Consider the following 56,096-nt stretch of genomic DNA (forward strand, 5'->3'; position numbering starts at 1 on the left):
TTTCTCTTCCTGTAATGAGCTGTGATCTGTTATCAGTCATTAGAGAAGGCTTAATTATTCAACTGGTATTCTGCACACGCTCACAGAGTTCCCCGAAGGTGACCTTTTCATATCACCATAGAAACTGCCTCACTCTACACTGGGATGCTCACCATGTACTGTACACAGAGTAAAGGAGAGAGACAGACAGACAGACCAGCAGGAAGACAGAGAATTGAATGAGTATTCTTAAAAATACAGTGAGACCTCAAGCACATTTGTAACTCAAAAGGTTCAGAAACTGAAGTAATGTCTTCCACTGACATTAACTGAAATGCAAATAATTTGTTTCAGCCCCATAACAAAGTGATACTGGACTATTTTTATGAATCTGTGTGTTATTAAAAAATACAATAGTGCAGTGTAGAAAGAAGTGAAATCATAAAGGAATGAAACACACAAGAAAATACGAGTATTTTTTGCTCATTAACTAACTGAGGGGAGGGGGGAGGATTTAAAAGTAATCTTCTTTCATACATGCACGAGGGCACAATAAAAGATAATAATAATAATAATAATAATAATAATAATAATAATAATAATAATAATAATAATAATAATAATAATAATAATAATAATTTATGAAAACTCTCCAATGAAAATCTGATCAAAAAAAACTAATCACACAGACATGTACAAAAAATGATGATACCCCGAGAAAAGATTTAATTTAATTCAATCCTAGAGACATCAACCAAGGTGTTTCGTCTAATTAGCATGACAAATTTGTCCCAGTTTTATGACAACATCCTCATTAAATAATGAATGTATTGCTCATGACAGGTTGCTGTGAAAGCAATCCACAATGTAAATCTGAGATTAATATTTGCTAAATGAGTGAGCATTGTGCGTTACTGGCAAGTAGACAGTCAAAGAACAAAAAGACAGCTACAGGTTTGGGACCATGCTCCACAGAAATTTAAATCCCCACACAAATAATAATAATCCCTCAGCAACTCGATGGAAACAGAAGCGTCACCTAACAAGCCATCTGTCTCAGCAGATCTGTTCCGTTATTGTCGTTGCCTGTCTCGTTGACTGCAATTCTTACACGTTATAAAACACAGTAACAGGATATGAATGAGTTTAAATAAACTGCGGCTCAAATTGACATTTCATGAAAAGCATGTTTCAGCTCTTAAGTGCTCCGTCTATCTATCTATACATATATATCTATATACATCTGATTCTTGCATCCTGTTTTGGTGAATTTTTAACGATTATCAGTCCTATCCAATCATTGCCTGGTTATTTATACACGGCTCTGAATCACGATGTTGTCATGGAGTTGGCACATGCGCAGCAAACAAGGGACTCTGAATCATCGACGGGAGAAAGGGAGAGTGCGAGAGCGCGACAGAGGAAAAGAGAGAGCGAGAGAGAGAGAGAGAGAGAGAGAGAGAGAGAGAGAGAGACAGAGAGAGAGACAGAGTGATGGGAGCCGGCTGAGCAAGCAGCAGCGAGTCATCGCTCTCCGAGCTGCTAATGACAGGTAAATTGCAATTGCAGGTTTTAAAATACTATAATACTATTTTGAAAGCAATTTACATGCTCATTTGACAGTTTAGATGTGAGACTTGTTAACGACGTCGTCGACGTGCGTGTTTTCATGTCAAAACGAGTGCGTGCGTCGTGCGTAAATCTTAATTATATTGTCCACATTTGGATTGGACGTATCTGTCGATGGAAACTTCGGTAGTGTCGCTTCATCGATGAAATTCAAGACTGAAATAATACGAACACGAGCATATCAAATGAAGTAAAAGTTAATCCACGTACATTTGGATCAATCATGCTCTGCTGCCAATTTGCACTTGCCGGGAAGTCAGTCGACCAGATTTTGTCAATACGGTCTTTTTAAATTAAATTGAAAAACGCTCTGTGGTCTATATAATATATCTCATGGGGGTTGGGAGGACGCACGCTCGAGGTCTGTTCTCAGTCGAACGTCATATATGACGTATGTGCATGTTTTCATGCTGGGGTAATGGCGTTCAGCACCAAGGACAGCTCACAGAAAACGCTGTATGCTAGTGGTGGGAATTTAGGAAGAACAACTAATAAATATCACATTAACACAAATATACGTATATAATTCTTTTCATTGTGCCAAGTTATCAAAATGAGTTTAAATTTTTTTTTTTTTTTTTTTTTAACTTTAGTACTACTACTCGGGCACATAAGAGTCTGTACTGCACATTTAAAACATTTTGAATACAGGAGTTGACTTACTATTGTATTTTTACTGGAGTATTTTTAACACATGTCTGTAATTCTGTGAATGTAGCACAGAGTATAATACTCAAATAAGTCACAGAAATCAGTGTACTTGTTTTCACCAAATTAGCAAGTGCGTTGGGGGCAAAACTGCTTTGTGCGCCCAGATGAGCGCTACACGGCCCTTAACACTAGACTAGATACGCGCTGGCACGAAAATAGAATTCTGCAGATTGCACAGGAGGCAGTCTACCAAGGTAGGGATTAGAGTTACACACTATAAAGGCATCTATTTAAGTTTTGAGGGCCTAGAAGAGGGTCTTGAACATTTCATACATACGACAAATCTCATTCAACCCCCAATTTAAGTTGTCTTACAATGTAAACATGCAAAGTAAAATTTGTAATAATAACAAAATAATAAAAAGGAGCTTAAAACATGCCTGCAAAGGGTGTTGTAGTGCAAGGATCTTATTTAGAAATGAGAATGCGCCATTGATATTCATTTTACATTTGCATGCACAGCTTCAACGTGCTGTATAAGTTTTATGAGAATGCGTGGGGGGGAAATGTGTTTATGAATGCATAAATAGATTCATATGAGCATGTGCATAATGCAGGGTTGTGCAAAACTGTGTGGGGGGATTCATTCATGCGTTACTCTGTTCAAGCAGGCAGACAGATGTGAAGGATGGCGTCTTGCTCTGAGATCTGTGGTTCGGAATATGGAGAGCAAGCCCAAGTCAGTGGCAACTGTCAGCAGTACGGTGTCCGCTCTTACCTTCACCAGGTAGAACACACACGTATCTTTCCTCAAGAGAAAGTGACACAGATAAATAAAGGGAAATTGAGGTATTAAATTTAGAAATACGTCTCTGTCATCCAGTTTTATGAGGAGTGCACAGCCTCCATCTGGGAACGTGATGAAGATTTTCAGATTCAGAGATCGCCTAGCAGGTGGAGCTCTTTACTCTGGAAGGTGAGATTAACCATAGTTTACTCATGCCTAAACCTAACTGCCGTTAAATTTTTACTATACAATATATTAATATACATATATATATATATTAAATATTTTGTTTTTCCCAACCTTAGGTCTGTCTTGCGTTTGGCACCTTAATCTTGTTTGCGGGCCTGATTGTCATTGTTGTGGGATATGCCACTCCAGCTAGAATTGAAGCATTTGGTGAAGAGGATCTTCTTTTTGTGGACAGGTATATCATTCAGAATTGCTTTATGGCGATTAAGTTATCGTAGAACCTACCAAAAACTGTATGCAGTTAATATGCAATAATATATATATATATATATATATATATATATATATATATATATATATATATATATATATATATATATATGCATACATATATATGTGTTGTTTCTCAACAGCCAGGCAGTTAGTTTTAACCGTGCGCTCGACGTTTGCAAGCTGACTGGAGCTGTGCTGTTCTGTGTGGGAGGTACCTCCATGGCTGTGGGTCTCCTGCTATCTGCCTTTGCCAAAAGCTACTCCAAAGAGGAATTATATCTGCAACAAAAGTTTAAAGAGCGCTTGGCTGATTTGCATTCAACAGTTGGTAAGGTTTAATTCTCCACCAAGAGACCCATTTCTGTTTAAAATACAGTTGTGACCAACACAGTACCTTTGATTTTGTCACAGGTACCCCCATAATGAGAGCACCAACCCCTGGGGAAGGAAAGGTGCCAGTTACACTTTCCAAGGTCCAGAACATCCAGCCAGCAACTCCAAAGTCAGAAACCTGACAGTAGTCTGATTGAACGGGGATAAAATAGTTTGAGTGAGTGAATGAGAGGTGAGTGAGTAGAGTGATTAGTGAGTAAGTCCATTAGTAAGACCTAAAAGGTCAGCTCACATGACTGATAGGGTCAACTCTTCTCGTTGTTTGACACAACACTTCTAAGATTATAAAATTGACATTTCATGTGCATCATTATTTTTTTATTCGACAAAACACTTCACGTTTGTGAGTGCTGGCCACACAAATCTAAAGTAAGACAAAGAAAGTAACCCAAGAACAAATCAATAGAACACAGCCACTGAACAAGTGAACATTTTTCTTTTCAGTGTCGAAGAGAAATGTGGTGCTGCGGGAGAGAGGCTGAACAGCAGGCGTTATCGATGCGTCGCTGCCATTTCACAATAGCCAAAGCGCCAGACATAATAACCAATCCAAGCTGCATGACATGTAAACACAGACTCATAAAATCACCAGCACTTTACTGTCTACATTTAAGTAAAATCAACCGTGAGTCTAGTTTAGATAATTGTGTACTATTGGGGTAAATTAGATGAGCGAGACAGAATAGACTTGAGAGAGTTACATTTTTTTTTTTTACCCTTTCTTCTGGAGTAAAACATTTAACATGATCAATAACTAAAACCAGAAGGTGTGATGAAAGCTATATAGAAGTTCAACAACACTGTCTGTTAATTATAAAGAAAAAGCACAGATCATCGTGGTGGATTATTTTACTTTTAAAAGTGGCATATAAAACATATGGCCATATTCTACTTTTAGTACAGCAGGGATTCTCAAACATGGGATGTTTATACTATTTTACCTTGATTTAATTGTTACAATTTGGTCAGAAACATACATATGTTAATCCTTATTTCTTTTCTTATTCTACAGCCCTCTAGAAAGCAACTAGTGTTGGGCAAATGAGCCAGTGCTCAACCTGCCCCATTCCATAGTGCACATCTGTCTCTTTGTTACCTTGACAACCAGAGCTGGAGCTTTTTTGGGCTCCCAGGTTGAATTTTACTTTCGAAGCAAAGCAACACAACTGGTCTTCAAGTAAATACATGGATTGTATTTTCACTATAAATTACACTTGTCAATCGATTGTGTATGTAGCGTACGACTTGCTATTCAGAGTAAAGTATTATAGTATCTGGTTGTTTCATTAAAAAAAAATAGAAATTGGTGGCAACCACCGAATCACACTTTTTGGAAAGAAAAAAGTATGTGTTCTTACATACGTAATGAAAATGTTTGCGTAAATTCATCTCTTACTTACAGTCCTAATGCCACTAATACCCTCTTCGTTTTATTTATGTATTTTTAATCAAAGTTTGGTGATTTTGTCATGAAGTTTTTTTTATCAGACAAACCACAAAGCTATATTATCGGTATTCTAAACTAAAAAATTACTCAATCACATGTAACATATAATCTTGTTCAAAGACCATAAACCAAGATGTTAAAAGACCGAGTGAGAGTGTGTGCTGGTGATCAATAAATGTGCTCACAAGTAGTCTCATGCTGTAAATTGTGTGTTTGGTATCATTCTTTTGCTGTCCAAAGGCAGAATTTTAAAGATATTTTTTGTCTCAAGAAAATCCTTATTCAGGGTTCCGTGTTGTAACTTGATTTTACATTCAGTGGGTCTCCTGATGTAACTATACTCTCCCTAGTGGATTATAATGCATAAAAAAACTGAAGTCAATATCCACAATGTAGTACAGTATATCTATTTTTAAACATAATAAAAGCTAAATATGCTGGCCATTTTTTTTGCAAGACTGTATTCACATTTATGCAGACGCTTTGTACTCTCTGTGTTTTATTGTTTTATTTCTCTCTCTGCCTCTCTGTCTCCCTCTCCTTCATATATAGCACACAATATATATATATATATATATATATAAGTATACACATATTGGTTGGAGTTATAGAGTATAAAGTACTAGAGGTGAATAGTTGTACAGTAGTAGTAAAATTGTTAACATATACAGTCAAGCCGGAATTTATAATTATTAAAGTACATATGTATGTATATGAATTTTACTTCCCTGCATCTCTAAAGCATACATGAGTTGCCTTCATTAGAGTAGAGTACAGTTTTCAGTCCAATCTATCAGCAGGGTCATTTAGAAAGGCAACGTATAGAATGATAAGTGGGCTATTTGCGGCCTCATTAACACACCCACATGTGCACACACTGAAAGGGACCACTGGACTAGATAGGACAGAATTAATGACACATCCGGAAATAGCACCCAGAGGACCATCACCTTGAGCAGTCAAAAGTGAGTCATGGAGCACCTCACATCTACCACCACACACACACACACATCTGCTCACTGATGACTCACACGCACCTGGAGTCCTCGATAGGATCAATGCCAAATAATAAAGCCAACTTGTCTGGGTCCTGTATGGGTTATTTAAGGCCTAAGTGAGCATCTATTTGAGCTGGCCACCAAAGTCTGCGTCACACACTATCTAAGTAGAAATGCATTGGAACTTGTAACACAAACTTGTGTTGCATGGATCACAAAGTTAATTTAGAACATGTGGAGCTGGTTCTTATGGCTTTTGTGAGCACGGGTGAGAACTCATGTCTCGGTGATTCTGATCCAGATAAAGCAGATATAATCATAAACTGTCTCGTGCTAAATTTTAGATTTGGCACAACTATCACTCTATGGGCTTCCTTAGGCAGATGGAGAACATGACAGAGTAATGGTTTTCGTACAAATACATTCAAATAAATTTATCATATAGTAACGCAGCTTGAATTTGTATCCATATAGTGTGAACGGTCATTGGAAATGACTTTTTAAAATTCACATTTAATTAATAGATAACCTATTACAAGCATAGCTAGACAAATGAACAAAGTTAAATGGTTAGCTGTAATGTTATGTCATTCTGAAATTACTCACTTCAAGGAAGACATTTTTGATATTTCCATACATCTTGCCATTATTCAGCTGTTACACATCATCATTAAATGAATTTTAACTACTTCTATTCTCAGAAGGTGTACCGAGATTGTCGTCAAGTACCCCATTCCTACTGTGGTCTAACTAACTATAACTATAGCTACCTTCATTGATCACTGATTTTCTTTCTCTTTCCTGTCATTACCATTGTCATTTTTATCAGCACTGCATTTGGTATCTTATCCCTCATTTTGACCTTCTTTGGTATCGCCATTTATATTGTTTAAGTGTGCAGTCATTTGGTCTCCAGAAGATGTAACAGACTTACTCTCAATGGCAAGCTCACCCTTATTCTCATCCACAGCTGGAGCATTGCTCTCATTTGGAGTCCCATCCTTATTCTCATCTACAGCTGCAGCATTGCTCTCATTTGGAGTCTCATCCTTACTCTCAAAGGCAAGCTCACCCTTATTCTCATCTACAGCTGCAGCATTGCTCTCATTTGGAGTCTCATCCTTACTCTCATTTGGAGCCTTATCTGCCAAATCCTCCCTACTCTCGGAAACTTCATCCTTACTCTCATTGGCAAGATGATCTACAGCCATATCCTGACTTTCATTAGTGTTCTCATTATTTCTCTTATCTGCCGTCTCGTCTGTAAACTCATACCTACTCTCATCGACAATCTCATCCTTACGCTCATTGGCAAGATGATCTACAGCTCCATCCTTACTTTTATTAGTGTTTTCATTATTTATCTTATCTACCACTTCATCTTTAACCTCATTCCTACTCTCATCCTTATTCTTATCTCTACTCTCATTCCTACAGTCATTGGCAACTTCATCCTTACTCTCATCGGCCATTTCTTCCTTCTCCTTGTGTTCTGAAATCTCATTCTGGTTCTCATCTGAAGCATCCTTACTGACATTTGCTGTCGCCTCACTCACATCTGCACTCTCTTCCCTACTCTCTTCTGCAATGTTCTTTTTACTATGGCCTGAGGCCTCCCTTGTCTCATCTGGTGTTGCCCTTCTCTCATCTGGGACCCTCTTACTTTCATTTACTACCGTGTCCTTCACTTCTTTTACCTCCTCTGCCTGCTCTTTTGACAACGCAGTTACTTCTCCCTCATTTTCATTCTTTGCCGCTTCATTTTCCTCTTCACCACCTCCCTTTGTTGGACTAGTTGTCTCCTTATCTGCCCCTTCTACTTGGATAACTGAAGTTTCCTTTTCAAAGGTATTTTCAGCAGAGGCCTCCTGCTTCTCTTCCGCCTTTTCGCCAGACTCCTCTGATGATTTGGTAACATCTGATGCAAGGTCCTGCAACATAACAGAAATGTTCTGTATATAATAATGTAATCATAACAAATGGTTTACTATTAAATACTTATCTAATAAATATCTACATTACAAAACAACTGAACTCAACAGATCCTGTGAGAAATAGATATCCAGCACCACTGTGACAACTGTAACTCAATCAATGATCAATACAGATCTTTGAGATCACATTACAGTTATGAGAAAACACCTTTAGTCATTTTTAAAAATATGCACGTCCGACAATTATCTTTGTACTAGACAATAGTCAAAACCGTACCTCTTCAATTGACTGATCTAGGGATTTAACTTCTGCATTTCCATTATCAGCTTTTGAATCCAAGTCATCTGGGGAGAAAGATGTAGGAGGAAAATAAAATTAAATGTGGCCGAATATTAACATGTACCATAAACTTCATCATTTTAAACAGGATCTTCATTACTGAAAAAGAGAAGAAAAAACAACATACATTTCGACACAACGACAAATCGATAATGTCACATTTCTGAATTGTTTCATAATTACGTGAATATATTTTACAGATAAAGCATTCCAAATTGCCAATAAGAAAACACTTAACAAAACCTTATATCTCAATTGTGTAGTGTAAATACTGTCGCCTATTCACGATATAGCCCCTATTCTTCAGTCCATAGCAATTGTCCATTATTTCTTAACATCAACTCCCATCATGTACGATCACATATTCAGAATATTTGTCAGGTATTGTAATTGTAAAAAAACAACAACAACCAAACACATGAACACACACACACATTCAAAAAAATATGTTTTAAGGTTTGTACAAACACAGCACAAGAGGGACACCTGGTGGTCTTCAGTAAACCACCCCACCTACCTACCTCCACCGATTGGTTTCGTGCAAGTAAACAACTTGTCCAAACAATTGAACTGTTCAAGAGAAAGCTGTAAACGTGTTTAAAAGCTCATGTATCAAGTATCACCTAAGTTTAGCTTATGGTCGAAGGTTAATGAAAACAGTTAATGTCATATGAGCATTGCCATCATTGTCTTCACTAATGCTTCAGTCAGGGATGAAAAAAAAATGTTTTTCTTTGAAGGGATAGTTCACCAAGCAGATCATCGCACTAATTCCTTATACTACTTTTTTTATTAAATTAATATATTTCATTGATATTAGTTTAAGTAGTGAATTCCACTGCAAGTCCTTTTGCGTATTGATATGCAGAATTAAAATCAGACACCCAGTGCAAATAGCTGGCAAATTCTTCCTGCCAGCCTGAATAAAGACATTATACTGTAAGACAATGCTTAATTTTCATTTGAAGCAAACATTACAAGGGAGGTTTGCTGGAGTACATAATTAATACGGAATTTGGAGCTTTAATGTGAACATGTGCATCAAATGCCTAAGAGTAATTAACCTTAAAGGTCATAGGAGGAATTCAAGTTAGCGCTCTGATAAACACCGTAATTGCACACTTGTTTGGAAACACTATGAATGGGCAATTTTCAATACAAAATAAACAGTAAAAGAGTGGGCAGAGGAAATTGAGTCATTTGTGTTCCCTTTCTTCATTTAGCAATGAAAGTACAAATGAGATTGGAAGAGTTTCAAATGCAAAACTGACTGACGTTTTGCTACGGTTGAAGATGAAACATTACGGGGAAAAGAACAAACCTTGAATAATATTTTATGCAAATAACTTTCATCTGGAGCAAGAGGAATATGATTGAGTAGCCAAAAGAAAGCTGTGGATGAGCAGGTATGGGATTTGAAGAGCAGGTCATTAAAAGAGGATAATTAATAACAGCAATATACTTCACACATTTTGATTAAAGTTCTGAAATGAATTGTGTCCATGTGTTTTTTTCTCTCATTATCATGCAAAAGAATATTACCTCATACACACTATATCAGCACAGAGTACTAATGCATATTTGATGACTTTTTGATTAAGTAAAATCTTATCATTGAGTCTTTCATCACTATGAGATGTAGTCATTCATTTCTTAGACACAATTTGCCTTAAACAACAACCCAGTTTTTATATTTAAACAAAAAATCCAAAACCAGTATTGAAAGTGAAAACAAAAGATTCAAGTTCGAAATGTATCTTTTGTGACAGAAGTCCTGGAACCTTTCTGACAACCTTCGTATGGGCCCAACCATTCTGCTTCTTTATTCAGCTCTTATGCAGACGGTTGATTTCTGTAAATGCATCATTTTGCCCTTTAGATTAGACACAAAAGCTCTTTTCAATATTCGGCGTAGATACCTTGCAAATTTGATCTGAGCAAAGCAGCTTGGATTTAAAATGACAGACATGAGGAAAATGTGAGTCTGGGAAAGTCTCAGAGCCACACTCTGCATGTCACAGTTAACCTTGTACTGCTGAAACACTTGTTAACAGATTAATGTGGCAGATTAGTGCTGCCACCCCACACTTTAATCCCCTAATCCCACATCAAAGGGTCATAAAAAACATTTTCCTGCTGCAGTAAAAACGGGAGATGAGAAGTCCCAAATAAAGGAGGTGATATGGAAAAATGGCCATAAAAAAGCACCCATACACACAAACACACACCCACACACGCACACACAAGCACAAACACTGCAAACACAAATAGCACATTGCTCACACATTGCTCACACAATCCCCAACAACGATCTGAGCAACAGGGAGAAAAAAAACAACATTTAAATGTTGGCATCCCACATCCTTTAGCTTTTGAGCCTCTTTTTGACACAGCCACACCATATTTCTCTTTGTGCACATGCCTCCTGTCTCCCAGAGCTGTTTTGCTCTGACAGGCATTATAGATACATATGCTAACATGGATAATTCCCCGTGGCAGTATGGCTTTCTATGACACGAAGGCTCTGGTTTGATCTGGCTGGATGACTTGTCTGCACGCATGTACACACGGATGCATTTGTTGGATGAGCAGCCTTTTCTTTCATGCTTTTACTTGATAATAATACATAAAAATTAACTACGTACAGCCCAAAATTAGAATTTTGGGAAGAAACATGTAATGTCTCATCAGTTTGATTGTTTCTAACAGAGGGCATGGAGGGTTTGTGACTGGGTATTTTGTGACACATCAAAAAAAAAAAAAGTTAAAACTTGAGAAAACAAGCACAAATGAAAACACAAAACACAATTCTACACCAGAGTTTAAGTTTTTGAAAACTCTGTAATGTTTTGATGCAGACACGGCCCTAATCTTGCCTTCAAATTTACTAGATATCTGTCCTTGACTGGGAAAGGAAGTACAGAAACATAAGTGGACATAATGGTGCTCCATCATGTGACATACAGTAAATTGAATTTGCTCCTGCTGCATTAACACTATGGAGCCTCGTAGATGCATGAAAAGGAGGCAGCGGGCTTTTCAACATGATGTTTTGTGTGAGTGAATACCCTGAAGACTGCAATACTGACCCTGTTTTACCTGGCTGTATTTGAAAATCACTCTACACCTACACTACTATCTCCAAAAGGTCTGACACAAAGGAGTTGTAATATTCTCGTAGATAGAGAATAGAAATATTCTGTTCAAAAGAAGACCTTGGATGATGAATCAAGCAGTTCATCTCCTTTAATTGTAAAGTTGTCATATGTTTACTATTGACGTGTAGTTTTTTTTAAGTGTTATTTATTCAGAGTTGTTTATGATCAACAACAAAAAAGAGCAAAATGTCAAAATAAAAAAGCACATGCTTGGACAAGTAATTCTCATACAGTAACTGGCAACCATAGAGCTGAGAGCTGAGGTAAACAAGATGGGAAGTGACCTTGCTTGCCAGCAATATCATGTCCAGATGATTATGGGACAGTGCCCAACCAGAACAGAAATAGCTGATGGCACAGTGGTGATAAAAAATATATACGACTTATAAATATGTATTGTTCATTCAATACGGAGTAGCAAATAAATCACAAAATTCTACTATTTTAATAAATAAATACATTTTACAATTCTTCAATTGGACAAATTTTCTAAGTGCGTCTTTCTCATATTCTTATCTTAAAATCATCCGACTATACTGAATGGGTGTGATCTCTAAGGGCCCACCATAGGCCGCACATGCGTGATTAGTTTGTCATATTTAATGGGAGGGACAAGAGACGCTTTGACTGGCTATAATTAAACTCGGCTATGATCACCCCCACCACGGCACAGCTCTCCTTCGCTCAGATCTGCTGGCCTGGGTTCATGAGCAAAATTCCCAACACCTGCTCTAACCTGCACATTTTGTGCTTTTAATCAGACTATCATCATAGGGAGTTGTTGTAAGACAGTGACAACGTGAAAAACACTACACTCCAGCTTATTATTTTTACTTCAAATTAAAATGTATTATTACCTTGCCTGGAGGGTAATTTGAAATTAGATCAAAACCTTGTTCAGAGCAGAGCTAAGAAAGAAAAACATTACATTTACAGCCCAATGAACACTGAACAGAGTCCCTGCAACCATCTCATCTTGCCTTTCCTATCCCTCATCATGTACATCATGTATATCTGAGGATCTCTCCTTCAAGTAACAGGCTCTTTTGTTGATTTCCAGAGCTGCAATTTGGTTCCAGTAAGGGGCACAGGCAAGTTTATTTCTGCTTTGATGACTCTAAATTGAGAGATTAACCAAATGATAGGCAATTATCCAAAGTCCTTACCATCTCCCAGCCTTCAATATGTCCATGCATTTTATCAGCACACACATCTCCAGCTATCCATCATATTTGATTGCACATGTACTCTCTTTTCTCACTCTATTTTTTTTTATCTTGTATTCCCTCCTTTAAAGGACACCCTTTATGTTCACCTTTCATAACAGATCAGTTACCCTAACTTGTTTTAAGGCATCTTTCACTTTATTTGTTCTGCTGTCATCTTTAATTGTGATTCAACTAATCTGGTGACATTTTGGGGAAGAAAAGAAAAAACACATCAAGACAGCAGTTTGGTTTGATTGAAAATGAAAGATGTTTTTGAGAAAAAAGAGAGAGAGTGAGAGAGCGAGAGTGAGAGCAAGAGAGAGAGACACTCCATGACCTTTGCTGCATGAGTTGTTGCACCACCACTACCCTTTTGCTTGCATCTGTGTTCACTCTAACGAAGCAGAAAAGTCTGAAGCTTTCAACATTTCTTCTTATTCCCTTGGTTCCCACTAGATGACAGACAGTAAAAAAGAAAAATAGCAGCACATACAAAAAGTGACCTCTCTGTCAGCACAGTCAGCGCCCAAGTTTCCTAGTTGCTTATTTCTTATTTATTCATCCCTCAGTTTTTATTTTCCTCTAAACCTGAAAAGCTTTTAATTGCTATACATTTTTACATTATTGTTGATTATTGTTGTTGATTGAATATGCAAAAACTACATTTTGTGGCACATTGAAAGGTTTTACGGAAGCATGGATCATTGGATTTGTGGAAATTCTTAACAAAGGAAGTTACACACTCTCTTATTCGTACAAACACTAAAAGCCTGCTGAAAGATTAAAACAAGCATGAGTCTATGAGAAACCAGCGGGTGATACTGTAGTGCAGATCCCTTGGGGTCAGCCAAAGCCTGTTGGTCCCCTTATCGGTAAAATTGCAGGGAGCGTGCTTTGACCGGAAATTGTGGGCTTATTTATGATATCAGTGCAAAGGGAAGGTGACGTAATGTGTTTCTTGTAAAAGTGTTTAATGTCATCATTTCACCATCTGCCGCAGAGCAACTGTGCCACTTAGTGGTCGTTCATGGAGGCAGCAGGTTACGTAAGGTTGCAAGTGGCTGGCATTACGTCATTGTACTGAGGACATGTCAACAATGTTTGTATAAGGAGCCGTTTGAGCATTTATGCCAAATCATTCATACCCAGCTTGAGATCCATATAATTGTGAAATTTGCCCTTAGTTGTATGTTCACCTTTAACTGGCAACAGGACCTTAAAATAGAGTTAGGGAATCAAAGTACGGTTTTTAATAGTTTCATCGTAGGGGGTTGAACTACGGTTAGTGTTTTAAAGTACAGTTTAAGGGAATGGTTAGGGTTTTAAAATAGGGTCATGCAAGTGGAAGACAATAAGTGGACTTGTGATAGATGAACGTAGCTACAAGCACATGCGGCAACAATCATGAACATCCCATATGAATGAACGAATGAATGAATTCTAAAACAGAATTTTGTAACGTTATTTTTTAGTATTACCATTGTCACCAGTAGTTATGCTCTGTCCACTCTTCTTCAATCTGAGAGAAAGGAGTCTGGCCTGGGAGATTTCTCTGACAAAGGAGGACAGTTGGTCTTTGCTGCCACCATTGATGTGTAGAGGCGAAGCCTTGGACTCGCCTTCTCCACTGTCAGTGCTTCGGAGCACTGATTTTCTCTGGAGGGAGATTAAGTCAGGATTTCACTGACTGTGAGTGGCAAAACACTCAATAATGAGACATTGATAAATGTTTCTTACATTTCCATGTTGTTTTGGGAATCTGTAGATAGACATTTTACAAAGATGCAGTCAAGGAAAAAAAACTTGGTTCTGCTCAGACTTAAAGAAATAGCCAGGGTTGACCCCGATTTCACACGATCTCGCTTTTTTGGCTTACCTGCAATGGAAGCGACTGTAACATCCTTCTCTTTCTAAAGCCGATCTGTAAATAACTACAGACAAGAGATATACAGTATATAGTGAATTATATATATATTTATATAGTCTAAGATATGCTTTTCACGTTATTGTCAATAACAGTAAGTTTTCTTTCACTTTGAATATAACAAGAATGTTTCATCAATAAAAGTAGTATATACTGTTTAGATTATGTCACTAATAATGGATGGATTTTGTGAGTGTTTCTATATTTGCATACGTTGGTAAATAATAATAATCCATAGCACCGTTTTAGCAAGTACTGTATGTGTGAGCTTTAATATACAAACTTCATGGACTTGATTAAGAGGAGCTAAAAGAATAGTGCACATGCGATTTACAGCAAAACACCTCCAGAGTGAGCTGTTGCACTGTGGCCTTCAATAGGACTAATCTCATTACTTATATAAAGAGCTCTCATAGTGATACATGCGTCTCTCCTGATCTAATTTACCCAAAGCTATGACTCAGCACGGCTGCAAAAAAAAGTCACAGACCTTAATTTTTAAATAAATCTGAGAAATTGGTAGCAATGTTAATTAAATTGCAAATGTCTTAATTTCCACTGGTGTTAAATGGTGTTGCTAAAACATGGAATGTTCTATTTTCGTTTGAATGTTTAATGTGATTTAGGCACTGGAAATAGTTGTTGGACAAGTTTACCATTAGTTTTCCAGGGGAGGTTTTCAATAAGTTGTTGAGCTGAGCTTTTGGCTCTTGGTAATTGCCACTTAGACAAAATATGTAAGCATATGTGGAACGAGCTTTGATGAAGATTGCTCACCATATCAAAACAACAATATAGAAGCTAAAATTAGATATATGTAACTTACTCTAGCTTTTTGAATCTCTCTCTCCCTGCAGCGACGTACTGCTCCCCACTCTGAAGGTTGTCCAGGCTTTCCACTTTGTGTCCTCTTCGCGGAGTGTAGATGTTCCTTACAGCTCCAAACGGCGCCTGAATTCCACTTGTAACCTCCCTCAAAAACGTCTCAAAGTTGCAAATTCTCTTCTGATTAATCACGACTCGTCGGGCTTCATAATACGGGTCACCATTGCGGAACATGAATATATTCTTCACCACTGGTTGGGACAAAAAGTTCGGCTTCTCCGAGCCCATCCTTGTGCGTAAAAGTACTTTGCAACGTGATTTTTACAAAACGCGTGATTTTGCTCACAAAAAGAAACAACTCGCTTAAGCCATGAGTGTAAAATTATTTAAGAACGCGCATAAAAATGCTCCAAATATCCAGTTGCTACAGCAATATACTTTTCCATGAGGAGAAGAGATGGCGAGGTTGTGCGCACTGCAAGCGCTCGCAGGGACCTGCGCCAAAGAGCCAAACAGACCTCGACTTAAGGGCTGCCCTCTCATGAGACCTCATCTATTGGGACTTATCTATGGGAACACATTTCATTTCCCAACCACAATCAACAGGTAGTATTATTGAGCTGAGCTCAAAAGGGTTGTAATTACGTCAACGCGAGCTCCAAAATGCACAGAAAACATGCGCACCGTGAAAGCTGTTGAAATAACCGGACTAAAAAAAGATATTATTTGCGTTGCACCCAACTCCGCAACTTAATTAGGCATCAAGAGACCCAGTGGAAGCCTATGGTTGCCAGTGACATCCAGAATATGCGACAAAAACATGTTTGTTCTATCTGCTATGGTTGTCAAGTGCAGCGACATGGAGATGTACACTGTTATTAACACGGCACTTTTCATGTTACACTCATTACCAACATAAATTGTAACGGACTTTTTATTTCTAAATTAACACGTTCGCGTGAGTGTATGAAAATAAAGCTGCTGTAATTCTGTCATTACTGTTATGATGTGTAAACTGTATAATTATTTAGTGGCAAGATAAGATTTTGTCAAATACAACATTCAATTCTCTTTTAAAACCGCTTGACGGTATGATGTGCAAAACTGTATAATTATTAAGTGGCAAAATAAGATTTTGTCAAATACAGCATGCAATTCTCTTTTAAAATCGCTTGACGGTGCTAGAGGACTGGAAAAAAAACACTGCAGCCTGTAGCATGTATGCACTTTTTTTTTTGTCTTGTAACAGTGACATGAAACTAAAAATAAATTGCCCTTTTTATCATACAAAGAACAATAGTAAAAATGTATGTAATGTAATCATCAGAAAAATACAAAAAAAAGTGATATTGTTGTTAGTGAACATATGGCAGCAAGTCAGAAACATCACAAGGCAAAATACACCAGCACATGCGCTCAGTTCAGGACCTATGAAACCTTTAATGTGTTGACTGAATGCAGCACAATGTTAAATCACGTCATTGCTGAAATACTTGACAGGACTCTGGGTCAGACAAAAGTTTAATTGGGTTATCCATGTAATTGTCATTGAGATCCTTAAGGCTAATATGTATCAACTTCACAGTAACAAAGTAAACACTTTTACACACATACGCACGTAAGGACACGCACGTAAGGACACACGCACGCACGCGCGCACACACACACACATACATACATTTTCAACACTGCTTATAGTTTAGTCTATATACCATAAATGGAATTGACATCCATCGTAACTATCATAAAATACAATACAATAAAATCTCTCAACACCACATAAAGTCATTGGCTACATAGGCTATCAATATATAATTGAATTTACATTTCACACCACCCATTTACCTAATCAGCAAAGAGCAGCCTTTAAACAGTCTTAAGAGTTCTATTCGATGACTAAAATTAAAGCTTTTCATTGAAACAAACTATCATATTAGGGATGGACTATATAAACATGAACAAGTAACCAATAATATGGTAGCTCAGTGATGGTTAAATCTAATGTTTTCCGAGTCTTTGGTTGTTTAAATTAACAGTCTGGATACTACATGTGTTATTTTGAGTGCTAATGCACATAACATTTCATGCCACATTATTTATATTTTTATTATAATGACATTACAGTCAAGTTATGACTTCTATTGTGGCTAACCCATAAGTGAACCATTTTCAGTTCATTCTCTCTAAGGACAAAATACTATCAAACACCCTACTTATGATAGTGTTGATGTGCCAAACATACTAAATTGGAATTATATTACAACTTAATAATTGTAAAACTGCTTTTTTTTCTTCACAATATTGCAATTTTATTCTGATAATATTTCATGTATATATTTTCATTTTATTCTCATTATTATGTTATCTCCTTTTTATATTGATGATATTTTATTCTGTAGTTTTAATATTTTCAAACTGCTATCAAAGGCATGTTAATTTTATCTGAGCATTGAGTTTTAGAAAGTCTTGTTGGGATTGTTTCATCTGAATAATTTCTAATATTTATTTTCTATAAGACCATTTAATGTATACATTTTGTGAAATATTTGAAATGAACAGTTTTAACAGTCATTAAAATAAGACAGTACGTCATTCGAATAAATAGGCTTGTAAACATTTCAGAGTTGTAATCAACATTTGGTATGTTACAACCCTAAATAGTAAATAAATATTTGCAAGTCCATCATCATTACTGAGATCATTTAACATAAAATCTAATTAGACTCCTCAAGAAATCAAATTATAGTACACTGTATCCCATCCATGTTGATTTTATTATGCATGCTACTGAAAATATCTATAACAGCAATATTAGTAGTCTTCTCTGTCCTGTTATGATAATTTGTCTGCTCCTCTAGATCTACAAAGTTAATTTATTACATGCAAAATGAAGATGACCAACATGCCAAAGTTGGACAGCATCTTTTTGAAGACTACTGTATTCAGAGAAGATGCAAGTTGAACACCACAGTACCAGTTTCCAGTTCACTGATGTCAAACCAAAATGGGTTTACGCACAGCTTTACACATGCACAGTTGAAATTAAAATCACACTATAATTTCTTACAAGTTTTTTTTCTGGCACTTTTAAATTTCTCTTGCTTTTGAGTCCTCCTCTCACCTCTTTGTCTTATTTCAGACCTTTGCTGTGCATGCATTCATCCACCCTTCCTTCATATACATTTTCACTTCAGCATTCAGACAACCAGCCAGTGATGAAGCTATGGGAGAACAAAATAAGGCAATAAATTACACAAACCAACAATAGTCAAAAGATCAATTAGTTAATTGTAATACTTTTGTTGATGAAAATGTATTGTAACGTGAACAAATCCATACGTACTGTGAACTGACGAACTTCGCCATTGTCTACCAAATGGTGTTCTGTCTCTGGGGTGATGGCATAAGCCAGTCTCTGCAGCAGTAGAAAGGTGGATGACGTTAAGTAAAAAAATAAAGCCAAGTGTAATTATATTCTGCCAACACTACTGAAACATGAGAGTGACATAGTGGCTCAGCCTTACATCACAAAACTTTCCAGGTAGGCTACAAAGTTTGTAGATGGCGTAAAGGGGCACCATGGACATCGATGAGATGGCCAGGCACCATCCAAGCACATTAGCCCAGGGAGGAAACGTGTACGTGCCATAGTTGGGGGCGTTGAATGTTGCAAAGCTCACCACCACCATAAACTAAGAGGAATTGGGTGGAAGAAATTATCACTTCATCAGATCCAATCACATTCCCAAAGATATACAAGCTATGTTAATCGAATATGCTAAACCAGGGGTTTTCAATTGATATTGTCCAAGGGACCATCATTTTGACCAAGAAGCCAAGAAGCAACTCAAGCACCACTGCTTTGGCGAAATATTATTTTATTTTGCACCGAAGGAGGATAGACCTATACAGGCCATTCATTTGCATCTGCATGTCTGTTTTTGGAATCTCTGCTACATTTGACATCATTTGGATGGGCAAATGATTCACAAAATTAGCTATAAAATATATCAAGTCAAAATAATGATTCAGTTTTATTTTCTAGAAATTTTACATTAATTTTCCATTTCCAATTTTGCGGACCGCCTGCAATACTGCCACGGACCACTAGAGAGCCACAAACCACCAGTTGACGATCACTTTTGCATTATTAATCAATACCAAAGAAGGTAGTTCTCAGTTTTGCATTGACCCCTGTGCTAAACCGGCCGTAAATGTGAATTTGACTGTGAATGCTCCAATTTGTATGACATATTTTTTGTTATTTTATGGTAAAATAAAAAAACTCTTGCAAAAAAGGTCAATAAATCAATAAAAAACAATAAATCTAACAGTGGCCTATAACACTGGTCCGAGAGTTACTCACCAGGAGAAAGCAAGGGCTGACAAATTTCCAGCACAGCCTCCAGTATCTGCCTGGCCTGTGACCAATCATTTCCTCAATGTCATCACTGAATCGGTCCACACCTGGAACACAAGCAGACACTCAGAATTTATCCAATAACAATAATTAATAATACTAATAATAATAAAATTAAAAAACACATTAGTCTAGCACTGACTAACATGAACAATTCCGTTACCTTATATGTGTGAGTGTGGATTCAACATGTCCTCATAACAATTTGGTAGGAAAAAGTATAAGCAGTGTACTTGGACTTTGCCAGCACCGTGTACATGTACAACTTCACTACCCCTCTTCACTTCATCCTTAATACGTACACAGTATGACTTACAATATCTTCAGTTGTCCACTAAATGCAGTGCTTTACTTTGTAAGAAATCCTCCTAAATTCAAATTTTAATAGTGTCTCAAAGTGTATCTTTTGGTGTAAATTTCTGAATTGTTTAAAAAATACAATCGCAAGTTATAAATGATACAACAACAGTTCACTTTCCAGAGCTTTCTTTCCCAGAAGGCATCTCTTACTGCTGAGGTTTTTATTGAGATGGACACAAGAACGAAAGACCACAGTAGCCAGGGTTGAAAGGTTCTTGTCAAAGCTATGAGGAAAGGGGGGAGGAAAAAAGAGGCTCACCGAAGCCTCGGGCTTGATTTATCAGGCCTGCCAAGGTCGAACCCCACCAAACCCAAGATAGAAGTTCAAGTCTGTCTTTTTTTTCTGACATTCAGATTTTGTTTACAATAATTTTTCCATGCTGCTGTTTAAAAATTTCAATCAATCAGACACAAACACTGTTCACTGTGGCATGTATTAATTAATAATGGATGAGAGAATGCAAATTCAATTAAAATAAAGTTGAGAATGTATTTCTCACTTACGTAAGAAAACCCTGCACGCTATTTCACGTAGTCACAAGAACGACAACATATTGTAGATGTGTAGTATACAACTGAAACTAAACTACATGTAAGAATGTGGATGACCTGGTAAAATTGAGTACTAAAGTTGGATTGAGGTCATTTCACTTATCAGCCATCTGAGTAGATTGTGACAAATGGGAATTTCCTGCATCCCACATGCAGTTACCTAATCTGTACCAGCAGTGCTGAGTAACACAAATGAACACAGGCAGAAGTCAAGTGTCATGGAGAACCAAAACAAGGATATTTATGTACAGAACTCTAATTTAATACTTGCATAACAGCAAATAAATTACCAAATAATAACTGAATAACCAGGACAAATTTTTCTTCATATCTTTTTTCATTTAATCGACATTAAAAAAAAATACTTCTAGTGAGATTATTGTTACTGTATTTTGTCATTTGTTGTTTAAAATTTCAGAATTTCTTTTCATCATGAAAGCATTTAAGATTTTCTGCTTTTATGTTCCAGTAAATGGCCACAGTAGTTGTTTGCAACAACTTTCTTCTTTATCTTTTCTACTTGTTTGGAGTGGCATATTCAAAATTGAGAGAGCCACTATTGATTGCCATTTCCTGGAGCCTTACAATGGCAGTCACAACATGATGACATGATAATGATCATTTAATAGACAGATTATGCCTCAAGCAGGAGGCACAATGAGGTGGCTAAAGTGGTGAAAACCATTAGTGTGTGTTGACATTTTTGTTTCTTTACACTTAGGTCTAATAGAACTGGGTTACATTGAGTCACAGCACGTCTATACAGACAGATTTTTCATCAGAGCCCTAATAAAACACTGGCATTGCCCACCACGACAACATGAATGATGTTTTCTTCTCCTATCATTCTATTTCTCAGTTTCTCACTTTCTCTTACCGTAAAACCATGCAATACCGATAGCTTCAATAAGCACTCCAAACAGAATGGATGTCCCTGCGGCAAAGTGGTCCAATAGAGTAAACACATACATCCCACCCTAGATTGACAGAGAGAAACAGAGATAAAGTAGTCATACTGAAATGAGTGATATAGCATGCAGATTGAAGATCTCGATTACATAACCAAACTTCACATTTCATTAGATTATAACAATTCCAGAAAATATTAGTTGTAGTAGTACCACACCCCCTGAGTAGCAGTCTCTGCATGATACTTGCATTTGTAACGCAGAAAAGAGAGATGAGGAAAGTGGCGGACACAATGAAGAGGGTGAACAGTTCTCTGTGCTTATGGAGGCATTTGAATTCATCAATCAGACCAGTAATGACAGACTCCATTCCACCCATCTAAAAAGTACAACGAAAGAAGAGAATAAACACTAAAACTGTCTTTTACACAGCTGCTCAAATGCACATCCAAAACACCGCACATTAAAAGACATTCTATAATGATGTTAACTTGTCCTTGGTTATACAGATTGGCAAATGCCTTTTTCTGATGGATCAATTTTTATGTTCAACAGGGGAGTCTATGCGGTTGAACAGAGCAAGGTTTAAGAGGGCACAGGCAGAAAGAATAGAGAAAAACAGGACAATAGCAGAATAACACAATATATAATTATTTTAACATTAGATATTTGCAGAGGTGGGCATCGTCCTCCATCCCTGACCCACGTGTCCAGTGTAGTTGTAAAGGAAGGTGACTGCATACTCACGGCACTGTCGATGCCTAGTGTCAAGAGCATGATGAAGAAAATGACTGCCCACACCGATGACCCAGGTAAAGTAGCAATGGCTTCTGGGTAAATAACAAACACCAATCCAGCCCCTAAACACCAAAAATTGAATAAATCATCAAGTCCAGTACAAGAGCTGTTTCAAAAATATGATGTGGAGTAAAAAATCACTACATCTTATTTTGTGCTCTACCAGCACAATATCTTGCTTTTCTCGTAACAAAAAAAAACAAAGAATTGGAAGCAAACCCTGCTAAACAAGATTTTTTTTTAAATCAATACCTCTTGATAATGTCTATCAACACAGGCCATAATTGTGTTTGTAAAGGCAGAATTTATAAAACAATGTATTTGATTCCATTACATTGTGCATGATTTATGCTCACTGTTTAGTATATATTGCAGCCAGCGTTCATTTTTTGTGTAGAATTGTTTGGTAACTCTGAACCTTGATACTCTTTCAAGAGATTAAATGATATCAAAGTTTATCACGGAACCATGCTGGTACGTATTACACACATACAGTACAAATCGTGCTCTGCGGGTTCAGCACCACAGACAGCTCCAATATGATGTTGACATAGTGGCAGCCAATTCTGTAACTTGAATTAAATTCAGATGGATAACCAAATGGCCTTTACCTCAGTAAAACTATCAACGGGAGGATTTATGATGTTTTGACAGGAAGTGGACAGACAATTTAGAATTAACATAATCATGCAGTTGTTTTCAACACTGGTGCTTTTAAAAGCTGCTGTCTCGGTCCAATACTGTACCGACCTTTTACCTATGATAGTGTTGTAAAACATCATAACTTCACAGTGATTTTTTTATATGCTAATTGCAGAGACCTGTCTGTTTGGTGTTTCACTGACATTTTGATTGTTGCAAAAAAACAGCTAATATTTGATTGACGTTCAATGGCTCATCTACGAGTAATCTAATCAATTTCTACAGATCAGGAACTGAAGTTTTTTTTTTTTTTAGTTTGTTTATTTACATTTCTGAACCCCAGTGTGTTTCTTCTACCTACGTACGTAGATGCACAATATGTAGTGGTTCTGAATCATCTGTTAGCAATAAGCATTACATTGAAAACTTTATAAATGACGAAAATGCATGAAAAACAAATGCTTTAAAACAAATTGTAACTCACTCAACCCAAACTGTTATTTTTGTGTGTCATAAAAATAACAGCATACCGTCTCTTGCAACCTTTTCCAGTGCCACATTGTGCTTGTATGACATGTAGCCAAGGAAGGAGAAGACAACAAAGCCAGAGAAGAAGCTGGTCAAAGAGTTAATGGAGCTCGTGATGATGGCGTCCCTGCATCATTAAAACCAAATCAGATGAAGATTAAATATGGAAAGAAAGAATGCAGAATTAGTTAATACTAACTAACATATCAATTTGTTTAGAAATAATATATATGGCAGGTTTCAAGGAGCTTCAAAGGGTATTGTAACTCACCTGCTGCCTTGTCTATGTGTTTGCGCCTGTGTGTGCGTGCGTGCGAGGCAACTTCCCACGTGTGAGTCTCTTTACCTGTAGCAGTTGTTGCTAAATTTGTTATAGCTGGAAAAGGCGATTAGCACACCAAACCCAACTCCCAGTGAGAAACAGATTTGCGTGGCGGCATCGATCCAAACCTGGGGGGGGAGGGCGACAGAAAAGGTGCGCACTTGTGTGAAGCGGCAAACAAAAGACACAGGAGAGGAAAAAAGGCCATTATTAGGGATAATTGCAGGAAACTCATTCAACGGCAATAGATGAAAGACGCTGGTGAATACAGGGGTAATTTTGCAAATTACAGAGCCATGCATCTATCTAATCTAATTCTCCAATTCCCTGCAATGTCTCTCTCTTTTTCACACCCTTTTTTTCCCCCATATCTGAGTATTTAGTTTCAGATACTTGATGATCTCGAGTAAGGTAAATACAACGGCTGTTTTGAAATGGTTGTTTGTATAAAACCCTCATTTAATTAACCGGTTTTCTGAATCGAAGAAATAATTTCAAAGTTATGATTAGCGCCACTACAATAACTGTTTCATGCCCTCCTTCCCTCCGTCATGGCCACATGAAGTTTCTGACCCCGAGAATGGGACCATTGACATTTTTTTCGGAAGATATTTATGAAATTGATTATTTGAGAAGGGACAAATGCTACAACTTATATTACAATTTTTCAACTTTTATAGAAACACAATAAGGAACTATTATAGGAAAATTTACCAATAAAGTTTAAAAAACTTAAATATATAAGAATAGATGTATGCATTTTATTTTGCAGTCATATTTTTTTATCCCTTTTTTTTTTCTGCACCCAAATATCCTTACTGATTCCTGTTTTCCACTTGGCTCTCACCTTGGCATCACAGAGTTTTAGGAAGTCGACAGAAAGGTAAGCCTTAATGCCATCCGTGGCTCCGGGCAGGGTGACTCCGCGGATGAGCAGCACAGTCAAGACGACATAGGGCATGGTGGCTGTGATCCACACAACCTGAGAGGGTACAGAAGACAAAAACACACATGCACACTCAGAAAAGTAGTTAGAATATGCATTTTATAGACACCAAGATGGCCACACAATAATTCAACTCCTGTATCGGAGCGATTTCAATTTAAAATAACCAGTTACATCTTTAAACCTTCTGTACACACACACAAACACAAAATTCTGTTTCAATTCCATACCTTGCCGGACGTCTTGACACCTTTCCACAGACTGAAGTAAAGCAAAATAATGACCACACCAAGACAGGAAGTCAACTGCCATCGTGGGCGACCCAGGTCATCAATACCGCTGCTGTCCTGAATGTGGAGCACCCCTCGCCTATGGGAAAGAATACTCTGGTGAAAATCAAGAGTACACTGCTTCGGTTGAAATATCCCAAATTATCCGAATTAAAACAAATCTAGGAAGTGAACGATTCCTGAAGACTAACTGTGAAACCAATATGAGATATTTTAACGTGCGTATACCCTTTGGGTGGGTGTCTATAATAAACAATCAATTCTATGAGATATAATAAGACCTTTATCAAGGTATAAAAATGAACCTTAATGCAGATCATTTAGATTATTCCAGAGAGGTTCTGACAATAAATGCAGTCATGTCTGCTGGTGGCTCACTGGAACTAGTGCATTGCCATCTGATTATAGTGACCCCTAAGTAGTAGTTATGACCAGACTCCTTCTTTCAACACACTTTTAAACAAATCTCTTTGAAATAGGGGTTAATTGCATTTTAATATAGCCAACTTACTCAAAGTACTCTTGAGCTGGTGTGGCCTTATAAATGTCACTGATTGTGCTGTTGTCAGCCCAGTCAGAGCAGTTTGGACTATTCCAAGAGTTGTTGCAATGCACCCAGGGGAGCTCGCTGGTGAATGAGGAGAAGAGGTAGTAGAGAGCCCAAGAGATGATGACATTATAGTAGAAGCCAACATAAAGGGAAATGAGGATCACTGTAAATCCAACACCTGTGACACAAGAACGGTCATTCATCATTTAAAGTAAACAATATGACATTTGAAAGTAACATAAATATGTATGTGCATTCATTAATTGTGAATGTAACAACTGCCTGATATAAGGTAGGGCAAGAATCAACAATACTGTATATTTAAGTTATTTATTGGCTTTCATTTTCAGTGATGTTGCAAAAGTGAAAAATTACCAAAGCGAAATTAGAATTCAAAAGAATTGTGGAAGCAATAGTTGTCCAACAGCATGCAGCCTCACAGTGCGTCAATCTACACTGACTCAACCTCCCTTTTCTTCAGATAAATTGATCTTTTGGGGGGGGGGCATCTTGATGATCAGAATAATTACTGCCAATATGGGCATGTGTATGTATGCATTTGAATAATTACTGTTATCCCCCCACTGAGAGGCAGAGAATGACAGTGTGTGAAGTGTGTGATTAGAACATCAATGTCTTCTGTGGAACCCAGACGGACAGCACATGTTCACAGACAGGAGGCCCACGCTTGCATACACACGCACACGCACACGCACACACACACACACACACACAAACAGACACACACAAACACGCATCCACAAACACACATCCACACGCTCTCTCCCTCCTGTCACCCATAAGGGGCTTAAACACAACCACGAGCCACCTTCAGGTTGACAAGGACATTATTGGATACAGGATGGGTGTCTGGTGGCATGCTGAGAATCAACATATGGTCTTGGTGATGGTCTGTCAATATATTTGCATGGAGACAGACCATCATCATATATATGTATGTGCACTTATGTATACATAAAATTGATGGATGGAAATACAAAAATAGATCAATAAATACAACAAAATGAGGAGAAAAAACAAAGATGAAGTAGAAAAAAGATTTAAAAAAAAAAAAAGAAGTACCTCTATACAAAAAATATATAATCCCAGCAAATTGCATCCTAGCTCATCAATATTGTTTTGAAGAGAAACCTGCAGAGATTGTCAGCAACTGTTTGACAAAAGCATCCAGACGATCGAGACAACAGTCTAAAAGCCTAATTTTCATTTGTTTTCCATCTGACTGCAATCCGAACCTGATGTTCTGAGAGGATAAACAATGCCTGTCCGTGCTTGACAAAGACAAGTGAACAAAAGGAGAACTGGCAGGCAAGTGGGTAGACAAGCAGACACACATGGACATGTAGGTATTGAAGGGAAGTCAACAAGTTGACAGTGTAGTGGGAAGGTACATGGACACATGGACAGACTTTGATGGATTAAGTGGATCACGCAGGCAAAACATGTACAGTATATATGCTGACATTAGGGTAACACCCACACAATTGAGCGCCGATACAAGAGTAGTTTTTAATATTGATAATTTCGCTGGCTAATTGACTCATGTTGCTTAGGGGAGGTCAACCATATGCTCCTATAAAATGCGAACATTAACGTTAACGTTAACGCTAACTATAGATTGTAACAGCAGAATAAATTGCTCGCTAAAAAGCTAAACAACTATAGAATAGGCTGCAAGATTGTTGTAGACAGAAGTTTTGCATCATCACAAGAGCAAAGTGCAATATTGTCGCATAGTATAATGGCTCACAGTATGATTCATATTGTTAAATTCATAATTTTGACTGTTAAAATTGAGCATTATCCTTAGAAATTAGACTCAATATTAGTAGCTTTAGATACTTGCGTAATGGGTTCTGGTGCAGCTAATGTGTGTTTACCTTTAAATATGGGACATATTTTCCAGACCCCTGCGGCTCCCTCTCTGTTGTACTGTCCCAGAGCCAGCTCCATGTAAAATAGAGGCATGCCCGCTATCACCATAAAGAACAGGTATGGAACCAAGAAAGCACCTGTACACACACAGACACGTTTTATTTCTATTTCCTGAACAGACATGTCAATAATGCATGTTAGTAGCGCTGAGCATCCTTCAGAACGGGGTGTGAGCTTGACGATGGCTACAGCTTCTAAACCTAATGAGAGCTCTATGTTAAACAGCCATAATTAGTGACCATAATTGTTGGAGCTAATCTATTCAGAGCAGCTGTGGTTGCTTTTTTATCCTTATTTTGATCTCTTGAAAGGGTTGAAAGAATTGGAGAAAAGAAACAGGAGATGATACACACTTACAGCCTTACAAAACGGGAAACATTCTTAATTCAAGCATGTAAAACTTCCACCTTCATTTCACCTTTGTCAAATCTCTCTCAATAAAAGCACAAATGTAAACAGTGTCACCCTTCATTTCCACCTCAACTATTTTAATAGAGGCGGCTGACTTTCTGTCATACTACCCATTCCTCTCTTTTTTCCCCCCATTACATCCAACTTCCCAAACTCATTCATCAGCTTTAAACTCACCTCCCCCATTTTTGTAGCAGAGGTAAGGAAACCTCCAGACGTTGGCGAGATCCACCGCAAATCCAATCACTGAAAGCAGGAAGTCAATTTTCTTTCCCCAAGTTTCCCTTTCCTCCTCACCACTGGGGCTGGTCTGAGTCGTGGTCGGTGCTACAAGAGTGGTGGAGGTGAACTGCACTCCATTCTGCTCCTTCACAAGGATCAGCTCCACCTGGAAGGTTATATTCATGAGTTACCATTGTGGTTTGGACATATCAGCATAGTTTTCTATTTCTTCCTTGACTTCTAGCATAATGTATCAGAAGGAATTTGAATAATGATACGGCATCTGAAGCTTTATAAAAAAATTATTGACAAAGATGGTAAAGCTTATTTTTGACTGACTTTAATATTGCTGCTACAGTCTGATAGATGCGTACTGGTGTAGAATGCCATTGCATACAGTTCACACTGTTCAACTTGTTCTCTCATGTAAAGGAACCAAAATATCAAAACTACCTCTCAATGTAATTCGGTGCAGTTCGGTACCACAATAAAACAACAGATCAATAAAAAAACATAATTAGATGGTAATATGTAATGAAGTTAGGCAAATGTTACTTTTACAAATGTTAATGTTCTCTCACTTTCCACACTATAATCATATTTAGCACTTCATGAACGACAATGACAGTGTTACAGTAGAGCACACCACACGTAATACGACATGCTGAACATCTTCACTGACCTCTTTTGCACCCATAGCATTGGAAGGGCTTTTTTCTGGGGCTACGACTGATGACATCAGGTTAATCGGGACTCTATCCTTCAGCATGGAGGGTTACTCAGCTTTTGGTAAAGGCAAATGACCCTGATTATAGAAAACAGAGGCAGATGAATGTAGAAGAAACATAATAAAATGTACCTATTACCCTGGATTAATAATGAAGATCCAGGAATACGGCAAGACGCCGGAGTACCAGAGAAAACCCAGGCACGCAGGAGAACATGAAAACTCCGCACAGGAAGGCCGGAGTCAAGGTTTGAACACGTAAGATTAGAACTGTAAGCCTGTCATGCTAACTAGTACCCCACTAATGCAGTCCAAATGTTATTCAATCAGCCAAAATACATTTATTTGAAACTGCTTACTGCTGTTAATTCTAAGTGTGTTGTAATTACTTTCTTTCTGGATTTGCATACAAAGAAATTATTATTGTCAAAACTCAACAGGGAGTGATGCAGAAAAGAGATGGATAGGAGTGGGTGTATGTCTCTACAATGCCATGGCTGCACGCTCATTACAGTTCACACTTGTTGATCGCCATTTCGCAAACACCCAATAAAATCGGCACAACATTCACTTTTTAGATCGAGTTCAGCTTTGCTTCACTAGAATTAGCTATGAGTAGAATACGCTGTAAAATAAACTGTTACAGTCACCTGAATACATCCCCAAGTCTACAAATTCAGAAATATACAGTCAATAAATTATAAAATAAACAAACATGAAATACATATGGCAGTGTTATATTTCATGTAAGAAGTTCACTTGAAAAAAAAGGTTGTTACCATGTTTATAGTATAACATTGAGATTTAATCAATTTAACATCCTTTAAATTTCAAAAGAATTCATTATAAAAACTATTTATAATATACTCTGCAAACATTACTGTAAGACTAAATTGACATAAAATGTTACTATAATATATACTAGTATACATATATATGCAAACAATTATCATCTGATATAAAACTCACGGTTCACCAGTATCAAGTGAAAAGCTCCCTCTGTTGAAAATTTTGTTTGTCACCTTCCAGTTGTGTTGAGGTTCCTCACTTTGCTACAAAATAATAAATAACATTTTAACTTTATATAACAAAAATCATATAAAACTATTCTAAATGAGATGAACAAAAATAGTGCAAAAAACACAGTGTCAGATAAGGATAAGACACAAAAAGATCAAAAGAACTGCTTGTCAATGATAAAGTGGAATCCTCTTTGGCTACCAGAAGACCGTGTGGTCTGCTGTGAGGATCTGTCTGCAGGACCACTCTTGAAATATGAGGAACAATCAACAACACCCCCCACCCCCCTCCAGTTCCTCTGACCCCTCCCTCCTCCCATCCTCACCATGCCTTTGTCTATCCGTCCTCTTCACGATCTAAGTCACTGTAAATTTCCTCTGATAAGTATTATCCAGTCTCTCTGGAAATGGAGGATGTAAAAAGAGAAAATATTCAAAAGTACTTTCTGTTGAATTAACAATTCTAGAACTGTTAGTCAGATTCCAGCCCCACAAGTTACATATACATCATTCGAATCAATTTGCCAACATCAAATTGAATATGCTTATGTTGATACTAACAAAACTATAGTTGCTAAAATATTGTGAAAGTAGATGTAGCACAATTAACCCCTTCATAGATCGGAGTATCTAATCAAGGTGTCAGTCCACCTAAATGTGTTGTGGCATTTTCTGACATTATGCTTATTGGACCAAGTAAATTGTCATTTAATAAAAGTATTTCAATCACATTACCATCTTCAACAGCATCACAGTCATAAAAGGCCTAGAGGGAGTGTACGGGAAGAGAACAATGGTCAAAAATTGAGATGAAATTTGAGGATGAAACCAAAATATATAGAATACATTATACATACAACTTGAATTGTACAGTGTATTTTACACTGCAGCTGTACCAAAGCGCATGTAGCAATGGAATGACCACATAGAGGGAAAACAGTGAATTTAAATAATTTAATATACCGTAGCAGATCAGTAACTATGACAAAGCTATGTATGTTGCTGTCTACAAATATCTATACTTGCAATGTCCATTTGTCCTACAATAAGTTGTGACACCTCGACCTCACCCATCCATCAATCCATCCATCCATTTTCTGCACCTCTTTGTCCCCACGGGGTCCCGGGCGTGCTGGAGCCTATCCCAGCCGTCATCAGGAAGTAGGCGGGGAACACCCTGAACAGATTGCCAGCCAATCACAGGGCACACAGAAACGAACAACCATCCGCACGCGCACTCACTCACTCACACTCGTGTTCAATCGGCCTACCAAGCATGTTTTTGGGATGAGAAAACTGGAGTGCCCGGAGAACCCATGTGGGCAGAGGGAGAAGATGCAAACTATACACAGGGAAGGTGGAATCGAACTCACACCCACCTAGCTGTGAGGCGGACGTGCTAACCAGTGTCCCACCGTCGACCTCGCCCATTTCTGGTTAATCCATAAAACAGAAGCACCAAATAACACAATCAGCCGGCTATCCACGGACAGATTTATGATCTTTACGTTTGGAATGACAGCCTGTTGCTTGCAAGCCAATCAAAATGATTAATCAGCCACTAAAGAGCAACAAAAGCACCCACACATCCTCAAAGGACAATCATCCATCAATCCTCAGGCCTCATATCAGAAATCATTGGGTCAAAAGCGTGGTGGGTGTCTTTGTTTTTTTTCCAACCGATGGTTCAGACAACTATAATCGAGTGGGTTGTTTTCATAAATGCAACAGCTGTGACCCAGAGAAAGGAAGGGCAGAAGAGGAGGCAGAGCAAGACACGAGGTGACAGGAAAAGAGAAATAGGAATGTCAGGTAAAATGAGGCAGAACATAGAGTCAACTGTTTTCCTATTTTAGCACAAAGAATCCAATCATCCTCATTTGTTTATCATTGACTTTAGAAATATTGCCAGAACCTTACCTTTAGATACAAAACATTGTTACGTACTGTATACTGGATAGAATATAATCCAGTATCCAGCTGCTGACATAAATCCTTCTTCCTATGTCACCCTACCTGCCGTAACATGTTCGATATACAATTCAGAGGTGTGTATGAAACATCCAGAATGTCAACTGTAAGGAATTGGAACACATTCCCTTTTCTATTGAGGCCATTGCCACCATTTCTGGACAATTAGAACATTGCCCCAAAACACAAACTTCAAGACAACCTGCTGAGAAACCCAGTGGGTGCTCATATATTTAATGAATACCACCCACTTGGTTGTTATTATTTAAAATATGTTGGTTGATGTAACAAAAAAAAATCAACACTTCTCAACAGCATTTGTTCACTCAACTAATCAATAAAGAAAAAACCACTAAGGGTTGTCTTGGTTAATTATCTTGAGAGAGGTCAACAGGAATCAGCAAGCCATAGATGTTTCAATTTCTGAGGGTGAATTAAAATGCTGTACCCTGTCTAGAACTCAACTTTAAATGACAGGGCAATTGCACACAAACATCATTATAAAAGACAGTCGTTTTGAGTTTTTTTTTTTTTATTCTTAGATCCAAGAGTCACATTTACAAGTTACATCATAGCAGTCCTGAATAGACAAATGCAAAATAGCTTGCAATAATGACTCTACATCAAAACGCATTTCTAAAACAAAACGTGAGTATAGAAAAAGAGGTGATGTAAAGCTAGCGAAGGAACAGTTGTTTAGTCCATAAGCAGAGAACCATCAAAAAGACAATCACTCTGTCAAGAGTACACAACATCTTTCGTCTTTGGCTCAATGACAGACAAACTGTTTAGCAAGCAGCATAAATACAAGTTATTCAGAGGGCCAGCGGGATGTTATACGTGTACATACTGATGACATAAACATTTATTCAATCAATAAAACCTTTTCCCATCTAAAAGTATGTTTCGTAGGCAGGAAATAAATAAAAGCACAAGGGGTACTTTTAAAAACATTCAATTCAAGGTGAAATCCTTGCCATTGTGTTTCAGTGATATTTCACAGTCAGTCATGTCTCCTCTCTGGACGTACAAAATATTTCCTTCACATTTACTCGGAAATTGTGTGATTAAACTCCTGTTAACATCAAATACATTTTCACTGTGTGGCGCACGCAATTCTTATTCATTCAAATCTGTTAGATGTTTCAGAGTTAGCAAAGTCTGTCATTCCCATGCTGTAAATGTCCAACAATCCAAGAGTAAGCAGAAATGTCAGTCTAAAAGTTGTATTTTAGGCAAATTACCCAAGCTTGGTCTAAAATACAGGGAGTAGTGCAGCTTATAAACCTTTTTTTTGCCTACAAGGGAGAAACTACTGCTAATAAAATAGGTGAACATGCTTTATAGGTGAACGTCAGAAAAATAAGAAAACTAAAGTGCAAGCATGTATGAAAACAAAAAGCTAAAGGAACAAGCTTAGTGTGGAAAATACTAAAAGCATTGATTCAGTATTAAGATTTCATTTGAATATGCGTACTATGAAAGATTTGTGTCTTGTGGCCTGTCATGCGGCGCAACCACCTCAAGGCCTGACACATTTGTACACTTGTTTATGTACGCCTAATTCAACAAAGAAAAGTGAAAAGAATAAAAATGTTCCTTTTTTTAAAAAAAAAACCAACCCATTTCAGTTTGCTTGGAGTTGATTCTGATTGTGACAAGATTGTCAATACATTCTCTTATCAAGCATCAAAATTATATTCAAGGCTATTGGTTTCCCTAGGAAATCTGCATTTCAGATGGGAGCAGTCAATTAGCATTAAGAGGACCAAAATATATGGACTTGATTGGTTGAATGCAGCATTAAATTGTAGTATTATATGAAAACAAAATGTGCCTCGTTTTTCATCAACAATAAAATCTGCAGCGATCACACAGATAAGTAATGGCAGTGAAAAAATAAAATAAAACAATAAGTGTGTATCAAAGATTCACAAAATGCCCAGCATTTGGAATATTCAAAGTACATACCAGAGCTCTTTGAAAGACTTAAAAAAGTGGAATATTGCTTTACTGAAAGCCATTAACGGAAAAACATGCAAGCATGATCTTCAGAAACTGTTATAATACAACACATATATGTATATATATATATATATATATATACGTATATATATATATATACACATACATACATACATATATATATATATATATATATATATATATATAGTTAAAAAAAATTCTGGTGATCAAAATTAAAATCATTGAGTCATATTTTCAGGCTAGTTACACATATGGCCTTCATACTAGCCTAGGGCTGCACGTCATCGTATGAAGAATTTATACAAAAATAAGAACCTTTAGCCTACCTTTTCTTTCAAAATGATTGAAGTTATGTATGCTCTGAATTGAATAGGGATTATCAACATGTACGGCATTGTAAAGCAGAAAGGGAATTTGGAATGACGTGTTATAAAATCTGCCCAAGCCACCAAAACAAAATGTGCTTTCAACGGTCAAAGCCATTACACCACCGACTGTAAGGTACAGACATAACCGGTGACATATTCACCAAACACATATTTGGTCCAAATTGTGTGATAACAATAAAGACAAGTGAATGAAAGTAGGCAGAACGATACAGATGTCATTCAAACAAGACATGCGCAAAACTCAAAGTAAATAATGATGACATCATAAAAGTATATTTGTCATTTGTTTTACTGAACCCTGAGCTAAATCAAAAATATTGTATAAATATATGTATTTAACAAGCTCATAGCAAAAATGTAACCAACTCAGATGACCCGAGTTATCCTCAAATTTAGCTTGAAGCACTAAAATGGCTTCTATAATTGTCACCGGTTAACTCGGGTGGAACTTTATGTACATACGCCTCAATACTGTTGAAAACGCCCACTCTCTAGCCAAAAAGCGGATAACCATAAAAAAGGGGAACAAATATACATTTGAAACTCATTACTTTCCCAAATGTGTTCCTTTCATTGTCAAGGCTTGATTTCCCCTTGCTATAAACATGCACAGCCTTTTCAAAAATGCAGCTGAGAGAGGAAAAAAAAAGAAAAAGCCCCCAGCCTTTAGTAAGTGCCCTTCAAGTAATGTAACCGAAACAGCCGAAGTTGGGCTCCTGACAACCCCCTCAAAAAAGGTAATCAACATATAAGTAAAACTACCATCATGTAGGACGCTACTTAAGAAAACCGTCTGACACAATGCTAACAACAGGTTAAGCCTGGTAAACATTTGTAATTAGTGAAATATAGTCCCTTTCCATTAAAAAAAAAATGCAACCACCTACACCAAGCATGCATAACATAACAACCTCTCACCAGGAGAGATGTTTCATGTTCCACAACCATAACCTTAACTCTTTCAATTGTGTTTCTTGAAGAGTTCATGGATTGTGCTGTCATGATCATTGGGGCTGAAATCAGGGCAGACACCGTTAGTTATTTTGCTGTTGGCAGGGTCATGCGCATTGTGAAAAGAAAGCCTTGTCTTTGTTTGTTGATGCTGGCAGGTACCACTCAGGAGGCCAGGATTTTCAGGGTACAGGTATTCCTCTGCAAAGTCCATGTGTTCTTCCACAAAGCTCCTGAAACTCTCTGCAGATACCACAAGAGGGGGACAAAACAGAAACAGCAGAAAGCCTTAAAAATAAAAAATAAATATTCATTTGTGCTGAAAAGGCATTAGTAATAACCAGTACATTAACAAAAGCTCAACAATGGTTTACTCCTCATTTTTCAATCATTGTGGGATGCTTTAATTTTGAATGCAAATTAAGTTCAAATGTTCTATCGTGTTTTGTAGATTTCTCACCAAATGTGATCTTTCCTGTGTCTTCACTGTCAATGGCAGCAAACAAGCAAGTGATACTGAGGTGAGTAACTCCCAAAGCGGTCTTCAGAATAACTGCCAACTCGGTCTCTGTTATAGCGCCATCCTCCTCAGCCTCAAACATCTTAAAAGTGACAGCATAAACAGTACATTACATAGTACGCTATACATTGATGATTAATCACAAACTATTGTGGCTGCCGACTGGACTTGCTCTAGGGCTCTGAGATTAAATGGGAGGTGATCATTAGGTGCCTTATTAAATTGAGTTGATTAAAAATACATTTTATTGTAAATAATGAATGGATTTGGGAAAACCTAATGAGGCCCACATTTATAGAGCTTACTCAGTTTTAAGATCAATATAATATCTGTAAATATAAATACGATTAAAGCTATTTCACCCAACCACATTATGTTTATTTTTCATGACCAATTTTAAAACCTTAACCGGTTTAAATTGCAGATTTTTTGCAAGCGTACAGGACAAAGCAAAGTTAAAACATTTGTGTGTTTTGCCCCCTCAAAGACAAAACAAGAAAAACCTGTTGGCTTTTTAACATTTAAATCCAACTGTGTTCAGTAAATGAAAGTACAAAACCAAGAACACTATTCAAGTTGGTGTTAAGATTGGCTTGAATCTTAAAACAGAACTAATTTACCTTGAAGGCCAATTTCAGTGTTTCCAGACTTTTGGAAGGTCTGCATACAACAGATAAGGCAATCACATATTCTCGGATATCCACGCTATTATCTTCATGCTAGAAAAGCAAGAGTAGCACAAATTAGGAAAGGTTAAGACAGTGACTAACACGTTGTCTTGACATCACATTTACATTTTCGCAACGTAAATGCATTCTTTAACTTTACGACTTAAGACAGCAAACACTGACCTCATCAAAAAGGGAAAACATGTCTTGTAACATATCTGAAACGTGCACATCCAAGAACTGAGCAAAGTCTTCCAAGCAAAGCGTCTTTCCTTCCAGCTTCCTGGCTCTGTTCGCATAACCCTGCAGCACCTTTTCGGTGTTTTGGGGTTTAAGCCTGCAACAGGAAATTAATGATCATTAATATGTGCTCAAAAACATTAGAAATGCATTTAGCACAGAATTTCATGAGTCAGATAGTTGTAGAACCTCTTGTTATAGCCCTACTTTGACTATTTTGAGTATTGCTTCTAAATTATTGACCACAACAGAGTCTATGCTAAGTTTCCTATAATGTGAGGTTTGAATGACCCACCCTAGTCTCCTAACAAGTTTGGAAAACTCCAACAGACAAGTTTCAACTGGCAGTCTCAACTGGCCTTCTGCCATGGCGAGCTGGCAGTCCTCAAAGGAGTAATCTGTGATTGGGACCTCAAGGGCTCTGTCACAGGGAAGACAATAGCATGACTATTAAGTATGAAATAATACACTGCAGTGCTTGTGAATAAGAAAAAAAAAAATATTAAGGCACAACATGTCACTTCTACAAACAAGGAAAATATAATCACATGACACTATGATGTATAAATGCAGTTTAAAAGTAGCTTAACGTAATTAAATTACATTACCGTATTTTCCGCCCTATAAGGCGCACCTAAAAACCTAAAATTTTCTCAAAAACCAACAGTGCGCCTTATAGCCCGGTGCGCCTTATATATGGACCAAATTCCTAAATTTAAACTGGCCCAAAGCATTGTGTCATGAAATCAATCATAAGTGGCCCGCTGAAGACTATGAATCATGACTCAAAAAGACTATGGATCATTATTTTATGATTATAAAGTAATTTGTTTCCGTCTGAAGTTGAAATAAAAAAGATAAAATGGAGAATGATTTGATTTGGATTAAAAATCTGACATGATGCATTAATGGTGCGCCTTATAGTCCGGTGCGCCTTATATAAGGATAAAGTTTTAAAATGGGCCATTCATTGAAGGTGCGCCTTATAGTCCGGTGCGCCTTATAGGCCGGAAAATACGGTACTTTAATATTATAGCACTTTAATCAGATTACTTGTTTTTTGAACAGGTAACTAGCACCGTGATTGGCCTGGACTACATTTTCAAAGTAACTCCCAACGCTGTTCAAAACTTACTTGGCCATGACATGCCTCACGTTGATAGCAAAGAGAGCAGGGTTCCTTTTCTCTTCCTCAGAGGGGGTGTAGATGGGAAGGAACTGCACAACGAGACTATGGTTTACTTGCCATTCAACTAAAAAGACTTTTATCCCCTACGATCTAGGATTGTTTACAGCATGACATACCTCTATTTCAAAGACATTGTGTAGCTGGCACAGTGTCAGCCACAAGATTTTAAACCTGGATGAAAAAGAAAATGAACATAATGAATAAAAATTATATATATATATATATATAGACTTGGTTTAGGTGTAGCTTCAGGGGAAAACAAGCTTGTTGCTAGGGACCTGATTTTTTTGTAAATTGCTTAATTGTCAAAGAAATGTACTAAAACATAGTATGAAAGGAAATCACTTACGCTCCAGGCCCTTGCCATGTCCATGTGATTGTATCCTTCGCAAGACAAAATTGACAATTAAATAAAACTGTATTTTCTATGCAAGATCATTTTAAAGTAGTTTTACAATTGGCTAGACAGTCAAATACTGAGAAATATCTGACAACACATACATTGTTTGATGCTTTGCCCAAAAATGGCCAGCAGGTGTCTCTGGGATAACCTGTTTACTACATTATACTAACTCTTAACAGTGACATCATTTCTATTTGCTCTCTTCTCAAGTTCTTACTTTGTAGCATACCTGCAGTATCCTTACTTGAAGATCATCAAACAAATGCAAATTTTATGCAAAGATAACCCACGTATACTTAAAATGATAATTTAAAGAAATACATGAAAAGAGGGACCTTGAAAAATAATTTTCTATCAAAAGGTAATATTGAAGAAGGGAAAAATGAATATTTTTTTTCACTCGTTCAGCCCTGGGACATATTTGTAACTGACATTTAAAGATTCTTACCAATTTATTTGGGTATCTCATCACAACCGGTTGCACTGGTACTGCTGGGATGAAGGCTCCTACAAGACCAAAATGAACACACTAAAAGCTTATGGTTTTTACAAACCAAGCAGGTGTCAGCCACAAGATCTATGCTCACATTCAGGTGCATAGATACATCTAAAACGAGGATAAAGAAAATTATGACCAGTTTACCTGGTTTAAAGGTGATGAGGCAGGATCTATTTGTGCAGGTTCCCTCTGGAAAAATCATGATCTGCATGAAAAATGTAGACACAATGTAAATAAATTTAAAGCTGGAACGGGTTGAAATGATCAGAAAAGGTAGAAATTGGAAGGGAGGAAAAAACAAAACTTTGCGCTAATTTCCAAGTTGAAAATGTGTCATTTTCGATAAGTGGGACGTTTTGGAAAACGTAGGCAGAAGAAGAACACTTTAAAGTTGGAATGGGTTGAATAGGTCCAAAAATTAGTCCAAAAAAACTAATTTGAGTTTTGAAATGTGGTAATTTTGGGGATGTTGAAAATCCTCCCCAATGTGAATTGAACGAGCTGAATGATGTGAATTCCAAATGAGAACGAAACGAACGTCAAGTGCCATCTTTTTGAGACACATTTACCTGTGGCCATTCCCCTCCAGAGTGGGCTCTGCGTTTGATCTCTTCCACGGTCTTCTTTCTTGAGTCCTGGTCTGATCGTGATACAAACACTGGCCTGATGTACTTTATCAAAGCTGGGGGCAAAGACAGATACACAGCTGAGAGAAAAAACAATTACATAGGCTCGAGCAGCAGTCATTTAAAGTCAAAAGTCAAAGTCTGCTTTATTGTCAATTTCTTCACATGCCAAGACACACAAAGAAATCGAAATTACGTTCCCACTATCCCACGGTGACAAGACATAGTACACAATATACATACAAGTAAACAACACCAAAAAAAAATTAAAACAAGAAGGCACAAACAATGAATAAATAAGAGTGATGAATAAATAAACAAATAACATAACATAGACAATAATAATAAGATTTAGCGCTACACAATTAATCAAATTTTAATCATGATCACGATTTTGGCTCCAGATGATCTCAAAATTCATATAACTGAGGAAAAACGATTTGGTGTTTCCTTTCTGAGACGTGCATGCGCAACTCAACCGCTACGCCCCCGTGTGTGTAGAGTGGAGCTCCAGGCCATATTTATCAGGCAGTGTTGTACCTGAACTCATTCATATTTGAATATTTGAATGTGAACTGAACATATTACATATTACTGAACATATGAACATAGCATTTTTGCTCCTTAAACGATTTTGTGAACTTGCTCATTTTGGGGCAAATGAATGGTTCTGTCATCCTATATAATATGCCATGTGGTGTTGGCCGTTCAGGAAGTTGTATTGGAAAAGCGCCACAAGACCAAACTGGCTTAGGTCATGAGACTGTACACTGCGTTCTTGAGAAAAGCCTCATGTTTGTGCCTTTTTGTTTATGATGTTTTTTACTTTTGCGCTATGCTTGCTGGCTCCGTTATTTATTGTGTTATCTGTTTATTTATTATTTATTCATCACTCTTACTATTGATTGGTGGAATTTTTGCTTTCTTGTTTTTGTATTGTGTCGCGTACATGTATGTCTATCGTGTTATGTGTCTCGTCACCGTGGGGTAGAGAAAAACGTAATTTCGGTCTCTTTGTGTGTTGTGACATGTGGAGGGATTGACAATAAAGCTGACTTTGACTTTGACTTTGACTTTGCATCCGTCATCAGCAAATGTCTGCACAGTGAACGCCAAAGTGGCCAAATAGTGGTTTGGGGTGTTGCAATAAGGCTTTTGAAATTATTAATTATAGTGCTGAGGCACAATGTTGTCAATCCATTTTTGTGGTTGACTGGTCAGATAATCTATACGTTTCAAATCATAAAAATCTGTAATAGTTACTCACTTCCCCACAAGGGTATATCCTTGCTTTCAGCTTTCATGACAATAGAAGCCATTGTCATTGTGACTGGGATGGCATCAAAATAAGAAGAGTGGGGTGCCAGAGTGAGAATGGGCGCTTCGGCAGGCAATGCCCTCTGCCCTTTAACAGTTATCCAATGAAAGCCACCTGCAAACCACATGACCCGCATGATGATCCTCAAAATGATGTCGACCAGTCTGAAAACAAGAGGACTTAGGTTAAAAGCCTGCATTGACTATAGATAGACAAATGTAGAAACATATGTATTAAACAAGTACATCATCATCATCATCATCATCAGTATATCATGAACAAGTACAACAAAAAAAGAAATTAATGTTAAATTAGGGATCATGGTCACCACTTACCAACAAAACAGTAACTGCCAATTTCTGCAAAGTTGTTTCCTCTTAAGGTGCATCCAGTAGGACACTCAACAGTGTTTCTACATCATTTACAGCAATTCTGAAATATGGCTTAAATTTAGCTGATTACTAAGGTTACTCCTTTGCATGCATGACATAGAGCCATGTTGGCTAAGGGGGTTCAGGGAGGGGGCATATCCACATATATATTAAAAAGAAACAAGAGAAAACCATTGGTACGATAATCTTTTCAGAATGAAATAATCATAACCCACTGAATCGTATTCTGTGTAGAATCGTGAGGTGTCGAAAGATTCCAACTCCTAGTGAACAGCACTTCAAACATTCACACGCAGCAGGGCACCTACCTTCTCCAGAGGCACTGAGGTTCAACAGTAGTCTCAGAGCGTCCCGCTGAGGCCACAAACGCAAAAGGCCAAGCCAGCAGCATCATAAATGCAGCTATGAGAAGACGGATGGGAAACAGCGTGACTGTCATAACTGCCACCTATGAGAGAGAAGGGAAAAAAAGGGATGAATAAAACATTCAGCTCCTCTTCCTTTCATTTTGCAGGGTTTATCCCCTACAATCTTGGCAGTCCTTTGGGTTCAGCCCTTTTGTCATCAGGGTGTCAAGGTGGGTATTGTAACACTCAACGAACAGGTGGGGAAGTACCAGACTCTGAATGCTGTAACTCTGAAGGTGAGATGGTCTTGCTTTAGTAAGGTCCAAGGTGAGAGCAGTTGGTGCAGGCAAGACAAACAGCTTCTATCCATGTGGGTTTGATTTGCCTGCCACTATACATACAGGTGCATTGGACATCACCCATAGAAACTCTGATTTAAACTCTAAATGTTACTCAAACTATGTTTTTTTTCATCCAAATATCCAAAGCATTACTTTAGGACAGGCATGTCAAACTTAGTTTGGCTCTGGGGCCGGATCCAGAGTTTCTTTTCTCAGGTGGGCCGGATCAGTAAAAGAATGTCAACTCCAACTATTTAGCTTTGTTTTTCAGTACTATGCTTTATCATTCAGCCTACATTTGTAGCCTACCCTACATATTATAATCACGGATGACAAGGGATCTTTTCTAAGCATAACACATTTATTCACAAACAATGGAGAAAAAAAATGATTTTCATGTTTGGCATTGAATGTGTTAACAACTGGTTTATTTTAACAGTTGAGTGAATGCAGTTTTACACCTGAACCAACTCACCACACTAAACAAACTCAAGTGGGAGCTATAAAAAAAAAATGTTTTGCCTTAATTGTCATACTGCTTTGAAATAATAATAAATAAAATTACAAAATAAAGGTTTTAGCAGTGCATGGGCAATAAGATTAGACTACATCAGCTCAAACTACTAGGCTGGGCCTACTGAAGCTGAGAATATACTGCACAATATTAATTGTCTTTAATATGAAACCAGATTAATCTTATTTTTAATGATTTCTATTCATGCGTGCAAACAAATGTCGTGTCATCACACTTTTTGCTCTCTCACTGCACTCCTGCAGTCTACTTGCTGCTGCTGGCTCCTGAAACTTGGCATTTTTTGCTTTTACAAGTGCGTCGATATCAGGTGTCAAATCCTGAGTAGCAGCACATTTAACAATGTCATTCAAGTGTTCATTTGTTAACTTTGAGCGCTGCTTTGTTTTATTATAGTTCATCACGGAGAACACCTGTTCACAAAGATAAGTAGTCTCAAACATGGAGAGAACCTTTGCAGCCATGGCTGTTAATTTGGGGTAACCTGGCACAAGATACTGATAAAACGTATCCAATCCCACGGACCCAAATGTATCCTTCATAGCGGAATCGCACTGCAAGTCAATAAGCTCGAGCTGAATGTCAGCTGGCACACCAGAAGGCTTCACTGTAAATGGCGAGCGAAAAAAGCCGAACTTGTTCTCAAGTTCACTGAAAACCTGAAACCTCCGCTCAAACTCTCGCAGCAAATCTGTTATGTTGTCTTTATATTTATCCAAATCGGGACGATCCGGTGCCTTCGGACGCACAGCTGTGAGACATGAGAAGTGCGTGGTGCCACCGCTGGATAGCTGCGTCTCCCACAATTTTGCCTCGTAGCTCAAAGAAGCGCTTGAGTACTACACCTCTGCTTAACCAGCGAATGTTTATTTCCTGGTACTAACTCGTGTCAGTGCCGCATGGTGGACGTGAGCTCTTTTACACATTTACTGCCCTCTAGCGGCCGGAGGGAGCATTTGAGTTGTATTTATTTTAAAGAATCATAACTTTTGATAGAAATGAGCTAGTGACTCGCTTCTTTTTTTGACATACTCAGAAATTTATGACGGGCCGGATCAAATCATCCAACGGGCCGGGTCCGGCCCGCGGGCCGTATGTTTGACATGCCTGCTTTAGGAGCAACAAGCTTAGGCCCATCATGGAGGGATTATTTAGTCGTGACGTTCTTCCATGGTAGAAGTCATAAAACTGGTTTTGTGTGTTTGTTTTAGACACTTGTGATGTTCAGTACAATCCTAAAACAGTGTCATTCAACTGTCTCGTTTATTTACATTATTTAAAAGTAGCAAAGAATACTGATAGCAACATTTAAGTAGCTAATGTTAGCCGTCTGGCTAGTAGTACTTGCACAGCTGACTGTTATGCATGCAAAAGGGCAAAATAAGCCAAAAATAAAAGTAGAGACAGCCTCGCCGCATTTTTCTTTTTTACCACAAACTGTCATAGCAGTTCACGTATACAAATGAATACATGCGAGAGTTACCTTTGCTTTTTCCATGGGGGTGAATCTCAAGACATGTACAAAAGGGTTTCTAAACGGAGGCGCTTGGTCCATCTTCTTCCCATCACCCTCCATCGCACATTGTCTCCGAGTCCGCATCCTCATCCCAAAAACTAGTATTTGTCAAGGCTACTCTACGTATTAAAACACAAACGTGATAGAGTCAAAATAATATTTCCACGCACAACGCAGTATTCACCCAATCTGTATCGTGCACGGTGGCTAATTAAGGCGACACTGCGTTGTTATTACTGCTATCTCCTTTTATCACGTACCATGGAGGGATAATGGTTAGCTCAAGGATTAGGCGAAGTTATTTGAAGAAGTCTTTATCTTTACGCCGAGAGACGCCTCCTTTCATAGTGCGGTGCGCAAAACAAACCGCTAGCTTGGGATGCTAACGGAGCCACGATTCCGCTGCCCTTATATTGCGCATGCGCATAGAAAACTTCTCCATCCCGGATGGAAAAATAAAATAAAATATTTCGATAATCAAGTTACAACAAATAAAGCTTCTTTACGTATTTTCATTAATTAAATCACAAATGCAATAGAATAGAATATAATAATAGAATGGAACGCAACACAACACAATACAATACAATACAATACAATACAATACAATACAATACAATACAATACAATACAATACAATACAATACAATACAATTATTTTTTCATATTTTTTATGAATTATCTACATTGTCGCTAGGATCACTGCTGAGTTGAGAAATCAGCCAACCAAAAAAATTTTACAAAAATAAAATAAATTGGCTCATACAGTTTAGTTTGTGATCATATACATTTTTTTTCATATAATCCACACTTGGTGTGGACAATCGACCGTACTGTTTGCCCCCCTTTTGCCCAAATAGTGATGGATCAGCCATAGACTCGACAGCACAACATTTGTAAAGAATCCTTTGCTTCCCTCTCGTGGCAATAAACTCGCTTCGCATAAAGGGTTGTTGCACAGGCACAGTGCAATAAAGCAGGAATAGCATCCCCTTCTGGTAATTACAATTTTTTTCCTACATCATCCATCCATCCATCCATCCTTCCATCCATCCATCCATCCATCCATCCATCCATCCATCCATCCATCCATCCATCCATCCATCCATCCATCCATCCATCCATCCATCTATCCCTCCCTCCCTCCCTACATCCCTCCCTCCCTCCATCCATCCATCCGTCTTTGTCTATCTGTCTGTCCCTCTGTCTGGCTATTTAGCTCTAACAACTCTATCGAGCCAAAGGTACCTGTGGTTTGCGCAATTGTGTAATCTACTCATACATTCTCACCATCATCATGTATTCACACTTTTTTCTCTTATTGCAAGTACACCAGGAACCAACTCTTCAACATACACAGACAAACTACTCCCTTTCCGTTTTTGTCGAGCATGCAGTCAAAGTGTGCCGTAGGCTGACGTATGAGGTAGTGACATTTGCATTTGACAGGAATCGGACGTGTAATACTGCGTAGGCAGAGGATGGAGTGGTAGGGAAAACCCCCAGCAGAATAGCTTTACCACATTCTACCTAGACCCCCACCCCCTCCGTTCAATCTCAAAGCTGAGGTGCTTAAATTAAAAAGGAAGAAATGCAATTTAAAGACATGGGGTAAACAATCACAAAACACTTGTTTCTGGGGGAGACACAATTTGCTGGTGCCTTGTCCAATTTCTTATGGCCTGGAGGGCTGCTACTGCACTTTAACACCTGGTTGTACGCCTCTGATTAAAATTGTAATGTCAGTGTTGAATCAATCCTTATGACATTTTCGAAATACTCGAAGTATCAGGTCATTTTATACATAGAGCATTTTTTTTTTTTTATTGTTTTCATTGGGTAACAGCAAGGTAACTCACACTGCGTTTCAAGACTATGCCTTCCAACTGTTTTGTGGGGGAAAGGGAAGGTTCAATATCCTAGACAAGTATAAATATGTCACTATCATTGTTGTACCGATATTGTTTACGCTAAAGCTGCATGTAGGTGCACTGCAGAGAGCTTATAACAATTGACAATTTTCATTGCTGCTTTGGCAATCATTATAGCAGATAGACCAATAAGGGGGGTTGTTTCTTTTAACTTGTAATGTCACAAAGACAAAACAAAATCGTGGACTTCAATTCCAACGACAGCGTCTGAACATTTGCTTGCAACTTGCCTTCAAAGTGCCTTCAAATATGTGAAGGCTATATATTTTAGGAAGGTCAAGGCTTTGGAATATTGAGTACAAAACACCTATAAACAAACACATCACATATTTAGTACATCAAATTATGTTTAAAATATTTTGATTGGAACAGTTGAATAAAACAGTCGAATGAAACAAATTCTAATCTGATTCTGTGCTGCCATATAATAACAAAGAGAAAGGGAGAAAATTAAACTGTGAGAGGATGTCCAGATTTTCGAACCACTATTAAACCCGCATAACCCCCCAGGCCAAACATCTGAGGCCGAGTGACATACGGACCATTGTTTGCTTCGCGCCACAGTAATGTTTTACTAGCTCTTGCGCCCTTGTCAATCAATGGCCGCTGTGTTCCGAAACATATTCAACACACAGAGAAAACACGTTGGCTTGAGGAAATGGATTGTGCGCATGATTGGCAGGCGACCCGGTGGATGTGTCAATCAACTAAAGCTCTTTGTTTTTGCTCCTGTCCCCACTTCCCAGCCTAAAAGGCGACGGGATTTGCTATTGTCATTTTTGCTTTAGTAAACAAAATGCTAACACATATACTGGGTACTGTATATTTCACTTTAAGTGCAATCTTGAATAACCTTTGTTATTTTCTTACATGTCTTACATCTGGTCATTCTATACTATTAAACAGAGGTGGGGGGATTCAAGTCATAAACGTTGGACTCAAGTTGACTCGAGCTACTGATTTTATGACTTGCTTGGCAAAATCTTCTCTGGCATTCATGTGACTCGACTTGGACTCGAATGCTATGAATTGACAATTCCTTCTGTGTACACATTAATCTACTTTTTTTTAAATAGAGCCCACCTTTTTTAAGAATTAAAGAGGAAAATAGCTGTTTCAAGAAAAGCCTGACTCATAAATTTGGAACATGCAGAGAATGGCTGAGTAAGCAAAGTAGCCCTCAAATGATGTTGAGTATCCATTGAGTATAAAAAAAAACATTAAAGAATGACAGCTGTTGTATCCAATTTTCAGTATATTATTACACATAAACTATTATTACATGTTTACTTTCATTCATTGGAACCATCATACACTGTACTCCCACCACATACAGTATCTGTATACAGTTTGTGGCAGGAGCGAAATTCGTGTGATAATGGTAGGTAAGTGACCGTTACTAAAACCTTTTGAACGGACGTTTGAAATCTGAGAGAACTGCTTGTCTCTTCGCTGTCATCAAATCTAAGGAGCCTTCTTTCTCTTTTCTTCTTGCCGTATCCCTGTCCTTTCTTCCTAAATGATCTGTCCGGGTGCTGTGCCATCTCCCTGTTAAGACATGAATCCGTGCACCATATACATCATTTGAAAGAGGAAACCACTTTTCAGATCATGTTTGGAAGACACCCTCCGTCATCCGCTGTGTTCCGGAGGGAGATGAAGGGGCTTCTGCTTGGGAAGCTACTTTTGTAACTAAAGCCGCATGTTGGGCAGGACACTGTCAGTTGTAAGACAGGAAAGATCTTTGTGGCAAACACAAGTGCTTGGCTGTCCTTGTGCATGCCCGTCTGTCTGCACTGCTTTGCTGGACTCGGGCACCTGTACAGATGTACAACTGCAGTAGTCCCTGGCCAACCAAAATACCCTACAAAGGCAGGCAATGTGTGAAGGGGGATTATCAAGGTCTTCATGAAGTCCTGCTTACGGTCTAGCTCTCAGAGAACGTGTTTGACAATAACTTTCTGTCTGACACAAATGAAAGCCTCTTTAGAGGGGAGTCTGATATACTGAGAAATGTCACAATTTTTGTCTTACACATTGACTGCCTACCAAGCTTATTGAAAACGAATGAAATAAATAATTCATTTTAAACCGCAATCACTAATTGAAACTATCATTTATGTTTGTAAAAGCAAACAAACACAATAATTATAGCGCAAATTTTATTTTCAGTTCTGCTAATTAATTTAATAGATGGATCTTTAGGGATGACATTTTAATGTGTTTACAGTATTTTCATATTACAGCACAGCCGAAGGAAAAAAAAAACATGACTATTTGTGAGAACATTTGCAATATTTTCCTGTCTCAATTGTTTGATAATCTGTGATGGAGGGGCGAAAAGCATGATAAGGCACAAGAACAACCTGTGTCTGTGTGAATAACAGACCATTCAAAAGTGACTGAGGTTACAATCAAGTAGTCGCAATCATTAGAACTTCCTGTAACAATGCTTACTTAGTTGATCCTGTGCCAGACTATCACGATACGTTTACTCTCTACAAGCATCATTGCAATTCCTGAAGTATGAAACAACACTAGCAACATCATAATGCGGCAGGTGTTATGTTTCATAATTTAGTAGGAGTAATCTATTATGCATATAATTCAGCTAAAATGCATCTCACTAAAAGGCCCAGAAATCACACAAGCCTGCACACAAGAATGAAGAAGTGGCCGTATTTTTTAATGGTTCACTCTGTTCTTATTTAGCTGTAGACATTGTACATGTACTGATATACATAACCACATATTTTGTCAGTAGGTGAAAGGCCGAGATCATATTTAAACATTTATTTAAATCATTTTGGTACGTTTTTTTTTTCTTTTCAAGGGAAATGTCTCCTCATCGTTCAACACTGCAGCATATGTCTTTTTTCCCTTTACATATACGTATGTATAATGATATTTCTGTTGTTACCCGTACCGACATCTGATATTTGAAGTTCTACAGTAATTATTTCATTCATGTAAATCTACACATTGAATGATGATAAACCAATGACTTTTGGTGCAGTCTGACCAAGTGCTGTACTGGATTGCAGTACAAGTAGTGATCAAATGGAGGCACTCTAGTGATGCTCTTTCAACCACTTGGGAAGACCATGCAGGACACTGATGTTGTGTGAGAGCATCTTTTGGCATTCAAGTGTGTGGTAGCCTCCAAGTTATAGAATGTGTGTTACCGCAATTAGAGAATTGTGTTCACTACTGCACATATAGTAGTATGTTCACAACACATCATTTATCTTGTTGTGGTTGTACAAGACATACATTTTCAAACATACATGTCGTAGCTGTAGATATGATCATAATATTCCCAGGTGCTTTTTAAAACTGAATCCTGTTCTTTTATTTAGAATGAACTTTTTGAAACACAATAAAAGAGTAAAATGATCAACACTAAATATAAAGGGAACTAACCCAAAAACTTGCTTGTAATATTATATATATAGTATATATATTTGGAAGATTGCTGTGTCCATATTGCAAAATAGACACAGCATTCTTAACATATGTTTGATTTTTTTTTAAAATAAAATGTAAAATATTTGATCACATTCCATTGCGTACTATGCAAAACTCTTAGATTACAGTTGGATGTGTTGTTTTAACGATGCTATAATAACTTAATATGAATATGGTTCCATGAATGCCAGACATCCCTGGATACTTACATGAATATTTCCAATCAATGAATTTTTTCACCTTTGTGTGCACCCGTTCCTATAGTCACGCCAAATGCGGCTGGACGTGCCTGCCCTGCTAATGTCAACCCTACTTGAGGTAAATAAACACACATTTAAAAATATATATATTATTTTGTCATAATAACTATTTCTGTGTTAAAAAATTCTTGTTGCGCCAATTTGGGCATTCTAGCGCAGAGACATGCCGCTCCCGTGACGCACCTGACAATTTGGTGACTGCCTTCTTCATAAAAAATGGGTGCACCGTAATTTCAAGACTACGTGTGACTCCGCCTCTTCCTCATTTTGTCTGCGCCATGTGCCAGACTTGTGTCCAAAACGAAAATAAACTGTGCCCAGTGGCGGACACCAATTGTTGGTATTTTCAGATACTTTATAATGAACTGCAGGAAGAGCTCCACGGGCACATTATGTAAAGTTGGTCGGGTCGATAACAGATCAGTGCAGAGAAAACCTTTTGTGGTCACTTGCCTCTTCTTCGTCTTTTTAAAGAGAAGAACTAAATTTCGAGACATTCATTAAAAAACTAACCAAAATATCAAACCTCTACTTCATGGAAATACACATATTGCCTTGGAAGTTTAACATTCCATATTCTTTGCCATCAAAAAGCAAATCACACTTTGCGTTACATTTTTTTTTCAGCTAAAACCCATCTGTTGTACAGCCTGAACATTGTGTTAAAACTGTCACACCACAATGCTTGACATTGGTCTTGTGGTCGGAAAAAAAAACTGCAAATAAACAATGGCCCTACATGCTCCTATCAAACTCTTCCTTAAATCCCCTCTTTTAACGTGCTTTCATTCGGTGTCATTCTTCCTTCTATCTGGAAGGGACTTACAAGTCTCTGGCTGCGACATAAGGGATTTCATGTTGTCCATTTCTAACAGATTACACAAGGACACGAGACAAAGGGACAGACACTTGGCCTCTGCGTTGATTTGCCTCCGTAAAGAGAAAGCGACAGGAAAAAGGGGAAAAGGAACGCAATCATTTTAGACATATGATACTGATGGTTCTATGGACCGAAAAAAAAAATACTAAATTGAGGAGTATAAAAAGGAATGAATTACTTTCGACTTGGTGTTTATCGGCAGTCCAGGCCAGCATCTTTATTCTAAGAAGGGAAAATGCTAATCATCAATCTCAGGCTGTGTGCTACGTCTCTGTTTAATAGCTGATAGGGAGTCTCCACAGCCTGCTTTGCCTCTTTGTTTAAAATGACATATAATGGGACTCGGCCTTATCAGTGTCTCTGAGCCTTCTCCCTTTCCCTCATTCTCTCGTCCTCACTGGGTTTGTGGTCTATGGTAAAAGAATAAGGGGATGCAAGCCACGATTGATTTTGAGCCAGGGATAACTTAATCTATCAATTTAACATGACATGAATATGCAGCAGCGAGAGGGAGGGAAGCAGGGCAAGTCCAACCTCTTCAGCAATGACTACAGGGGAGGACAAGCTTGCAGAAAGATGTAGGGTGAAGTGTATGAGGTACACCTATATCTTGCTTTTACGCGGACTTTGGTGTCCAGAATTTGGGAGGAGAGTTCAATTATTTTACATAGTCTATCAGCACACACATTGTTCACATGTTCCAATGGCTTTAAAACATATTTTGGCCTTTGCTTGTTTTAAACACATCAGCTATCTCATCTAACTTTTGGCCTTTGCTTTTTTTGAACTCATCAGGTATCTTATCTAACTTTTATTTACCTTGTGGAATAATTACTTTTCTATTTTATTTATTTAGTTAGGTTACAGATTTCATTCCATCAAATACTATGTTGTTTATATTCATGAAATTTCAATTAATGACTGGCTTCACTCACACAATTTTTTACTGACTGGCTATTCCATATATTGTGGTCAATTGTACTCCCATATATGCAACAAAACATGGTTCCTTCTTCAATAAAGTTAAGGTTTAACTGCCTGTTGAATGTAGGCATGTGGTTTTTGAGAATTTTTTGGGGGATTAGGGCTATATAAATCATTTTGACTTTTTTTTCTTTTTTTAAGTTTGCAAACACAAGTGGCCTCAAGAGTGGTTAAGCGATAAACAAATAATCTTGCAAGATATTTCATGGCCGTCGTGTATTTAAAGATTGGTTGTGTTTATTATGGTTTCGGGTCAGCTGCTTGTCTGTCACATGATCAGGGAGGAAGAAAAACATTAACATGGAACACGGGCTGGAGCAGATGAAAGCTCTTGGCCTGACTGTCAGTGCTCTGAGGTGATGAGAGATGTCATTACTTATTCATGAGCTCTAAATGCGGTGCTGGGGAGATGGGCATGGCTGACCAGGAATCATGAGGGGCTGAATTATGTGCTGTTGGTGGTGGTGAGGTGGGGTGGGGGTTTATTAGATGATAAAAATGTGATTGAATCAAAACCACAACATCAATGTGGAGTGAATTTGATCTATCAGGCAAAATAAGATAAAGGTAAAAAAAATAATATTTGTAAGACATACTAAACTCATCAACAGATGTTCACATCAAATTACCTAGTAGGATATTTTCAACTTTACAAACTAATTGATCTAAAAGACACCTGAACGTTTACTCAAGAAAAAAAAAAGGAGTTTTATAATGTTCATTTTGGCTCAACGGAACAATATTGCTTACATTTGTATTTTAGTCTCTTTCATTGACACCTGTTCATATTTTCTCCTGACACTTGGTGTGAACTCTTCACATCGCCTCAGTCTGCTCTATGAGTTGAGTTACACTGGAATGCTTTGACAAATTATTCGGTGAGCCATATATTCAGCTATCCGGTGACTCCGTTTCCCGCTGAATATGGGCCTTGTGTGCTCAGAGATGTGTACGCAGCTGAGGGAGCTTTTGTTTCAAAGCGTCTGGAAGGGATCTCTCATCAGCGGAGGGAGCACAAGTTAATGGATGAGTATTATGACTTGTGTCACAAAGCCAAGGTACATCATACACAACACGTGTGCACGCATTTAGCAGATGACTAGACCTATACATGCAGTACAGGAGAATTTTGAAAATTCCAGTGGGGCAAGTTTGGCTGCAAATGTTACTAAAGTCATAATTAAAAAAAAAAAAAAAAGAACTTGTTTCCCTCCTTAGGGCAATAGGATTTTAAATGCTGTCAGCCACGGAAGGAAATGTGATCAGAGACGTTACACAGCACAGGACTTTAAAGTCAATATCATGTAACGCTTTCCTTTTGATAGAGGCTGGTGTAAAAACTGTGCAAAACTAGAGTCCATGCACGAGAAAACATCACCACACTATTAATTACTTCTAGCTTGTCGCGGATAAGGAAATATTAATGCTTATATAACCTGTACCATATATATTCTATTTAAATATACAGTGGGGAAGAAGTTGAATTGTCCCCCTCTGACTCTTTTTTCCCAGTCCTTATCTGCATTTGCAGGTTTCCCAGATCCATCAATGTTTATGAAACCGGGGCCAGTGTAATTCTACCACATTTATCCAACTGGAACACATACACCAACATGCACATCAAAATGCATCAACACACACGTACACTTGTGTGACTTTTCCATTATGCCGTGAATATCTCCTGCATGAGGCTTATTTTTAATATCCAGATGCCCAGACAAAAATCTTGAATTATTTTTAGAGGAAAAATTTCAAATGTTTTATAGTAGATAAAGTTGATAGGGCAAGAAGGAGGTTCTTTACTGGGCGTCACAGAAAGATAACTCGGCTTTATTAATGACCTGACACTAGAACAGCCTAAAGTAATTAGGCTTTTTCCTGTCTCCTTCTCCACTCTCCTCTCTCCCATTTCCCACCTCGATATATGGGTGAGCAAATTTGGGCGATAGTTTGATAAGCAAGGGGAACATCGGCAAAGAGCAGAATGAATGAGTGCAAGGAAAAGAGGGATACCACTGATGTTATCAAAGTTCATTTGATTTGTGGCTGAAAAAGCAAGGTGCCTATCGGTTGCATTCACCTGTGAATGCTTAATTATAGTGCACATGCAAATTGGCGAGCCATTAATAACATTGGATGAACTAATTTCTCTGTTCGGTTTTTCAGTGACACGCTATTCCGCTCGTAACTTATTGGGCTACTTTCTTGAGACAAACGTAAGGTGGGAGGAGAAACAATCTGTTTATGTAATTGTTTGTAATTTTGTTGCCACAATGGCAACCAAGTCAAACCTAAACCTAAATGAAAAAAAACACAATGTCATGGAACTACACTGGCCACTGTTGTTTTCCTTCATAAGGATTTGTAGCAACCACATAGTAAACATGACAAACATAATGTGTTGTGTGACTTTGTAACTGCGACGGTAAAAGAGGGCCCATGCAACAGATAAATAAGAATAACAAATGATAAAATCATCAGCCTTAATCTATATCATCCAATTATCTCCGAAAGACACACTATGCCTGTCGAGCGACAATCGCTTTTAAACACCCATTTTTCATTCGATCCATTAGCGGAAGCATCTGCAATCTCTCTCAGAGCAGCTGTAGTCCGGTGACGGCGAAGCCGGACATGCATTAATACATGTTGGTCGGTATGTTAACTATTTAAATGTGATGTCATCCATCCTCTGAGTAGTCAGTCAGAAACTAAACATAATTTGTGTGTTAAGAGTTAGTTTCTTGATTATTTGAAATTACGTGGTAATCAACTGTCAAATTGTATTTTAAACATTAGCTGTCCTGTGTGTCAATACTAATTGGGCTCATAACTTGTGTGTTTGTGTGTGCATGTGCGTGCGTGCATTCATTAGACAGGACACCACCAGACCACCATAGTTGCAGGAAGCCAGTTCAGATAGTTCTAATATCAAACAGCAGTAGCATATAGATCTCCCAGTGTATAGATCATAATATAGAATTCTATAGCCAATTCACAGTGAGGCAAGCTGCCAAATATTGAAACACAACAGACTCCCACACACTTTACTTTGTTCACTGGACTTGTTCCCCGTTGCACATTGAGTTACTTCATAATTAAATGTGCCCGGTAGCAAAAGCTTCCTCAATCTATTTTCTCACATTAATGCGAAACACAGGTATTGACTGAACAGTTGATGAAGGTATTGTTCCTTATTTCTTTGAAGCATGTCAATATGCATTACTCTGGATGTCTAGATACTATAATGTTACCTCTTGGTACTGTACAAGGCTATTTATCAGTCAAATTTGTGTTAAGGGGATCTGGGTACTTCTGAGCGAATGAGTGTTTTATTGATAAATGTGGATTTATTCAGATGTCACAATCCAGCTCTTTTGTTTTACTTTTAGTTGTTCTTATTCATTTTGTTTGCTGTTATTGGAATTTAAAAAAAAAAACTTTGTGACAATTGCCTCACTTAATCTCTCAATGCAGATTAAGTCTTCTTCACTTGCTACAGTGATGGACGTGTGATTTAAGACGTGATTCAAAATGTAGTACAGCGGATTAGCACTTTGTGTGTGTTAGGCCGACACCGTGTTTTACAGCCCTTACAACGACAGGTATGGAGTTGAAATGCAAAACTAGTGAGCTCGAGTGTGTGTTTCTGTGCATCTGCAAGTGTGTGGTTGTGAGAGATTGGCCTTGGGTTGACATGATGTCCAACATGATTGTTGTACAAGCTCCAGAAAACCATGTTGCTTCTAGTCTACATCTTCCGTGCATTTGTTCTGCTGTTACTAGGTTTGCTCTTGTGGTACAAAACCAGCACTTTCCTCCTCTGGGTAGCTTTCTGGCACATCCCCTCATCTTCATTCCTGACTTTTGTGTGTTTGTTGTTCCTTGGTTTCTTGTCCGTCCGTTTATTTGTGTGATTCTTTTTGTTTCAATTATGATAACATTCTGTTGAAATGTAGAATGTACAAAAAAGTAGAAATGCATAGAACTGAACAACTACAGAATTTTAACAATGTAATTATGGTTTAAAATCAAACAGGGATGCTATCAATTCTGAATCAATTCCACAACACGATCCCAACAAAAATCTTTACTATGGTACTGGAACTACATGTATCATTATTGTTGTTGTATTTTATTTGGATTACTGTGCGCTTGTGTGATCAATTTGACTTGTAACTTCTTGACATAATACACTCTATATTACATCGAACCCTTGAGCTATTGGAATGGCTTGTTTTCGATCTATCCTCAATTTACTGTCTACAAAGCCTGAAGTCTCTCTCTATCTCTCTTGCT

At 37.8% G+C, this 56,096-nt stretch overlaps 4 protein-coding genes across 8 annotated transcripts; 1 reads left to right on the top strand and 3 right to left on the bottom strand.

The window, feature by feature from the left end:
* Positions 1 to 1,415: 1,415 nt before the first annotated feature.
* nrsn1 (neurensin 1) lies at positions 1,416 to 6,220 on the top strand. 4 transcript variants are annotated; one of them, XR_009716095.1, is made up of 7 exons: positions 1,438 to 1,531; positions 2,928 to 3,046; positions 3,143 to 3,235; positions 3,352 to 3,470; positions 3,649 to 3,836; positions 3,920 to 4,073; positions 4,346 to 6,220. XR_009716095.1 is itself a non-coding variant. In XM_061290162.1 (6 exons), the coding sequence occupies exons 2-6, from the start codon at positions 2,948 to 2,950 to the stop codon at positions 4,021 to 4,023; spliced, it is 603 nt and encodes a 200-aa protein (XP_061146146.1). In that variant the 5' UTR covers positions 1,416 to 1,531; positions 2,931 to 2,947; the 3' UTR covers positions 4,024 to 6,220. The 4 variants fall into 4 exon arrangements, 2 of the variants coding, with proteins under 2 accessions (XP_061146146.1, XP_061146145.1); XR_009716096.1 differs by having other exon boundaries at positions 4,914 to 6,220; XM_061290162.1 differs by having other exon boundaries at positions 1,416 to 1,531; positions 2,931 to 3,046; positions 3,920 to 6,220.
* Positions 6,221 to 7,191: 971 nt separating this feature from the next.
* Positions 7,192 to 16,023, bottom strand: LOC133160932 (doublecortin domain-containing protein 2-like). Its single transcript, XM_061289053.1, has 5 exons — positions 15,737 to 16,023; positions 15,567 to 15,633; positions 14,465 to 14,642; positions 8,558 to 8,625; positions 7,192 to 8,277 (listed from the first exon to the last, which is right to left on the bottom strand). Exons 1-5 carry the CDS (start codon positions 16,021 to 16,023, stop codon positions 7,192 to 7,194), a joined length of 1,686 nt encoding a protein of 561 aa, XP_061145037.1.
* Positions 16,024 to 18,622: 2,599 nt separating this feature from the next.
* slc6a3 (solute carrier family 6 member 3) lies at positions 18,623 to 29,409 on the bottom strand. Its single transcript, XM_061289220.1, has 15 exons — positions 29,323 to 29,409; positions 28,596 to 28,806; positions 27,953 to 28,084; positions 26,013 to 26,229; positions 25,442 to 25,580; positions 25,113 to 25,247; positions 24,290 to 24,393; positions 23,946 to 24,070; positions 22,723 to 22,835; positions 22,226 to 22,354; positions 21,945 to 22,044; positions 20,102 to 20,202; positions 19,260 to 19,427; positions 19,079 to 19,150; positions 18,623 to 18,956 (listed from the first exon to the last, which is right to left on the bottom strand). The coding sequence occupies exons 1-15, from the start codon at positions 29,407 to 29,409 to the stop codon at positions 18,933 to 18,935; spliced, it is 1,857 nt and encodes a 618-aa protein (XP_061145204.1). The 3' UTR covers positions 18,623 to 18,932.
* Positions 29,410 to 32,871: 3,462 nt separating this feature from the next.
* LOC133161025 (lysophosphatidylcholine acyltransferase 1) lies at positions 32,872 to 44,690 on the bottom strand. 2 transcript variants are annotated; one of them, XM_061289200.1, is made up of 15 exons: positions 44,535 to 44,690; positions 44,242 to 44,388; positions 41,847 to 41,986; positions 41,096 to 41,310; positions 39,772 to 39,884; positions 39,347 to 39,407; positions 39,152 to 39,210; positions 38,650 to 38,684; positions 38,417 to 38,471; positions 38,247 to 38,329; positions 37,407 to 37,532; positions 37,055 to 37,208; positions 36,824 to 36,922; positions 36,144 to 36,285; positions 32,872 to 35,926 (listed from the first exon to the last, which is right to left on the bottom strand). In XM_061289200.1, exons 2-15 carry the CDS (start codon positions 44,362 to 44,364, stop codon positions 35,694 to 35,696), a joined length of 1,638 nt encoding a protein of 545 aa, XP_061145184.1. In that variant the 5' UTR covers positions 44,365 to 44,388; positions 44,535 to 44,690; the 3' UTR covers positions 32,872 to 35,693. The 2 variants fall into 2 exon arrangements, with proteins under 2 accessions (XP_061145184.1, XP_061145183.1); XM_061289199.1 differs by having other exon boundaries at positions 44,242 to 44,393.
* Positions 44,691 to 56,096: the final 11,406 nt, after the last annotated feature.

Source organism: Syngnathus typhle, linkage group LG10 (assembly GCF_033458585.1).
Source record: "Syngnathus typhle isolate RoL2023-S1 ecotype Sweden linkage group LG10, RoL_Styp_1.0, whole genome shotgun sequence".
NCBI classification, from domain to species: domain Eukaryota; kingdom Metazoa; phylum Chordata; class Actinopteri; order Syngnathiformes; family Syngnathidae; genus Syngnathus; species Syngnathus typhle.

Excerpts from the sequence above, each read along its gene's own strand:
- slc6a3 (XM_061289220.1), bottom strand. The coding sequence starts at position 29,409 with ATGCTGAAGGATAGAGTCCCGATTAACCTGATGTCATCAGTCGTAGCC. Across the intron at positions 25,581-26,012 it reads CCAGCTCAAGAGTACTTTGA|GCGAGGGGTGCTCCACATTC; the intron begins GTAAGTTGGCTA and ends TCTTTCCCATAG. Across the intron at positions 19,428-20,101 it reads TCAGCCCTTGCTTTCTCCTG|TTTATGGTGGTGGTGAGCTT; the intron begins GTGAGTAACTCT and ends AATTCCTCTTAG.
- LOC133160932 (XM_061289053.1), bottom strand. The coding sequence starts at position 16,023 with ATGGGCTCGGAGAAGCCGAACTTTTTGTCCCAACCAGTGGTGAAGAAT. Across the intron at positions 8,626-14,464 it reads CATAACTACTGGTGACAATG|ATGACTTGGATTCAAAAGCT; the intron begins GTAATACTAAAA and ends CTTTCTCCCCAG. Across the intron at positions 8,278-8,557 it reads TAGATCAGTCAATTGAAGAG|GACCTTGCATCAGATGTTAC; the intron begins GTACGGTTTTGA and ends GTTATGTTGCAG.
- nrsn1 (XM_061290162.1), top strand. The coding sequence starts at position 2,948 with ATGGCGTCTTGCTCTGAGATCTGTGGTTCGGAATATGGAGAGCAAGCC. Across the intron at positions 3,236-3,351 it reads GGAGCTCTTTACTCTGGAAG|GTCTGTCTTGCGTTTGGCAC; the intron begins GTGAGATTAACC and ends TCCCAACCTTAG. Across the intron at positions 3,471-3,648 it reads GATCTTCTTTTTGTGGACAG|CCAGGCAGTTAGTTTTAACC; the intron begins GTATATCATTCA and ends GTTTCTCAACAG.
- LOC133161025 (XM_061289200.1), bottom strand. The coding sequence starts at position 44,364 with ATGAGGATGCGGACTCGGAGACAATGTGCGATGGAGGGTGATGGGAAG. Across the intron at positions 41,987-44,241 it reads CCCCCATGGAAAAAGCAAAG|GTGGCAGTTATGACAGTCAC; the intron begins GTAACTCTCGCA and ends TCTCTCTCATAG. Across the intron at positions 38,330-38,416 it reads ACAATGTCTTTGAAATAGAG|TTCCTTCCCATCTACACCCC; the intron begins GTATGTCATGCT and ends CTCGTTGTGCAG.